This window comes from Cyprinodon tularosa, unplaced genomic scaffold (assembly GCF_016077235.1).
Source record: "Cyprinodon tularosa strain WSP-4 unplaced genomic scaffold, ASM1607723v1 ctg676, whole genome shotgun sequence".
Taxonomy (NCBI): Eukaryota; Metazoa; Chordata; class Actinopteri; order Cyprinodontiformes; family Cyprinodontidae; genus Cyprinodon; species Cyprinodon tularosa.
Genome location: NW_024039425.1, coordinates 259,879 through 331,967, shown reverse-complemented (window position 1 = coordinate 331,967; position 72,089 = coordinate 259,879). Strand labels below are relative to the sequence as shown.

General features: G+C 38.9%; 1 protein-coding gene across 2 annotated transcripts; it reads left to right on the top strand.

Moving 5' to 3' along the window:
• Window positions 1-14,751: 14,751 nt before the first annotated feature.
• LOC119771507 (SLX4 interacting protein) lies at window positions 14,752-70,447 on the top strand. Of its 2 annotated transcripts, XM_038267540.1 has the most exons (9): window positions 14,752-14,799; window positions 17,928-17,995; window positions 18,357-18,394; window positions 31,487-31,576; window positions 31,755-31,881; window positions 53,105-53,173; window positions 56,065-56,153; window positions 69,238-69,344; window positions 69,437-70,447. In XM_038267540.1, the coding sequence occupies exons 3-9, from the start codon at window positions 18,368-18,370 to the stop codon at window positions 70,143-70,145; spliced, it is 1,218 nt and encodes a 405-aa protein (XP_038123468.1). In that variant the 5' UTR covers window positions 14,752-14,799; window positions 17,928-17,995; window positions 18,357-18,367; the 3' UTR covers window positions 70,146-70,447. The 2 variants fall into 2 exon arrangements, with proteins under 2 accessions (XP_038123468.1, XP_038123469.1); XM_038267541.1 differs by lacking the exon at window positions 17,928-17,995 and having other exon boundaries at window positions 14,761-14,799.
• Window positions 70,448-72,089: the final 1,642 nt, after the last annotated feature.

Sequence of the window (72,089 nt, the reverse complement as noted above, 5' to 3'; positions counted from 1 at the left end):
ATGTGCTTCTTGAAATTCTCATCTGCTGTGGGAACACCTTCAGAGCCTCACCAGGCCTCCTACACCATAAACATGTTTAAAAATCACAAGCCTTCCCTGTGTTAAGAATGCTTCCTCCCAAAGACTGACATAATTAGTTTAATATGTTTTTGTTTTTTTTACCAAAGGACACGGGGTTTTCCGCCGTTTTGCCAAAAATCCTCAAAATTCCCGCACGCCAACAGCCGGCGTTCCCTTTAGCCTAGCTGAGCTCTTATCCTATGTTTTTTCCCAAAAGGGGGGTTACCGTCGCCCCCCGCAGGTCTGAGAATCTTCTGCCCCCGGGGTTTGTAATGAAACTCCTTCCCCGGATATAACATAATAAAATAATGGTTAAATGCAATTATTATTCTTACAGCAGACACAACAATAATGTAGACTTTTCTTTCCTGCTTTCTCTATATGTCATAATGGATGCCCAGGACTTGGCAGGAAAAAATAAACACTCTGGAAACAATTCGTATATTTTGGTAGAAAGTTTAAATTGATGATTTGAAGAAGTATTGCTTGCATCTAATAAGAAAACATGACATGCTCTGGTGTTGTATTGCAATAAAAAAGGTCAGAAAGAATAAGTAATAAAACAAATTATGAGAACTAGAAAAGCCCTCGGAGAGGGCAGACCTCGGCCAAGCAGAGGATTGTGACTTAGTATAGCTAAAACTTGCACATGATCTGGATCATGACCAAATGCTGCCCTCACCTTCTTTATCCACTCTGTTTTCTTATTTGATCGAAAGATTGAGACTTTGAGCTGGCATGTTTTACCGTTCCTGTGTTTTTGTCTTCAGTATAATAGTTCTGGACTTTTTTGAGTCAGAAGCCGAAGCCGTCAATAATCACTGCTGCCACTTTTGGGGTTACGGGGGAACTGCTTGTTCCGCCAAATAATGTTAAAGGATCCTTTTAAAAAAATCCTCCATCTGGATTATGATGTGGATAATCACCAAAATTTGGATTGTTCCTTGGACATAGGTGCACATTTGGTAAAAAAAATGTTATTATCTGCTCATAACTTTTCAAGTTATCCTGTACACAGACAGACAAAACACAAATAAAACATAACCTTCTAGGTGGGGGTAATAAAAAACACCCTATTTACATTTACTCTTTTTTTTTCTTCATTTTTCTTACATTTTTACTCGTGTTGCACCGATACCGATACCAGTATCGGACGGGGCCCCGATACTGCCCTAAAATGGTGGTATCGGTATCGGCGAGTACCAACAAATAGGGCTCCGATACCATTTTGAGAGCCATAAGTTTATTCAACTATTGTCACCTATTCCAGGTAGGCAATACAAAGTTATAATGGATTCACTTTGTATTAGATTTTTTCCTGCTTCACAAAGGTAGACAGCAGCTTGACAAAGCCATGATGGCAATTATTTTACATTATTATGGTAACGGTATCGGCCGATACTGCACAGCCAGGTATCGGGTATTGGTATCGGGGCCAAGAAATGGCATCAGCGCAACACTAATTTTTACTCTAATTAGCATTGTTTTGTTGCATTAAAAAATGTCACAGAGAGAGCACCAAAGTTTATGTTATATAACAAAACCCGAAAAAGCATTTTGTAAAACTTTGTAAAACATATATTGACAATTATAAGTGGTAATTTCTACTTCTAGGGTACCAAAATTTGAAAATAAATATAATGTTTTTTCCCCAGTTCTAGAGTTTTAAAGCTACAGTGTGTAATAATTACAGGCATATAAATTCAGAAATTTAATATATTATACATAACTATGTTATTTATCATCACCTATGAGCTCAGCCTTTTAACCATAACATTTGCGTTGCCTTAGAATTCGTTATTTATAATTACATAGGAGCGGGTCTCGCAGCCATGGAGGCTGACATCTTTGCGCTACGGCAAGCGCAGAGGCAACAAACTAGCGATTGCGAGATCTCCCATGACGCTCGAAAATAACTACGGCAAGTTGAGAGAGATGAACTGAGACGGTACTGAACAGTAGATGGCAGTATTATGCCTGAGAAGCGTTTAGTCTGCCTGAAACCAAAGAAGAAGAAGAAGCAGGTATACTGCGCCTCGGTAACAAGAAAGGTAAACAAGGCGGCAGGCGTGAGTGACTTTGCAAACTGTTTGGCACTGTGTGGCCAAACATCAGACGAATGGAGGATCATGCCTACTCTGTATCACAACGAAAAGCGGCGGACACCGAACCCCCGTCATCTAAGAAGCGGAAACACGACGAGAATAAACGCAAGAGTGACAAGAAACGACAAAAAACACGGATCAACATTGGCACGGCATTTACACGATGGAAGTCACTGATGGAGGAAAAAGGTTTTCAAAGTGACGCTCAAGTTGCCAGTTTTCTCTTGGACAGGTAATTAATCCTACACACACAATTGTCTAATATCACTGCAGTTTTTGGAGTACAGGATGCTCAGACCTGTCTAAAACAATAACATGCTGCGTGATGATGCTGTTACTCTCCAGTATACTTATTCAGCAACGTCCCTGACGTTTCACAGGTAATGATTCAGTAATTTTCTGTAAAATAATTTTCTGGATATATACCTCGGTTACTTCTCTCCGGCTCCTTTGGAGATCTTCAAGCCTTTCCTCCTCTGCTCTCACCCCGCTGGCTCCCCTCTCTCGCCTGGCCCCAGCTGCACGCTCACCCCGGCCTCTCTGCCCTCTTCCTTTCCCTCTTCCTTGCCTTGTAACCCCCGTGCCACAAACAAGACTTGGACTCTGTAAACGGGGAATATATATTCTTCCAGCGAACACAATCTCGCTGTTAAACTAATGACTACAATTACTTCGTCTGTTTATATCACCATGCAAAGCAGCTCACCAAAACGTCACAACGACGTAGAAAAAATAACGGGTATATTTATTATCTTAAGTCTACATGAAATCTATACCCTACACAGACTAATGAAATACTATCTGTAAAATTATCTATGTAAACAAACCTCATCACTTGAGAAGGTAGGTGATGCGGACGTCGTGGAAGACATTTTGTCCCGTAACGCTCGCCGTACTGTTGGGGGGGAGAAGCGGTGGGGGGGAGACGTTCATGTTGCTGCAGTCTGCAGTCTGACCGCTAGATGTCGCTGAAAATTACACACTGTAGCTTTAACTTTGAGGACATAAATAAAATGTTGTCATTACAAGATTCTTAGATTATTCACGTCTAACTTCAATAGATTAAACATAAAGAGTTGATTTTCTACTGGAAACTGGAAAAGTTAGGAATCCAAGGTACATATCCTATTTTACATTATAGTTGTGTAAAGCATGCAACTGCACATCCACATTTTATGGTATTACATTATCCTTTCACATCCTACATTTTAGTGTCTTCTTCCTTTACAGCATGCTGTGCGATTGTGGAACCATGGGGATGGTAGGGTGGTCTCATGTTTTTCTTTGTTGAAAGAATCTCATAAAGAAAAAATAAAATCAGGCCAGAATTATCTAGTATAGAGATTCTGCTGCTTCCAGTTTGCTTCGACCCATGCATTGCCTTCCTAATTCAGGCAGTGTATTTTTTTCTCTTCCTCTGGTGTTACAGATGTTTGGAAAAGAAACATCTGTGACAGATGACAACTTCAGCTTTTGCTGACCTTTACTAAGCACACCTGTTCCTGGAAACAATCATCAACACATGCTAATGCCCATCCATAGTAAAGTCTCAGGGACATCTTTTTAAAGCCTGTCTAATTAAATCAGTCCATAAGTCTGTAAACCTGGGTGCAGAGATCTACCTTTGAGTTGTCATGATCTTTATGATGTACCTTTATAAAGAACCCAAAATAGAAGAAAACGTACGCTAACCCTATTTTTACCCGAGGGGAAATTTTATCCGCAAAGCTGCACAGAAAAAAAATATATATATTTATATGTATTTGTCTATGTAATTTCATACAAGGCTAATTCAGCATGGTGAACAGTTCTACATACAAATCAAATGAAATTAATGACAGTAGAAGGACAGGCAGCTCTGCCTCTTCCTGTTGGGGGACACCAGACAAGATCTTTTATTGACTTGCTTTTTACTTTATAAAATCTATTATGATGTTTTTTTCTTAGACTGTGTCTCTGAATAAAAATATGCATTACATTTTAAAAGGAACTGTGGTTCTTAGCATATGTTTTAGATCATTAGCTGTAGGTCTCTTTTCTCTAGAGCCTGGCTTTGGTGAGCTCCCTGTGAACTCTTCCAGTGCATTTTCAGTAGATGTCCTCTTTAAACGGGCTAAAGCTTGGTGTCTCTGCTGAGCACTATGCTCCTTGAGAACAGCCAAGTAAAATTCCGCCAAGTGTACTCACAGCTGCAAAACATTTCCTGATGCATTTCACCGACAGGTCAAAACTCTGGGACAGGAAAACTTATCTTAAAGCATATTTTTGACTGAGAAGACATACCAAATATAATCAATGAGCAAATTTTGTGTACCTGTATGTAATTTACTCTCAGGATGGATACAGCTGCAATGTAAAGGCCAAATATATATTTTTAAGTTTATTTGTTTGGGACAGACACACATTGACAAACTGAACAAGGATAGAATTAGTCCGAAAGGTTTAAAAGATCTACTGGCAAGGCTGGCAAATCTGTCTAGAGAACATGTCGTACTCTATTTACCTTTTATAGAATAGTTGCAGGCAGAAAAGCAAATTCTTGGGGGGAAAAAATCAAGAAAAACTATTTGCAGCTTGTCACAAACATATAGGGGATAAAGCAAGCATGCATATAAAGGTAATATAGTCTGATGGGACCCAAATTAAACTTTTTAGCCTTTACTGTATGCAGTGTGGGGAAAACTGGAACTGCAAATTACCTTGAACCTACAACTGACTTGGGAAAACATAGAGGAGGCCACATCATGCTGTGGGGTTGCTTGTCTAGTTTTATTGTAATGCAATTTCAAATTTCAGTGTAATGTACATTTCCATTGACCAATAAAGTTTATTATCTTATTATTCTCCATATCCTAAAAACAGAGAACGGAGCTAGCAATGATGGAAGAAAACCTCACATAATGCAAAAAGCCAAGACAGGGTCAGAGGTTCACCGTTCACCAGGAAAGATCAACAAAAAAACTTGAACAGCCAGAGATATGATGACATGGTTTAAAATTATGTATATGGTCAGGAATTAAAAATGTATGTGTACATAGTAGGGTTGTCAGAATACTATATTTTAAACTCAATATTAATAGCCAGGGAAATATTTGATACCATTTTTTATACCACTGAAATAGAAATTACAAATACTTAAATGCATAAAAAAAAAACTCACTTGGAAAAACTGCTTTTTTATGTATGGAGTATGGATAGTATGGATAATAGTATGGGTACTTTTTGAAGGATCAACCCCGTTGACAACTAAAGAACATAGGCTCTCTATCCAATCTTGCTGAGTTTCAGCTATTTTTATTGACAAATACCGTAGTAAAAAAATAACATTCTTTACATGTGCATAGCTGGTACAGACAAATAACTTGCTACATTAACAACAGCACAGGTTGTTCTGCCACAAAGCATTAACAAAGAGACTGGAACATGATGTTTATTACATTTATATTTAAAAGAAACTAAAATAAGGACAAAGGAACATTTTTATCCCCTGATTATTCCACCTTTCGTTTTTTTGGTGTCATATAAAATCCTAATTAAAAACAATGTTCTTGTGTGAAGAAAATTAAAAAGTTTAATGGTTATGAATACTTTTGCAAGTTTCCTGATATATGACAAGACAAGGCGGTGATAAGTCTGAGTAACAACATCCAAGGTACAGTATGACAAAAGTGGCAGATGTAGATTAAAATTAATTCAGGCTCCCATGGAATGATAAATGACCCTGGAGCATGTGAAAAAACATTAGTAAGCACAGAAAATGCTAGACTTGCATGGCAACTTGAATACCAAAGTATGTGTAAAACTGAGCTCTAGCTCCATCTACTGGTAGGTTAGAGCAAAAAGGGTGGCTCTTTGCCACTGTGCCTTTGAAAATGATCCAGTGAACATTTCATGAAAAACTCAATTGAACAAGGATTTGCAGGAGGTGTGAGAGCTCCTCAATCAATCATTTCACTTCAGGATTCCATCAGCATTTAAAGCAAAGTTCCAGTTAGTTGTAAGGCAGTCCATCTCTGTCACAGAAAATCTCAGGAGACAGCCTCTATGGGAGATTTTCTACAGTGCTTGGAAGATTTAAAAACCTGTCTTATGCTGACAAAATATTATAAATTGATTTTTTTTTTTTAAAGCTCTGCATGAAAGGACAAGCGAAGGAGATTTAAATTCAACAGCAATGGCTTTAATGTCTTTACAGTACTATAACTTTAAATTCCTTATAACCCATGTTCCATTTACAAATACGTTTTTAAAGGGAAAGTGATACATTTCCATCAATAAAGATCAAGATTGTCTCACAGGATGGTAAAATTTGCCATCTGTTCATATTTTAAATAAGCCAGCAGTCTTGACCACAGTGGTTGGCTCTCCAAGTGGCAGACAGAAGGAGACAAACTAACAGGCTTCCACAGCTGTTCAGATTTGGTTTCAAAGTCAGAACGACTGTTAATCAGCTTTCCCAAAAGTTAGCTGCAATCTGTGAGTCTACTTTTCCATATCACAGCTGGTATGCAATTGATCTCATACACTATTAGGTTCTGCAGAACCCTAAATAAAACTATCACAGTTTTTTTAAAAGACTCACTTATATTCATATTATGTGCGTGTGTGCACACGTTTTTTTTTTTTTATATATATATCTGTAGTCTCAGTACTTCGAAAGATGCATTCATGTAGTCTGAGTAGTAGGGAAATAAACGTTTCTTAAGATTTGCTCTCGGAACCTCATGAGCCAAATCATATTATGTAACCCCAAAGATGGAAGAATTCTCAGAACAAGTTAAATCCCTCCTAAGGTTTCTGGGAGGGAATCGTCATCTTGAAAGCTCTATTCTGAAAGAACACACTTTATTTACCTCCTGAGGCACAAACAGCCTCTGAGCACTTAGTACCACATGTTCCTGCAGTGCGACTACATTTGGGAAAGGGCATCAAGCAGGTATCTATGTTTCTACGTCATTGGCGTTGTTGCTTAGAAGCCTGAAGAGGAATAAAAGAGTTTTGAAGAGAGAATTAGAGACATTGAGTAAACCTGAGAAACAAAAAGTGAGTGTTACACCATTTTACAGACTATATCCTAAATACTCATGGTTCATTTTCAGGTGTCAAGGTATCCTATGGATGCTTAATACAAGCTTTCAAAACTGGCTAAGATTTATGCTACATTGCAACAGTTTTTCAAACATTTTTTATTTGCAGCATAAAGCACAGCTAAACCAGTATAGGTTATATTCTGTTCAATGTAAAATAGAATTTAAAATCCTCCTCCTAATTATATAAAGCCCTGCATAGCCAAGCTCCATCTTATATCAGAGATCTGATTGTTCCTTATGTTCCAAACAGAACACCATGCTTTCATGCTATAGGTTTACTAGTGGTACCTATTTCTGAATGTAGAATGGGAGGCTGATCTTTTAGTTATCTGGCTACTCTCCTGTGTCACCAACTACCTGTCATGATCTTGGTGCTGATGACTGGCGTAATTACTCATTTCATTTACCTGTCTAACTCCACCCTGTTTCTTGTCACTGTTCATGTGTGTCACCTGCTCCTACTTCTATTTAACCTGCCCTTTGTCCAGTCATCAGTGCCAGATTACTCCTGAGCCAGTGGGGAGAGTGTGCCAGAATTACCTTAGTGTTTCTAATTACCTGGTCTGCCTCTCAACTGCTGAATCCGCCTGTTCCCATCTGATCTTTTTGCCTGACATGTCTATGGACTGCTGCTGGATTTTGCCTGTTTTATGAACTTTGAGTTGTTTCCTGTCACTTTAGGAACCTTTTCGGACTCCTGATCTCCTGGCTCTGAATCCTGAGCATGTTCTCAACACCTGCTTTGGCTTCACTCTTTGACTTATGCTGCCCTCCTTCAACTGCCCGGATCAGGTCTCCTCCTTGTTCTCTGTCCTTTGGGGCTGTGGCGGCTGGGACACTCTGGGCAGTGCCTGCAGAATCTTGTGGGCACCCCGCAGGACGGATCCTACCTGGTTCTCTGGGCTTGGACTGAACTGTTAAACCAGGTTAGTGACTCAGATTCATAATCTTCCTCTGCTAGATTTACGTGGTCACTAACCTGTGTTTCCTTTCTGCAGAGGTTCCTGCCTTAGATGCTCTAGCCGCTGCTACTACAGATCTGCAAATTTTTTTGAATTTGATCTTTTTTCGAAAAATCTGTCTGCCTGCCTTGAATACAGGGTCCCCTGTTCTGAGCCTTGACACTACCAGTTTTTGTCCGTGAGGAAGACACCCTGTCTACTTTTGTCCTCCAGCAGTCTAAGCCTATAGTAGCATAACTATAGACATAGCTCAGGATAACCTGAGCCACTCTAACTATACGCCTTAAAAAGGAACATTTTATGCTTACACTTAAATGTAGTCAGGGTGTTTGCTCACGGAATAAAACTGATACTGGTAGTTGGTTACATAGGAGAGTAGCCTTATAACTAAAATATCTGCCTCCCAGTCTACTTTTACAAATTCTAGGAACCACTAGTAAACCTGCAGACTGAGAGAAAAGTTCTCTTTTGAGACAGAAGAAAGAAAAGCAGTGGAAAGGAAAGAGAACCTTTGGACTGAAACGGAAAGAGAAAAAAGAAAACAAAAAAGACAAAAAACCCATACTACCAGCAACAATGTCTAAAAAAAAGAAGAAGAAAGAAACTGTTCCTTGTGGGCAATCTACCTACAGGTGCTGGTCATAAAATTAGAATATCATGAAAAAGTAGATTGATTTCAGTAATTCCATTTAAAAAGTGAAACTTGTATATTATATTCATACATTACATACAAACTCATATATTTCAGATGTTTATTTTGTTTAATTTTGATGATTACAAATGACAACAAATGAAAATCTCAAATTCATCATATCAGAAAATTAGAATATTGTGAAAAGGTTCAAAATTGATGGCCCCTGGTGCCACACTCTAATCAGCTAATTAACTCAAACCACCTGCAAAAGCCTTTAAATGGTCTTTCAGTCTAGTTCTATAGGCTACACAATCATGGGGAAGACTGCTGACTTGACAGTTGTCCAAAAGACGACCATCGACACCTTGCACAAGGAGGGCAAGACACAAAAGGTCATCGCTAAAGAGGCTGGCTGTTCACAGAGCTCAGTGTCCAAGCACATTAATAGAGAGGCGAAGGGAAGGAAAAGATGTGGTCGAAAAAAGTGTACAAGCAAGAGAGATAACCGCACCCTGGAGAGGATTGTGAAACAAAACCCATTCAAAAATGTGGGGGAGATTCACAAAGAGTGGACTGCAGCTGGAGTGAGTGCTTCAAGAACCACCACACACAGACGTATGAAAGACATGGGTTTCTGCTGTCGCATTCCTTGTGTCAAGCCACTCTTGAACCACAGACAGCGTCAGAAGCGTCTAAAGAGAAACAGGACTGGACTGCTGGTGAGTGGTCCAAAGTCATGTTCTCTGATGAAAGTAAATTTTGCATTTCCTTTGGAAATCAAGGTCCCAGAGTCTGGAGGAAAAGAAGAGAGGCACTTCATCCACGTTGCTTGAAGTCCAGTGTAAAGTTTCCACAGTCAGTGATGGTTTGGGGTGCCATGTCATCTGCTGGTGTTGGTCCATTGTGTTTTCTGAGGTCCAGGGTCAACGCAGCCACATACCAGGAAGTTTTAGAGCACTTCATGCTTCCTGCAGCTGACCAACTTTTTGGAGATGCAGATTTCATTTTCCAACAGGACTTGGCACCTGCACACAGTGCCAAAGCTACCAGTACCTGGTTGAAGGACCATGGTATCCCTGTTCTTAATTGGCCAGCAAACTCTCCTGACCTTAACCCCATAGAAAATCTATGGGGTATTGTGAAGAAGAAGATGCAATACACCAGACCCAACAATTCAGAAGAGCTAAAAGCCACTATTAGAGCAACCTGGGCTATCATAACACCTGAGCAGTGCCACAGACTGATCGACACCATGCCACGCCGCATTGCTGCAGTAATACAGGCCAAAGGAGGCCCAACTAAATACTGAGTGCTGTACATGCTCATACTTTTCATGTTCATACTTTTCAGTTGGCCAACATTTCTATAAATCCTTTGTTTTTATTGGTCTTCAGTAATATTCTAATTTTCTGATATGATGAATTTGAGATTTTCATTTGTTGTCATTTGTAATCATCAAAATTAAACAAAATAAACATCTGAAATATATGAGTTTGTATGTAATGTATGAATATAATATACAAGTTTCACTTTTTAAATGGAATTACTGAAATCAATCTACTTTTTCATGATATTCTAATTTTATGACCAGCACCTGTATAGGAGCTCCTGCAAAAGGGCACAGGGAAAACAAAGGAACAAACAAGTGAAAAGAGCAACAGCAACAACACCGGTAGTAGTGAAGTTAGTGAGCTATTCAGAATTATGCAGCAGCTGTACGGAAGATTATGGAGCTGTATGTCTGAGTAACTGACTCTGCGTGTATGTGTGTGAAAGAATGAGAACCTGCTGCCCTGATTTCCAGATTGTACTCAGTTATAATGCAGAGGGGCCACCAGCTGAAGCCTCCCTCCCCAGTGCTCCAAAGAAGGCAGAAAACGCCTCTAGACCCGATCCCCCAGAGGCCACCCGAGCCCAAATCTCAGGGAGACAACTATAGAGACAACCGGGCACCACCCAGAAGGCAACAGGGAAACTCCCGCAGGGGAGCCCCCCACCACCCTAGGGTGGTGGGGAACCATGAGCGACAGCACACCTGCACCCACACGGCCCTGTCCCCCAGACACAGGCCGAAAGCCCAGCCCTGCAAGCCGGAGCACCATCGACCCTAAAGTTATCTAAAGTTTATCTTTTGCTTTCCAGTTCATGAGAACAATTTTCTTTGCAAGGCATAGCTACGTATGGATCATGTGAACTGACTTCCTTTCTATGTTGATGCCATTTAGATCACGAAGTATACACAGTTTGGGACATGAAGGAATACTGCACTGCCATCATATTGACAGTTGCTTGCAGACCTCCAACCAAACTTGTGCACAGGTGGACAGGACCATCCATCCATCCATCCATCCATCCATCCATCCATCCATCCATCCATCCATCCATCCATCCATCCATCAATCCATCCATCCATCCATCCATCCATCCATCTTCTGTCACGCTTATCATAAGTGGGGTCGCAAGGGGTGCTGGGGCCTATCTCCAGCTTTCTACGGGTGAGAGAAGGGGTACACCCTGGACAAATCACCAGTCCATCGCAGGGCAACACAGAGACCATAGGCGTAACTTCCTTAAGGACTGGTGTGGACATGTCCCCACCAATCTTGACCGGTAGGGGGACAGTCCCCACCAATATTTTGTACACGTATTTTGCTTTCGGTGCTGTGTATATCTGATTAAAACCCCATTCATTCCGCTCCTCAGAAAGAAAATAAAAAAAGTTCTCCCCGCTGCTCACCGTCCACAAACCCCGACAAAAAACTCAGAAAAAAGAATCTGTTGCCTCTCGCTTTCTCCCCATCACCCCCCTCCGCCCTCTCCCCATAACACCTGTCGCTTCCCTCCAAAAATGCTAACCCATTCAGGGACAGAAGTGGACTCAGACTTGCAGGTGAGAGGGACTTGTGGAAATATTAAGACCTAATTTTAGTCAGGAGAGACTTAAAGTAGTAAAAGAATAGAGAATAGTGTACAAATAAGTTAATACCGTATTTAAAATATAACTGAACCGTTGGAAAAAAAACTCAAACCACTCTTTTCCGGCCCTGTTATGTCAGCTACACTAGAGTCCTGCAACGGGTCGGGTACCCGCGAAAAATACATAAAAAAAAATAAACGGGTCGGGCGGATATTTTTTTAGTGCGGGCGGGTAGTTGGTGATTTTTTTTTATGCGTGTGTGTTGTTATGGACATCAGAAATGTAATATTAATCAGGCACTGGGTGCAGCGCAGCGTACAATAGCCTATGATGGGTTAACGGGTCGGGTTGCGGGTTAAATATCAACGGGTCGGGTTGCGGGTTCGGATTTGAATTCGATATTCGCGGGTGACGGGTCGGGTTCGGTAGTCATCCTAACGGGTTCGGGCGGGTGCGGGTCGGTAAAACTCGACCCGTGCAGGTCTCTAAGCTACACTACATTCAGTATCGTTGCCATAGAAACAGACAACAGCGCCAATATATCAGAATTATACTAAAACACACGCAAATAATTTCCCACATAAAAAACAGGACTTTCAGTCCATTACAGTTTTCCGTTTTTAGAGGGTTGTTTATTTTGCGTTTATTAAGTGATGGCTGTGGTATATTAGCTTTCACTGCTATAAGCTTTCGCAGCAGTGATTGATTAATTTAAACACCTGCTCTGCTGATGGTCTATCGGAGTTGGTGTTTAGGTTGAACATAAAGAATACCTTTTATTTGAAGCTTCTTGTAGCTACTGTTTTAATCCTGGCTTTACTTAAAACTTTTCCCTGACTTTGATAGTGTTGCCATTCAGTAGCAAGCACTGCGCCCCTTTTTCTTTTATATGTACATGTACATTTAAGATTTAGCGTGTTAAGTTGACAACTCATGAGCAAGCTGCTTTTTGCAATCTAGCAGGAAGGTAAGGATAGGATCTTGCAGGTGTGACGTCACTCTGCAGGGGGTCCAAAGATAAAAGATTTAAACAATTTTGGCATTGGAATTTCAGATTTAAGGGAGTTAGAAAGTTCACTTAGTAAAAGTGCAAATAATAAATCTGATTACCGATTACTTTTAAGCTGGTTGAACATACTGTACTGCGACAGACTGGTGACCTGTCCAGGGTGATCCCACCTCTCACCCAGAACATGGCTGGAGATATGCACCAGCACCTTCTGATCCCACTGAGGGATAAGGTTAAAGAAAATGGATGGTTGAACATAGTCCGCTCTCCCAGATTCTATCAAATCAGTATTGATACCCTGCTGGTGGATGTTCTTGACAGAAAGACGGAGTTGCTTAATCATATTCTGCTTTAGGCCCCATAAGATCTTGTCCGAGTCCTGGTTTAAAAGTAAATTAATTTTAAAAAGTGACCCAAAATTGACCGTCAAATGTTCTACAAAATTGATATATTTATTTGATTTCTTTGATTTGTACTGTCTGTTTAGATTTATGTGATATTTTTTGCACAAAATATATAAGTGAATATTGTAACAGTTATGTTTTCAACTGTAAGCATTAAATTGATAAATGTTAATTGCATTTTTTTGGCTTTATCCTTTCCAACAAAAAAAAAAGGCGTCGCACAGGTAGCTTCCTTTCCTTATGAGCCGTCCCCACCAACTTTCAACACAAAGTTACACCCTTGACAGAGACAGACAACCATTCATGCACACACTGCCACCTAAGGAGAATTTAGAGAAGCCAATAAACTTAAAGGGGAACGCCTTTTTTTTTTTTACATTGGGCTCTTGATTTTACGTTATTACATCATGTTCTACTCACCCATATGAGTTTTGTGTAACACAAACAAATTTTCTGAACTTCACCCACCGTCACCCCCTCTTAACCTCACGGCCCAAGACTCTAGGTTCCCATTACGCTACGGCTTCCCACCACCAGTTTCCGGGCCCTGATAATAAATCTCCTAAGCTATTCATCCAAGCACTCTTCATCAATCAGCATCAAGTCTGCAGGTGGGCTCAAGCGCCAAAGAACTGTTAATTCACAACAAATAAACTTATTACTAATCACATTTTCTTTGTCTGTATGAGTCTCTCCAGGTTGATATTATTGAAATAATGGTTCAACCCCTCCTGAAGGCAACATAGTCCTTCCTTAGGACTGTCAATCATGATACTATGTCCTTTGTAACAACACCCCCTGTGCAAAATAGGAGTCAAAGTGAAAGTGGAAGGATAAAAAACTTAGATTTTCTTCAAAATACTTCCAGAATGAAATAAATATTTTATCTAAGCCAGAAAAAAAAACTTTGAACGCTTCTTTATTTAAAATTTTTTTGGATGATTTTTGTTGTTGTTGTTGTTTTCTTATTTCTTACAAAACATTCAGTTTTAAATTTCCTATTTATTTTTTCAATTAAAAAAATCCCTTTTTTCATTAACAAAACTTTTGGCCCTAAAGCTTCACAGTATTGATTGATGCCTAAATGGATCAACTGTATCAAGACATGCAAATGCTTTTAACAGTATTGATCTGATATTGTAAGTTACATTTTAGGTTTAATAAGGTGAAATATTCGTTTTTCTAATGTCAAAGATATCAAAATGGACATAATTGCTGTAACTAAAATGAACTTTTTATTGTATATAAAAACGATAAATCTGTAAGTATAAATGTTTGTGATTTTTCGAATGTACCCTACTCTCACTCAAGCTAAAATTATGAATTTGCCACTCACAAAATGGCGTCTGTGTTGACGCGCTAAATCAAGGGTCCTAAGCGAACCATTTGTCGCAGTTTCTTTAAATTGCGCCGTTTATCTTCGCTGACTTCTGTTAAAGGCAAGAATTTTGTTTTCTGTACTTTTTTTATATTTAGGCTAGCCATTTTCCCTACTAAAGGCGTTTCGAGATATAGAAATATGTATGTCTATGTTTTAACAAGTGTGGCAGTTGTTGATAACAAAAGGAAATGACGTCATCTTCCGTGGCCTCCACATATATTTTCAAAACGGTTGGCGGTAGGTTATTTTTCATCTATATCTTTAATTTTAGGCATGTTCCATTTAAGTTTTGTTATATCCTAGCGTGGAATTGATAAATAATGGTTATGTAACCTCGCCAAATGGCGGAGATATGTCGCTTATGAGGATAGTTTATTAAAGCGAAAAATATGAGTTCAAAATTACAACATGCCAGCTCATTTAGTCCTAATATTTTATGCATTTCATATATTTACTTGTATTGGAAGTAATCCAGTGACCGTAACTCAGTTCCACAGCGTTCAATTTCAACTTCTATCAAGGAGGTTAAACTGTTCAACATTAGAAAAAAAGTTTTGTTGTCACTTAGGAACTTGCTTTGGAGATAAGGTGCTACCCATAGTCAAACATACAGTTGACATAAATAAATATGCATAAAGTGTGGGGAAAAGGGGCAAGCTATACAGTATTGGTATTAGAATAGAGACTAATAGTGCAACTTTTTGCAGAGGAAGATGACAGTGATCGAAAAAAAAAATACAATATTGACAATTTGAAATGAAAAAGTGTTCATATGTATTGAGATATTTGTGTTGTTTGCATAAATAACATTACATGTCATTGAAATATTTAGCCAGATGAACCATGTCTGACAACTACAGATGATCAATACAGACATAAATTAAACTCCAAATGGTAAAAGTTGCAAACTGATGGAAGTACAGATAAAAACAATGGGATAAAAGTAGAAAACTAGACATCGTTTACTGTTATCATGGCCATGTTTGCAAAATCAATATTCTAAATTTCCTAAGGACTCATTTTGATGCAAATAGAAAGGCCTTTACCTGGGGCTTCAGTTTTATGACAGTTTCTCAGGTTAAGTCAAGCTTATGTAGAGAGGAAAAATAGGCTCTCTTTTTTTGTCTGTCACGACTATAGTTGAGAGTAAGAACCTAATCATACTTTTAAACCAAGAACTTGACCTTTTGGCTCAACTTGACTCTTATTCACTGTGATAATTCAGCAGCCACATCTCTGCAGACAAAGCTTAAAGCTACAGTGTGTAATAATTACAGGCATATAAATTCAGAAATTTAATATATTATACATAACTATGTTATTTATCATCACCTATGAGCTCAGCCTTTTAACCATAACATTTGCGTTGCCTTAGAATTCGTTATTTATAATTACATAGGAGCGGGTCTCGCAGCCATGGAGGCTGACATCTTTGCGCTACGGCAGCGCAGAGGCAACAAACTAGCGATTGCGAGATCTCCCATGACGCTCGAAAATAACTACGGCAAGTTGAGAGAGATGAACTGAGACGGTACTGAACAGTAGATGGCAGTATTATGCCTGAGAAGCGTTTAGTCTGCCTGAAACCAAAGAAGAAGAAGAAGCAGGTATACTGCGCCTCGGTAACAAGAAAGGTAAACAAGGCGGCAGGCGTGAGTGACTTTGCAAACTGTTTGGCACTGTGTGGCCAAACATCAGACGAATGGAGGATCATGCCTACTCTGTATCACAACGAAAAGCGGCGGACACCGAACCCCCGTCATCTAAGAAGCGGAAACACGACGAGAATAAACGCAAGAGTGACAAGAAACGACAAAAAACACGGATCAACATTGGCACGGCATTTACACGATGGAAGTCACTGATGGAGGAAAAAGGTTTTCAAAGTGACGCTCAAGTTGCCAGTTTTCTCTTGGACAGGTAATTAATCCTATACACACAATTGTCTAATATCACTGCAGTTTTTGGAGTACAGGATGCTCAGACCTGTCTAAAACAATAACATGCTGCGTGATGATGCTGTTACTCTCCAGTATACTTATTCAGCAACGTCCCTGACGTTTCACAGGTAATGATTCAGTAATTTTCTGTAAAATAATTTTCTGGATATATACCTCGGTTACTTCTCTCCAGCTCCTTTGGAGATCTTCAAGCCTTTCCTCCTCTGCTCTCACCCCGCTGGCTCCCCTCTCTCGCCTGGCCCCAGCTGCACGCTCACCCCGGCCTCTCTGCCCTCTTCCTTTCCCTCTTCCTTGCCTTGTAACCCCCGTGCCACAAACAAGACTTGGACTCTGTAAACGGGGAATATATATTCTTCCAGCGAACACAATCTCGCTGTTAAACTAATGACTACAATTACTTCGTCTGTTTATATCACCATGCAAAGCAGCTCACCAAAACGTCACAACGACGTAGAAAAAATAACGGGTATATTTATTATCTTAAGTCTACATGAAATCTATACCCTACACAGACTAATGAAATACTATCTGTAAAATTATCTATGTAAACAAACCTCATCACTTGAGAAGGTAGGTGATGCGGACGTCGTGGAAGACATTTTGTCCCGTAACGCTCGCCGTACTGTTGGGGGGGAGAAGCGGTGGGGGGGAGACGTTCATGTTGCTGCAGTCTGACCGCTAGATGTCGCTGAAAATTACACACTGTAGCTTTAAGACCATTATCTCCTATAAGAAGATAAGAAAAGATTTACTCTCCACTGCTTGAGGCAGACACTGATGCCCAACTTATTAAAGCGATCCTCCCTTTTCTTGTTTGGAGCAACAGCCTTAGAGAAACTGACTCATTCTGTTGCAAGCTGCTTAAGTGCATCTTACAGATCATGACTTGCACATGATAACAACTTTACATAAGATAGATTCCGAATCAATGCTCACTACATTCAAAGTGTGTGATCTGAGTCAATTTAATGTGAACCAGAAACAAGTTTAAAAAGTGTCGAGAATGTCAATGAAAAGGCTCGGCTGAGTTAGTCTGCTTTAGGAGGCCCCCTGGAGTCCCTTGAAGCTTTTCCTGGTATGTCCCACTGAAAAGAGTCCCCTGGTCACACTCAGAAATCACTAGAAGGACTGTGTCTCTCTTTTGGCTTTGGAACACCTGATGATCCCCAAGAACTAGCTCAAGAGTGTCCCAGAAAGAGGATGATTTCTCTTGGAGCAGTTAACTACTAGATCCAGCCTCATGAATGCAAGAGGTCAATCTAGATGTGAAACTACAAAACAGTTTCTTGTGTTATGTTGGTAATGATGTGAACTGTTTTAGTTTGGCAGATTCCAGAGTAGTGTGTCCTTCACCAGAGTCCATTTCTCAGAATAATCTATTGCCTTTTTTGTGTCTTTTGAAAGGATTAAGTAGATGGGGAATAACCAAGGCCATATTCTACAGTATAACTTCAAACTGGATCTCTTCTAAGGTGAGTTCCTAACAAACATAATGAATATTATGCAAGACAAACTATATTTTCAAGACTTTTTACTTATTGTTTTCAGTCCTTACTTGAGATACCCATTTAAAGTTTTCTTTCTTTAAACAAAGAAAAATAAAAGATGCTTCTGTGTTATTGATAGCTTAAAAATAGATTGGAATACTTCAGTCTATTTAAAAAAATAAATAAAATGTTAGATTTGTAACTAATCAAAGCACCTTAAAAAAGTGAAGTTTCTCTATGCTGAAGAGCTACCTCTATGAGAGCTATGAATATGATGCTTCAAGACTGTGTCAGAAACCTTTAGCCGATAGTTTGGGCATAATCCAAGCTGTGTGCTTCTTTTCAGGCAGTGAAGAAATGGCTCCCTTCAAGTTTGTCATTAAGGTACGTAGAAAGAAACACAAACCAGCCAACCCCTGTATCCTAATCTCAGTTTGATGCTAGGGAGCATGTCTACTGTGTAAAATTTGGGGCAATAATAATAATAATATGCATAAATTTCTATCCTTGAACACCTTGCAAGACATAAAAATGTCTTCCAGATAAAGAATAAGTTAAAAAATATCTTGTTTTGAAGATGATATCAGGATTAATGGTTTTTATGCATGTAACTGACCAACAACTATGCTATGGTTTGGAGTGATTACTCTTTAGTTAGTTGGATAAAAATAGTTTTTTTTTTTTTTAGGAAATTTCCAACTTGCTTCTATTCATTGGTTTTAAAGAACTGTATAGCTCAGCAAGTGATATTATCTAGGGTATGCATTTAATCTTTTGTTTTTTTTTAACTCATGACATTTGAACCGAAAACATGCCTTTCAGGAAGCTGCCATGACTCATAGTGTTCTGCTTAAACCAAAGAAAAGTTTTGCAAAATCCCTGAGCCTGGATAAAGTAACTGTTTATTTTGCTAACATTTACAGTGTTTAAATAGAGTCCCTTGTGAAAGTATGCAGAGACCGTGAACCTTTCCACTTTTCATCGCATTACAACCAGGAGTTAGAATAATTTTGTGTTTTAGGACTAAAAGTTGTGCCAAGCTTGATGAGATTTAGTGTTTGTTTGTTTTTTCATTTATCAAGTCAGCCCCGCCGAGTCATTATTGTTTAGAATTTACCCTTTTTGCTGTAACTACCTCTGGCTGACCTCGCCTGTCATTGTACCTGGACCCCAGTATGTTTTTAGTTATGCTGTAATGTTTCAATCTTCAATAAAAAAAAAAGGGTCGATGTGCCGTGAGATGTTGGGAGTTAGAGATCAGGGCTGCAACTAGCAATTATTTTCAAATAGATTAATCCATCAAAAATGTTTTTGTGTTTTTTTTTTTTTTTTATTAATAATCAAATAGCCAAAGATTCTTTAAAGAAGACTGTACAACATTAAACCAGGTGAAACTCAAACTCTTCCACTTGATAAGTTCTTAATGGAGCATACTGATAGATGAAAAGTTTGATCTTAAATTATCTTAAATGCAAAATGTTTCTATATTTTTATTTTTATTTTTTTTACAATTTTTTTGTAATTACCTCTCTAAGTGGGTCGGTCTGTCAGCTAAAGACATGTTTTACAGTCTCTATACTCCAGTCAACGATTTTATCAAGTCAGCCCCGCCGAGTCATTATTGTTTAGAATTTACCTTTTTTGCTGTAACTACCTCTGGCTGACCTCCAGTTAACGATTAATCAATTGCTAAATTAGTTAATGCGGTTGTTTCAGCCCTACTAGAGATTGTTACCAAAACCTGCTTAAAACTCCACTACAAGTTGCTCCTTATCCTGTCTGCTGTTTTCCTTTGTTTTTTCATTCTGTTTATCCACTAATGCTTTTTAACTATCCTTTGAAGCCTTTACAGCACAGCTGGATTTATGAGATTAAACTACACACATGTGGACTAATTTACTAATTGGTTTGGATCTGGTTGACTGCTGTGGATTTTTCGGGGGTATCTTAGTAGAGGAGGCTGATTATAAGTTGGAGTTTCCCTTGTTTTATTTTTTTTGTATTTTTTGTTAGCTTATAGAGTCATGTATGATTTCCTAGTTACTTAAGATTGAGTGTTTCATCAACAAAATATATTTCAGCAATGGATATACTTCACTCAACAAAATATATTGAGGGGCTTTACTGAAGGGTGAAAAAGTAAAACGTAAATGAATAGCTTTATAATCCCCGTAGCAAGCAAAGCAGCTCCCAAACCTTTCATTTTCCTTTGTATTCAGGATTTTTCTTTTCTTGAATGCATTTTTCTGTTGTCCACTAGAGGGAGGTAAATATGTATTTTTCAGCTCTCTGATCTCCTTTTGCCAGTCTGCACTGACTGCCCCTGGAGGCTTTTGTTAATGGGCTCAAACATCCAGCGCAGAGGAAACTTGCTCTATTACTAAAAGGCATGCAGTTCATCCTCAGTCTGTCTCTCTCTCAGGAATAATGCACATCAGATGTTTTTGTTAAGTGCAGGGAAAGCTGTTTCTCTCTCCTTTTGTTGATGTTTCATTTATTGAGAGGATTGGGTGAGGGCTGCCGACATTCACGCTGATCCCTCACATCCTCCATGATAGCACGTGTGCCTATTTGAGCAGTTATTGGATTCACTCTCTGATACGTTTCATATGCATGCCTGCATAGGAGTTAACCCACCACCACCCCCGCTGGCTGGTTGTGGGAGAGTAAAACCCTGAAGGTTCGAGGAATGTTCCGTCCCACTTGGCACATAATGATACTGTTGTTAGTCGGCCTGAGAAAATGCGCACAGCCTCCACCACTCTTAACCAGCTAACCACGGACAAGTATGTTAAAATGAATCAGTCCAAACAAAAGCAGCCAAGGCTCCGTACGTGACCTCTGTTTCACAAAATAAGGTTCTTATTGAATTGAATTCTTCAAAAATCTACTGACTTGTTTCTTTGCTTAGAGATAGATAATTATCAAAGGATTCCTGAGTAATGTGAATGGATTCTTTGCCTCACTGAGAAGGCTGTTGGGTTTTTTTATGATTTTGTCTCCTGAAGTGTTTTTAAAGCTGCTCCCTCAGTGGAACTGCAGGAGGTTGTGGTATGCTCCTTCTTAAAAGGGCTTAGACTATATGGTGACCGACCTGCCCCTCCTCAGACCTCCCGAAAAGGGGCCTGCAGGCTAAAAACATGATCCACCGATGTGCTTGCTTGTCTGGCAGGATGTTGCTGCAGCAGATCTGCCTTCTATTAGCATTATTCACTGCTGACTTTCCAGCCACCCAGAGCTGATGTCTGAGACCAACACACACACACACACCTCCACAAGCACACCTAAGTGTTTTAAGAAACAAAACCGTTTGAGTTATCACAGAACAGTTTTTAATGTCAGAGGTTTATGTGCTGCGTAGTGTTGTCACTCTGTAGATGAGCTCATAGTGGACCACACATCATGCCTCTGTGCAAAATCTTTGAGATTTGCAACCAGAAACATCTTGACAGATACAGGTTCAAGAAACACACAAAAAACAACAAAAAAGTCGTAGAAAAGTTCGTCTTTTTGTTGCAAATAATGGTGCCTTTTCTTGTGCTTTGATCAAATCTCTACTTTCACAGCTGTAACTCTTTGGGGTATCTCCAGACCAGCTTTGCACAATGACGGATTAAAATCCTTGCTTTCTTCACATTTATTTACTTTAATCGGAATCCTTGGATCTATGTTTCGAGTCATTGTCCTAGTGGAATGCCTGATGCATTCTTACTGGGTTTATATTAAAGTTACCCTATATTTTACTTCATCTTTTATCCCAACACCCTTGACTAGCTTTCCTATCGTTGCACCATGATGCCACCACCCTGTTTTGGTGCTGGGATTGTGTCTACAGGGTTGTTTTTTCCTCTTGTTGATCTTCCATATAGATCCAGTCATTCTAAAAATAGTATTGGGAGATTGTCATGGATTTTATTCATGGATGCATGAGTAAAATAAACAAAAATGCACATCACCACCATATCTTTTGCCTCACAACTTACTACTATGTTCATGTCAGCAGGAATCCATCTGATCAAATCCATTTGATGTTTGGGATTTACTATTGCAAAGTGATGCATATTTGAGAAGTATTTCCAGCATATTATTTCTATCTACTAATTTCTCCAGGATGTGTCTGCTTTAGTTTTGTTTGCTGAGTGTTACCTGGAGATATTCCTGTCTGTTCTTGCTGCTGAAATTCCACTCTTGGGTTGCGTCTCTTTTTTTTTTTTTCATCAAATAAATCAGGTGTGCTAACGTTTAAATGAATGAATGAATGAGATTTTTTCCACTCTGACAGAACTCTTCTGTTCATTGTGTTTTGAGAACAGGTCACTTGTAAATAAGCCTCAAGTTTTACTACTTAAAATGTGGCTGTTTAAAGATAGGAAAGAGGAAAAGTTTTTCTTTTCAAGGGGAAACCCAGGTGACTCATTGCAGAGAGAGAGAGGGCTGGGAATGAGGCAAATAAAGCCAGAAAGCAGGTCTGTCAAGCCTGCACTTCTAAAGAGCTCCCCTGGGTTCTTTGCAGATTGCAAAGAGAGAGAGAGGGAGTCAGAAAAGAGAGACACAAAGGCAGAGTGGGAGAGATGCAAGTTTTATTGAGTGAGACTGCATCCCCAGCCCCTTCCCTCCCAGTGTAAACATCTGCGGCTGGTTAGTGTTAGCCTCTGAGCTAAGTGCAGTCCGAGAAGGTCTGGTTCTTATACTGCGCGATAGTGATGGAAAAGGGCAGCGAGGTGGGGAGGCAGTGAGGTTGCTTCCAGATTTTGGGCCCCGTGCCCATCTCGAAGCGGCTCAGTTAGGACGATGGGAAGCTGGGTCTGGGAGACAGATAAGGGAAGGTGGAGAGTGTTCTGGGAACTGAGACTGATATAGACCAGAACTCCAAGGAGCAGAAAAGGAAAAGAAGCATCAGAAAGTTTAAGTCAGGACGTGTTTACTACTTGCAGAGAGTACTAAGAAGAGTCTTCATTGCCTTCAAAAACTATTCATGCCACTTAACCTTCAATAATTGTCCTTATTTTCACTACATTCAATTTATTTTCCTGGGCTTTTATGTGGCAGACCAACACATACTGGTGAAAGTGGAAAGAGATGATGCATTATTGTGCAGATTATCTGAATTCAGCTCTGTTTTCTCTGTTGACCTAAAATAAAAAAAAGAAGTGCCGCCAGCTATCTTCAGTAGTCACCTAGTAACCAAACCCAACCTGTGTGTGAATTAATCACTGCATGAATCTTGGCTATGTCCTGCCACTTTAAGGTATCTCCCTTGCTATGCAGATTAATCAAATGGCCAAACTGCCTCTCTGGGATACAGGTGAGCGCAACAGAACTCTGCTGAAGCCGGGCATACACTGCAATATTTTCAATAGTTGCATGCAGCTACAGCTCAAACTGTATGAAGAAACCGCAGGGTTTCATTTACAGCTCACGATTCATGTTCTTACACTGTGCGGCGCGACGCTCTGATGGGACCTTACGACGGCGGACTGAATTTCAAACATGTTCGATTTTCTCCCGACCTTAAGGTTCCTGATTGGGAGGTGGTTGTAAGAAGCTAATCGCCCCTCGTTACCTGCTATAAACTACATGATGCACGATTAAGCTGAACGTCGGCCCGATTCTCGCACGACTGGAGAATCGTCACGAAATGGGCCAAAACAAATCGTACAGTGTTTTCACTAGCCTAAGTTCATATTTGAGAGAAGTGTGTTGACACAGAGGTGCCTCTAAATGCTGCAGGAGCCCTTTTCTGTTAAAGGCCTTCCAGGATTGTTGGAGAGCATCAAAAGTTGCTCATCTGTAAGTAGAGTATGGCACATTTAAAAACCAAACAAGGCAGTGAGATCCACCTTAGCTGACAGGGAAGATAATTGGAGCATAAGCTGAGGAAACAGCCCAATAATTGGTAACTCTGGAGGAGCTACACAGCTTAGGTAAAAAATATTTGTTATCCATTCCACGATTTTGGTCTTTTTTAAAGCAAGAAGAAAGCTGTCTGTTAAAATAACACCATGAGAAGCAGTTAAACTTGGCCACAGCAAATATGGAAGAGACCGCTGGGCTGAACTAAGACTAGAACTCTTTAGCCTGAGTGTTAGAAACTGACTCTCTACATCGCCTTGGACACATCATCCCCCTTGTGAAATATGGTGGCCTTTCTATAGCAGGAGCAGAGAAGCCGGCCTGAGTTGATGGGAAGATGTGTGAAGATTAATTTTGGCCAAACTTGGGAGATGATCTGATAGACTTACAACAAGACAGCAGCCCTGGGCATGTAGTCAGAGCCATGTGTGAGAATGGCCTTATCAAAGTCTGCAGCCAAATCTATTTGAGAATCAGTAACAATAATGTTCAGATCTCATGGAGCTTGAAGTGTTTTACAAGGAGGAATGGGCCAATGTTTTAGTCTGTAGACATGCAAAGCTGGGGAAAACATACCTCAAAAGACTTGCAGCAAATAGTTCTACAGAGTATTCACTAAGGGAGGTGTAAATGTGTACCCTTATCAACGTTTTATGGTTATTTTGCCAACCACGACAAAATGAAACATTTTGTCAACCAACCTTTATATACCTTGTTTTTTCAGCTTTGTGTTGGTATACCACATAAAGTTCTTGTAGAAATAATGCTTTTGAAAAACACTGTGTATTTGTCCTTTCTAAACCTCTTTTTTTTCTTTCTCGGGGGTAATATTGATCACTTTAACAGCAAGGACGCAAAGTATAAAGAAGGTAAGCTTAGCCTGCGGGAAGTCTCGGTCCTATTCATCTATTCTGTGACAGCACACAAAAGATGGCACAATAAAGGATTTGGTATTAAGTAGCCCCGTTGCTTCCTCAGCCTCTGCTCAGGAGTTTTGAAGGCCTGTCCAGGACAGAGAACAAAGCAATCCTGGTCTGAATAGATCAACTTCCTTTACAACTTACTGCCTTATCAAAACAACAACAGTTGCTATGAGACTTTTAAATATCTAACCGGATGTACAACAAACAAAACAAAACTTAAAATGTGTAGGATTTATTAAGAAAGGGACCGAATGCTGTTTTTAAAACTGAAGCGCATATTTTCTATTGAAATTAGTTTTAGTGTTGTTTTTTTATATTCATTCTAAAAGACAGGATATTTTCTTTTTCTTTTACAAAACTGCTTAATGAATGCAAATCCTTTGCAGTGTACATCGTTATCTCATTAGGGTCTGCAGGGAGATCTTGCTTAGCCCTCATAGGGGATATGCAAGGGTTTATAGGGTCACAGGTCATGGCATAGTTCAGCCAGGAGACCACTGGTCACTCTTTGTGCTGGGAGTTGACAGAATTAGCCCACATGATCAGATTGTGGTTAGAGCCTTTGTGTAAAATTAGATTTGGCTGTTTTTGTGTTATCTACCCCACTCGACACAATTGTCCTTTAAAAAGAAAAGGTTCAGCAGCTGGGCATAATCAGTACAGTCTCAGTTTAAGAATAGACACTTTTGCAATAAATCTATTCCTTTCCAAAACTGGCACTTTTTGCTTTGCAAATTAATTGGTTTCTCATTAGGATGATTGCATTAGTGAGCATTCCTGACTAACTTCCCCCATTTCTGAGAGGCCTGCAGGATCACATGCTGCTTTGTGCAAGGGGCCAGACCACCGTTGATCATCAACATCCAGTTCCCAGTTGGGTCTCATCTCCTGTTCTAATGTGATAACAGGAACCTTGGTCCCAGCCTTTACTTGATGTCTGAATTTCAGTCCCATAACACTCAATAAGAGGCACAGAAAACAAGTTAGCTTGCGCCACCTCCTCATCAATGTTAAATTGTACTTGATAACAGACTTTACATTAAAACAAATAAACAATGTTTTTATTTACATACATTTTGCGCTTTTTCCCTTTAATTGCAACATATGTCTTAACTGCTGTGGCTAAAAAACTAATTATTCTTTTAGTGGCAAAGATAGGAAAACAATTTGTATGAAATAAACTTTTGATTTCATAACTATATTTAATTTGTGACTCTGACCCATTGTACCTTAGCTTCCTTAAAGGAATAGTACACCCAAAACATGATTAGCCTTCATTTTCTACTCACCCCCATGCTGAACAACACCCTGGAGTACTTTTTTGATATCTCAAATGCATCTGGAGATCTGGGAGGCTTCTTGCTGTCTGCTGACATTCAAATAATGGAGGTCTATGGTGCCCGAGGCAGAAAGGTCCATAAAAGTCCACAAAAAACGTGTCAATATTCCTCCATACTGCTCGTCCAATGTATTCCAAGTGTCCTGAGTGGGTAGCATCCAGAATTTACTCGAAACGAAGTCATTTAGAATGTTTTTAGAGCATAAACAGTAGTGTATAGGATTTCCTGAAAGCGCGCACATCTGCCGGCTTCCGTAGCGTCGTAAACACGCATGTGCGCGCTTTCAGGAAGTCCTATACACTACTGTTTATGCTCTAAAAACATTCTAAATGACTTTGTTTCGAGTAAATTCTGGATGCTACCCACTCAGGACACTTGGAACACATTGGACGAGCAGTATGGAGGAATATTGACACGTTTTTTGTGGACTTTTATGGACCTTTCTGCCTCGGGCACCATAGACCTCCATTATTTGAATGTCAGCAGACAGCAAGAAGCCTCCCAGATCTCCAGATGCATTTGAGATATCAAAAAAGTACTCCAGAGTGTTGTTCAGCATGGGGGTGAGTAGAAAATGAAGGCTAATCATGTTTTGGGTGTACTATTCCTTTAAGGTGACTCTAATTGTTTCCATTCTGCATTCTGAACGGTTAAAAATGCTCTTTTTTTTATTAAACAATTCCTTGATTGAAATCCTTCTTAATTTTAAACATTATAAAAGATACCTGAAAGTTTTTTTGGGATCTGTTCTGGAAGAAGTCAACCTCAGCAACAACCCCTTGCTCAGAGCACAATGCTACAATTAAATATATATATTTTTTTACAATTAAATATTTTTTATTCTGCAATTCCCAGAGTTGCTTGTTTTTGACACACAGCTTTTACATTTTTAATTCAAGTGTAACCATGACATTAATTTTTTTATTTTTCTGATTTTCTCATCACTATCTTTTTTTTTCAGCTTTTTTCTAGAGGATGCAAATTAGCAAATTGGAGGAAAATCCTCCAAGGACTTTTTTTTTTATCAGATTCAATTTAAAATCAGCATGTATGAACTCAGGAAACTAAAATGCTGTAACTGAATTAATAGATGCTACTTTAAAGTATTAAACTTAGTCTGTGCACACTCATCGAAACATGATTTTTCACCTTAAAGTAGTCATAAACTGGTATTTTACACATAGAATCCAGAAATTATCTTTACATTTCTAGCTTTTTTGGGAATTTTTTTTTAAATAGATCTTATTCTCACCCCTTTTTTTCCTTTGTTGAGGGTACGCAGGTACGAGGATTTGACATATGGGTATATGTGTTCATTTGGATGTAGTGCTAACAGCATTAGAAGTTCTCTTACACAACACCTTAAACTGAATAAACACTTTCTGATTGCCTGCAGGTGAGTCTCTGATTCTTGGAATCAACCATTTTGATGTAAAAGAAATGGGCGTGATGAAAGCAAGGCGGGCTAATGTTAGCAAATCAAGGAGGAGGACCAACTTTGCACCGGATAGCACTTGTGGGCTATCCTGGTTTGAACAAAGAGCCCGCACGAGAAAAAAAAGCAACATCAACACTCTTAGAACTCCTTTAGACATTTTCTCTTTAGAGATATTTTGCCCGTAACAGTTTGTGTCAATTTCAGTTGTACAGGATATGTAATATATGTTTATTTTCAAAACAAAAACAGTGTTATGGATGTTTAGAGTGTTAAGAGACTGTATAACCTGTTAGGATTTATTGCAGGAGCTAACCTATGTGTTTTGGTAGAAGTCGTACATTTTCCTTCTGGGTTTTAAAAGTCTGGCTGTAGAGGCTTTTGTATCAGAAACTATGCATATGTCAAGTCCACCACTGGGCTCTGTGTTTTGATTGACAAGGTTTGACCCTTTGTTGCTAGGCTCTCCTATGCATGGGTAGTTGTAGGAGGCCACCAGTCACCGGTGGACCGCTGTGAGACAAAGGTCACAACTTGAGGAGAATACTCATCTGTGTGCATGAGCCTATATTGACAAGGCACATGTAAAAAAAAAAAGAAAATAACTATGATGGAGGTTCTGGCACCTAAACATGGGGCCCTTTTTTTTGCTCCAGGGTATTCTTAACCTTTTGAAAGTTTTGTTTGATGAATATAATGAAGCATTGTATTTTTACTATGTATCTACATACAGCCAGGCTCCAAGACAAGCTGTATTCTCTCTGCAAGAAAAAGACTTGCTTACCGATCAGTCATATGGGGGCGCCCTCTGCTCTGCTAGAGCTTGTTGGAAAAATCAGAAAGCAGCTTCACTTCATTAATGTTTTAACAGAAAGACAATGAGAATGGAAAAGGTTCCCATGGGAAGAAAAATATGCTAAATATTTGGCAGCTGCTTTTGGACAGTGGTTTTATGAAGCTTTTTGTTAAATTGGACTAAGCATTCACAGCCCTGCTTCAGTTTTATGACAGCAAATAAGATAATCTGTGTTTTCATTTTTATGTTTTTAAGGCAAAGTTGTGAGAAATGTAGCTGAATAAATTTTACAGTAGCAAAGCTTTTGCTAAAACACCCTCTCTAACATCCTGAGAATAAGGTCAGAAGATCATCCCTCCAGTCTGAGTTGTATCATTTAGTCATCCTGTCTGTGGTCCTTAAGCTCAGGGGACCGGCCTGCCTCAGAACAAAGGTCTGGGTTTGCTGGAAAAGTAATTGTTGTTGCAAAACCAGTAGCTTTACTGTTTGTACTACTCTTTTACACGTCTGCAGACGGAGCCTAAAATCTGTGTCAGGACTTTGTGGTTTTTATGTTTTCTCTGCATTGTCACTTTGGTTTTTGGGGCAATGATGGTTGCTTCTCTGTGTCGGGTTGTGGGTAGTCTCGGTCCATCCATTACTCCCTCAAATAGCAAGAGACGATGTTCACATCAGACCATCATCCAGTTGCTCTCTGCACCAGGTAGCTTTTGCAGCCATCCCAGGTTGTTTTAGCCTAAAACAGATGTAACAGCAGGGCTCGATGTTCACCATCGCACGATCTCCCGGGGCAAGTAGTTTTTATTGTTGGGAGAGTACAAATTTCATTGCATTTGCCCGCCCGGCAAGTGCAATGATCGCAAAAGAAATATATATTTATCACTCAAAATTACTTTAAAATCATCGACATTCGATGAAAACGACCCAGAAGCATTGCCGGCGCCATTTTTGTTGTTTTGTACACATTCTTGCTCGATTTGAAAAAGGCGTGTGATTTGAAAAAGCCGGGTGATTTGAAAAAGCCGGTTTTCTGCCAGATGGCGGGATTTTTGTCCGGGAATTGGCGCGAATCAGACACATTTTTTTCGACTTGGCAGGCTAAAAAACAAAAATCCTTAACGTCAACCCTTGAACATCTGCTTTATTCAGAAGTTGCAGCTCTGACTGCCTTACCCTCTTGTTTAGTACTTTGATTAAACACAATATTTATGATTTTTCGTGTTACAGTCGCAAACTTAAATGTATTTTATATGACAAGGCTTAAAAGCTCTGTTTTAGTCTCATTCTTTAATGATACTTTCAGTAGAGACCCTATTTGTCCACTAGACAACCATTTGTTGCATGAATGTGTCCCATGTGCAAACACTGATCAACAGCTCAGGATATGCCCTGGATCAGGCGGTACATTGACATCACCTTTTCCAGTCAGGGGACTTCAAAGTACTTTACATTACATTCACTCATTCATGCACACATCACACACTGATGGTGTAGCCACATCTGTGGGGCCCGCTGACCGAACAGACAGGAGCCGTTCTGTACAGGAGCCACCATCACCAGGCATGTGGGTGGAGTGACTTGCCTAAGGACCCAATGACTGAGATACATGCATGTATCTCAGTCATTGTGTCTCTACAATTGGTTTAAGCCCCAACTCCAAGGAGTTGGGGCTTAAACCAATTGTAGAGTGAACTCCTGCATCCTGCGCCACTGTCGCACCACCATAGCAGATTGAACTGTTTTAAGATTGGGATACTATTTTGTAGTATTTATTTTTTTTTACTGCATGCCACGTGCAGTAAGTGGGTGTGTTGCAGATGATCTAAAAAGATTGGTGCGCAAATGTTAAGACGTGCAAACCGGTTTGTTTCTGCACATTAAAATTAGTAAGTGTTTTAGTGACAGTTCAAGAAGCCATGGAGATGGAGTTAATGAAAATGATTGAAAATTGTGAAATTAAATATTGTTTAAAGTTCAACTCATAGTCTGTTTTTAAAGTGCTAAGAACAAAGGTAAAATAAAAAAAAATAAAAGGTAAACACGCTTCAGGCGTAGTCATTTTTTTAGGAAATGGAGCGAGGAAAATGAAATCCCTGTTACAAAGAGATGTGCACTCTGCCCAACCTCACCCAGCCCGTTTGAAATTCTGTTTTTGCCACAACATTTAAGTTTGGTCACTTTTTTCATTTTGGTTCAATTATTTATATATAAAGAATAGCTGTCATGGCAACAATGGCCACCGATATTTGTGCGTGCTAGTTTGCACCTGACTTTTAGAAGTACTGAGGAGACGCAAAAACTGTGGCCACAGTTCAGTTTCCAACTTAGAAAAGCCCTTTGCACATTTTACATTTTTACATTTGCATATCCTCCACCCCTGACTTTGCACAGTTTGTTATTCAGATATGATCTGGATATTAATAAAGGCAAAAAATGAAAATACAATTTTTTTTGCATGCTCTGCTAGCTGAATTGTCAACACAAATAATTTTGCATCTTCAATACATTTACATTACATTCACTCATTCATGCACACATCACACACTGATGGTGGCAGGTTACAGTGTAGCCACATCTGTGGGGCCCGCTGACCGAATGTATGACCTGCTCTGCATTTTCAAGCACCTTTGCATCTGTTGGATCACCTGCAAACCTTCTGAACATTAGCCCCATACATATTTATGGCTTTTACGTACAAATAAAACGTTAATAATGATGTGAACTGATACTTTTCAGACACATAAAAGGTCAGTGCTGTAGTGCACACTACAGTGTTTTTCCTAGTTTTCCTCAAGTAAAGAGAATAAACAGAAGACTCCTGCATTTAACAGGCATTTTTCTGCAATCTGTTGTGGCTGGAGGCAAGAGCTGTATTGCAAAATAGTGTTCTAAGAGAGAAAATATGAGAAAAATGACAGGGTCATATCTATTTTGTGTAAATAGATTGGTAATGATAGCTAGACAGCAAAATAGGAGGCAAGAGCCCGCTACTGCAATTTGCCTCGAGCTTATGTTTAAGCACATGGGAGGTCATTGTGGTCTGTCTCGCTGTCAGTCACTCACACTCTGATTTCCTTTGTTGACTGTGTGTTCAACAACCTGTGACCATTTTTCCTCTTTGTATAACAGTGTGGGAACTTTGCTGTAATGGTGGATCTCCATGTTTTGCCCTTGGGGAGCCCAGAGTCCACCAGCTGGTTTACTACAGACAGATTTGAGGTATTGTATTAAATAGGTGTGTTTCCAAAAGAAGCCTACAGTAATTTCCTCCTTTTGATACCCGTGCAGTTTCTATACTTACCTGTCATCTATGCTTTGTTGTTTTTCTCCTGCTAGCATTATATTTAAATGTAAAGAGTTTAAATATATTGACATAGCAAACATCTGCTGTCTGCAGGAGGTTGCATCTCTAGTGCGAGATCCTGTCGACCAGAGGGTGAAGCAGTATGCAGAGTTTCTGCCAAACAGAAGAGGGCCTAAGCAGAAGAAGGAATTGCCACCTGCCTCAGCGTTTTTTCTGAAAGGTAGCACAGAGAGAACTTTACCGTACTGCTACCAATTTGGTTCAGTTTTGTCTGATTTTAATGTTTTCCCTTGAGAACTAAGATGCATGATTGAAGGATAGCAAGAGTGAGCATCAAACATATTATTCCCTTCAACTGGATGTTTTTCCAGATTTTTTTTTTGTGATCCCAAAAGATGCTGCAAAGTACATTCTGTTGAACAGTGCATTTGTTTATTGAATTAAGTGACCATTTATTAAAAACCATCGAAGAAAAAATCTTCTAAATTTGGCTGCAAGCAGCCCGCTCCTCCAAATACTATTTCTTCACCTTAAAAGTTAATTTTTACTGTTGTTTTGTTTATGTGTGATGAGCATCATTAGTTGGAGCTTCAGGTTTGCACATTCCTGGTATTTGTCTTCCTTCATTTTTGTTCTAGGTGTGTCTGCCATCAACTGTAGGCTTATTGACTCAATTTCGCTGTTGACTGAAACCATTACCCCATCAGAGTATATCACAGAAGTGATTGTGGTGAGCAGGATGGGAATGGAATTACAAAACAGTCCAAAAATATTTTTTTTTCTTCTATGTTCACTTTTTTGAGGTGTGTGGGTGTAAAGACAACACTACCAGTTGAGACACGGCAGAGTCCTACACCCAGGGCGTGACCCATGAAGGCGAGCACTGATAGGAGATTTTTTTTATATTGTGTTGCGCTGTTTGACTTGGCACAGCCCACCTGTGTTTGTTCATACAAGATGTAAATCTGTTATAGCAGCAAACTTCGGTTTCTCCCCTCTTGATATGACATTTGTGGCCTCTTTTTGTCTGTGCTTTTGCTTAAAGGAATAGTACACCCAAAACATGATTAGCCTTCATTTTCTACTCACCCCCATGCTGAACAACACTCTGGAGTACTTTTTTGATATCTCAAATGCATCTGGAGATCTGGGAGGCTTCTTGCTGTCTGCTGACATTCAAATAATGGAGGTGCCCAGCGCCCGAGGCAGAAAGGTCCATAAAAGTCCACAAAAAACATGTCAATATTCCTCCATACTGCTCATCCAATGTATTCCAAGTGTCCTGAGTGGGTAGCATCCAGAATTTACTCGAAACGAAGTCATTTAGAATGTTTTTAGAGCATAAACAGTAGTGTATAGGATTTCCTGAAAGCGCGTTCACGACGCTACGGAAACCGCGGCAGACCAAACATGATGAAAGTGCGCATTCAGCTCGGCAAAGAACTCATGCTCTTCCTCAACACTGAAGTCCTCAGACATTTTTCTTTCGTTGTTTCTTTCTTTGCACAGGTAAACAGCACATTTCTTCTTCTACGCTTGCATTATTGGCAGAGCAGACGCTGAACGCGGACTTTCATCTGGTTTGGTCTGCCGGCTTCCGTAGCGTTGTGAACGCGCAGGTGCGCGCTTTCAGGAAATCCACTACTGTTTATGCTCTAAAAACATTCTAAATGACTTCGTTTCGAGTAAATTCTGGATGCTACCCACTCAGGACACTTCGAACACATTGGACGAGCAGTATGGAGGAATATTGACACGTTTTTTGTGGACTTTTATGGACCTTTCTGTCTCGGTCACCATAGACCTCCATTATTTGAATGTCAGCAGACAGCAAGAAGCCTCCCAGATCTCCAGATGCATTTGAGATATCAAAAAAGTACTCCAGAGTGTTGTTCAGCATGGGGGTGAGTAGAAAATGAAGGCTAATCATGTTTTGGGTGTACTATTCCTTTAAGTGGAAAGTGAATCAAAAAGAGCTGCTATTGGCCGTACGCTTATTGAGCACGATTAACGAATTATTCAGCTCTGCTACGTGAGTCAGTTCAGGTCATTCATTCTTTATTTTTAAATGTGTGCACATCCCCTCAGCAACTTGCGGATTTTACTTTGAAGCACCAACTAATCCCAGCATTTAAGGAACCTCCAGCTGCGCGCTGTAAGACAGACGCGTTTGTTACAGGTAGCATTTAAGCACTGTTAAACCGGGCTCACTCAGCAGTGCAGCACTGTGGGAGTGGGATTACAGGGCAGTCAATCTCATAAAGTTTCTCTTCTGGCTACATATCTGCCTCTCACGCATACACATGTGCCATTCCTTGCAGAGGTGTTCCTCTTGAACCCTTTTCCTACTTTATTATGTTATGACCACAAACTTCATTCTATTTTATTTGCATTCTTTTTTCTTTATTTTTTATATAGGCAGACACAATGTAGGGCAGGACTTTGAAGTCGACATAAAAGGTTTAAAATGTTTTTGGATACATCCAAATAGTAGGAGGTACAATTAAACTCAACTGCCCATTTACACCCCCAGAAGAATTCTCAATAATACTGATATGATTTCGTTTTTTATATAACGTATGATGATTTTCCACTTATAGCAAAGGAAAACATTTTATAAGATTAGATTATTACATTAGACCACTGCTTCCCAAATATCTTCATTAGGCCCACCTTTGGTTAACAGAAAGTTTTTGCTCCCCTCACTCATTTTGCAATGAGATAAAACTCAATATACTTTTTTTTTATTATAAAAATGCCAAATTTAAAGATTATGTTCAATTTTAACTGTTTATTTTACAAACAATTGCCAGAAATAGTTATTGAATACCTCTAAAAATGGGTCATTTAATTAATTTCTGAAACAATTCCCAATGCAATAAAACTGGTCATACAGTGTGCGATTTTTTTTTAATGGTTGCACGCGGCTACAGCTCACACTGTATGACGAAACTGCAGGGTTTCATCATACAGTGCGAGTTCACTGTATGAGAACGATGCATGTTCTCACACTGTGCGACCCGACACTCTGATGCGATCTACCTACTGTACGTCTAAAACCCACATCAGAATTGTAATTGTAATTTAAAACTAAGAATAACTTCATTATTCCTGTCAAGGCTTTTACTGTTTTGTTAAGCCTCTTTCCAACTGAAAATGCGTGCTTTTCCAACATGAGTCGACCTGCTAATAATTGGCATGTCGCTCCCTTGCCATTTGCAACAGAAGCTGGGTCTAACCCCTCGTTGCCAAGATGCGTGACCTTTACCCCACGGCTGTGTGTCAGGTGACACCATCACGCTTGGTTAGCATTGATGATGTCACCAGTGCAACAGAAATCAGAAAATTAAAAAATGTAGACCATAATGGAAGGTAGCCAGTATGCTTTATTGTTTCTCTCTTTTATCTGTTCGAATCCCTTTCACTAGTGCTGCGCCATGTTTATCGAATTTAAACAGAGTCTATTTAGCTTGTTAGATCAGACATGGCTGGTGTGGTATGTTTACGTCTGTACGTTCACGTAAATTAGCAGGTCAACCCGGCTCTGGTGTTCCCATAGGATGACGATCAGAGGCGAGGCGATTTTAACGTGGGTCGCTTGCCGAGTCATTTCACTCGGGTAGACGCGTACGTGAGCTGTTCCCACTGCCACTGAAAGCCGATTTCTCCCACATTTAGACGGGTTTTTTGGCCAATAGGAAAGGGGTGTTAGAGAACATTATTTTAAAAAGTATCCACAAGGCCCTTAGTTGCTCTGAGGAGCTGCAGAGATCTGCTACACAGGGGGCTTATCTGTCAGCAGTACAGCTTTTAGTCATGCACCACATATTTGTTCTTGATGATAACAACAATCCTCGATGTAGAACATGGTGGAATGTGAATCATGTGTGGGAATACTTTTTTTTCCAGCGAGGACATCCAGTCAGTCCTTAACATATATATTTAAAGCTACAATAACATTGCATATATACTTGCATATATGGCACAGTCAAAGTCTCCATACGTTCTGAGAATAAGAAACATTTTCCATCTCTAGGTGGCAAAAGTTTAAGACATAGGTTACCCTACATGGCCTGGAGCTGTATTGGAAAGAAGGTGTTTCCACAAAGTTGAACTCAGCGACTTAACAGAAATGCACTCCACCCTTTTTAGAATTTTTATTTAACAAAGAACAAGTGAAAACCTGAAAACCTGCCTTCCCCTACCGCAGTAAATGCACTAATATTTGTGATCTATCACAAAAAGGAACTCTTGCTTTAGATAAAACTAAAATAGGATTCAAGGGGTGATTACTTTCACAATCCACTGTAATACACTTAGAAATTTCAAATGAAGTCAAGTTTTCTTGCATGTAGTCGCATCACGTGTGGGAGGGAGTTAGTGTCATTTCAGTGGGTGTGTTGCAAAGTTTATATCCTCCCCCCTGGGCTAGGTGTGAACAGGCTGCCAGTTTACAGTTACTGTGAAGCCTGACTCGAATTCCCCGTGACAGACAGAGGAGAGACAGACATCTCTAATGATGAAGATCACAGACTGAGGCCCTGCGTTTAAACTCACAACTTTACTTCATTGTGAGAACGAGGAAACTATCACTATTTCACCAGTTAAATATGCATGTGAAAATTATTAAGCTTCCTACCGGTCTGCCAAATTGAATATAGCCAGTGGAACATGAGGCCACCAACAGGCTAGTACTCTCCATGTGTTGCAGTCTCCAAAAAGGTCTTAAGTAAGACTAATGACATTCTTTTTTCTTTCTTTTTTTTTTGTCCTGCATGTGGGGCAGCCGGCCAGTGAAGGCAGGGATGGCAACTAGGAAAAAATAATGCAGGAGGTTAAAAAGGGGAAAGACTAAGAAAGAGAAGCCCCACAACCATCATTATGGCTGTTTAGCGCGGTCGTTGTGTTCTCAGCTAACATGCTAACCTGCCTATCTTTACAGCGCCGTCAAACTGTCCGGTGGCATTAACTCAAAATGAACTTCAGTTATTTTTATGGAATGGTGTTGGAGGGAGGCGTCTATGTGCCTTAACATGTTCACACGTCCTGTATGTCGTGGCATTAAGAGGAAGGTGTTGGGTGCTTATGTCTCGTCTAAGAATAGGCCAGAGGAGCTGCGGTACTGATGGTGGGTCCAGTATGAGGCAGCGTTTGAATCGCTGCCAGTGTGAAATCACAGGGGCAGTATAAACAGCGTAGCAGCCTCAGCTGTTGGTACTACAAATGAGCCATCGACAGCTTCAAGCATTCCAAAACCCTTCAGAGCAGACGTTGGTATAACAGTTTTCTCTATGGGTGATTGCATTAACATATACAGTGTCTTTCACAGGTGTTCTTGCACAGAAAGTTTTCCACATTATAAATTCACAATTCAATATGTAACACAAGCTGGTGCCTAAATGTGAAGAAAGCAACACGTTTAAGAAGCGTGGTGAGCATTGGTGTTTGTAGAACCCCCTATAGCTGTCTCCACTAGCTTTGCTTAGCTAGATACTGATTATTTTTCTTTGTTAAATGCTTCATGCTCAGTCAGATTGAATGGAGAGTGCGCTAAATACAATGACTTTAACCGTTTTGCTATAACCCATTCTGTCGTAATTCTGCCACTCTATATGTTTAGCTTTATTGTCTCTATTGATGGCAAATTTTCACCCCGATTTCAACTTTTAAATCTGGCAGACTTTGATTCCACTGCCTCTTTTTCTAAGAGGATGGTAGGTTCACAGAGATGTGCCACGTTCTTTTCCTCAATATAATTTTTCACAATTTTGTCCAGGACCTTCTCCTCTGATTTACACTGACGAGTAGAGTGACTTCCTCCACACTTCTTGTGTGTCCCCTTTGGGAATTTTGTCAAACTTTAGGTGGTCATTTTTATGCATAAATGCCAAATTTATGCCTACTTGCAACAGATTTTTTTTTTTTTACTTTGCATTCTTTCAGAATTGCATTGGAAATCTTAGCTTCTTCTCTCAGTAATTTCTCCTTGCATAGTCTCTATAGAGGATTTACCACTCCTGGAAGGGTTTAAATTTGTCAACAACTTTATTCTTGAGCCAGGTCATAAATTTAATTATTTTTGGTGAAATTTAGTGAATTTTGAAGAAAATTGGTTGGAGTAGATTTTATTTACTAATTAAAACGCATACCTTACTTTTTTGTTGTTGTTTTTTTTTGTTTTTTTGGGGGGGTTTATTCTTTTTAAGCAATTTGGAGACTTTGAGATTAGCTCATAGCAGTGATTTTTATTTGCCCCATAACAGAGACAAGCAGAGGGAGCTTTTTCCACCAAAAGTGTTTGGCTCCTGGACATCTAGAACAGACATGTTAGGCTTTCGTAGCCCAGGAAAGAGGGACTTGGGAGAGGCCTCATGCATTCTCCCTGGTAGACTGTGCTTAACACACCCACATTTCTCAGTGTAATTACAGATCGAAATGAGAGGATAATTGATCCTCTGCACTTTTAGGGAGACATTTTTGTCATTGAGAAAAAATGTTGATTAAAAGCAGATAGTGGTTTTTCTGTATGACAAAAAGATTTCCGGTTATGGACATCATTTTTTTGTTTTCTGCAGAGCGCTCCTGGTGTTTTTGTCTTCAAGTACAAATTATATTTCTCCACAGCCTTAGTTCCACCCACATATATTTAAAAAATGCTCCCTGAAAGGCGTAAACTTTCCTGGGGTTTTCTGACACAAAGCAAATGCCAAATCATATAGCCTTGTTAATGTCCAATTTTACTGCATTCACTATATTTATAATAAGAAAGATCATGATCTAGTTTTATTTTTTACATTATAAGAACCTAATTTTATTTACTGTTACTCCCTAAATGATATAATGTGTTTAGGAAGAGCGAGTCAGTAGACAGCAGCTGCCCAGGGTAGATCTGTTTTTTCCTTTGGTGAGGTCACATACCTGGATAAGCCAATAAGAATAATCAGATGCAGTAACCCCACTCTACCTGAGGAGGACACCAAACAGGTGGTTTTAGACACAAAAGTCAGAATAATCTCTGGGATATGTAAACAGCATTATAAAACATCCATCTATTTAACTTATTTACAAGAATAAGTTGATTAATGTAGGTAGTCCTTTAGGAACAGCATGCTCTGCAAACAATCTAGGAGATGGGATATGATAAAATACCTTTCCTTTTGATTTAATCTGAACCTGCTGTGTTTTTATCCCTATTCAAGCTTGTTTTAAGTAGTGGAATATTGATTGTGTGGTTTACAGTGGGTTGAGTGTAAACAGAGAGGTCCAATTTTTCACTGATTTAGTTAAATAGCCATTTCAGAGCTTTGGAATATATTACCAGATGTCTGTTTACACCGCTGAATTGATTTTATTTTTTCCTGTAAGCATCTCAGGTAATGTGTATTAGAGTTTTTTGAAGTCCTTTCTGCAGTCATGTTAAAGAGGCTTTGGCAAACTGGTACCTAGGTGGTGCCTGAGCTCAGGGCAGAGCTGGTTCCTCCCTCCTCTGCCTGCACAGGTGCCAGGGCTTAGGGGGAGGGAACACCTGCCAGCCTGTTTCCCCATGGCCACGGCAGGCTGGAGAGGCATTTTCCCAGGCTCTCCAGATGAATGGTCACTAATAGCCGTGGGAGAGGGCTTTGCGAGTCCTGCACAGTGTACCACAGACTCCCCTTGGCAGGCCTAGGATGGGGGCTTAAGGCGGCCTGGCCATGGCCATTGCAGAGAAGGCACAAGTGTTGCTAGATAACTTTACTTTAGGGAAAATGTGTTGTTTTTTGAAGGACCATCTCTCTTCTGCTAAGGAATGCAGAGGATGTCTGAAGAGGCTGTATTTTTACATGGTTATAGATTTCATTTTGTTTGTAAATCCATCATGTGTGATTTAGTAGAAATTTAATATCTGCACATCCTTCACTACTCTGAAATTTACTAGTGCTCCTCTTTAGATTTATCCTAAAATAAGGGCCTCATAAATAAATGGGTAGCGACAGCCACTATAAACTCTACTTCCCCTCAGTGCTGCTTCATCTATGACAACATACGTGAGTAGGCTTCTATATGTGGGACGGCTCTGTAAATAGAGGGGCATGCCTGTGGCAGAGTTACCTGCTCCTGCTCCTTTACTGGGCGTGAGGCAGGCTGGGATTAGGACAAGAGGAAAATGGAGACCTGTGACTCAAACAAAGGCATTCCAAGGTCTGGGCTGGAAATGGATCCTGATCACAGTAGCCATCCCATCCAGCCTGCCCCTCTCCCCTCTTGTCCTCCCACTCTGGCCCCATGGTGCGTAACCCCCTCCCCCCTGGTGCTCGTGGTGTTTCTGTGGTTCTTTAAATCCTCCATGTAAGCCTCTTGCCTTACTAAGCAGAAACGAGAAGGACTGGCTGACTCTGTTGCAAACTTCAATCCATATTTTACATGACTAAGTGTGGGTGAGCAGATTCTCATAGTATGCAGAAAATGAGTAATAATGACAGTTTTACTGTATAAACATAAATAAGTCTACCATAACATTAAGCATAATTTAATTTCTGTTATTTAAAATACGAAAGCAACAATTATTCTATCTGCTGTCGAAATGATATAATAGTTTTATCGCAGGTTTGATATGAATTAAATTCATTTTCTTAATTAGGAAGTTAGAGTGAAAAGTCCATTAAATGGTAGAAAAATATTTGTCGTCACTCATTAAATCATAAAATAACTGCAATTGAATTATATTGTTTGAAATATATACCTAATTGGCATCTATCAGTCTGTTGAGTTGTTCAAAGCCATTTTTAAGACTTTGGGTCACCAGAGGATAAGCAGTAGCAGTGAACTGTTTCTGGAGAGAGCGGTCAAAATTACTCCAAGACCGACAAAACAAAAACGGTACAGTAATGTGATCTCAACAATGCCAGTCCCCTCCAGTGTCGCTAAATTGAAACAATTCTGCAAAGAACAGTGAACCAGAGGTCCTCAGTGGGCATGCTAATGAGCAGGATGAAAAAAAAATGGAGAGGAGGAAACCATTCCTCAGAGAGCTAGTGACACTCCGGCATCTCATTAAAAGCTCTTTTAACTCTTAAGAGCAGTTGAAAAGTGTCAACGCTCTGCACGCTTTGTAGCTCAGATCAGCCCATGACCAACAGACATGGGGACACGTGATTAATATAAGAAATATAATTTATATTCATCTGCCATTCTTTCTCCATCCATGTGCTCCTTGGTCGTCCTCTTGTCATCATTTTCTCACTTTCCCCTCTCATTTTCTCCAGGGTCAGCTGGAGTCTTTTAGGACACAACCACAAGCTCCACCATAGCTGTCACAACACACTCTTTTCCCATATAATTAGGGCCTAAGCTTGAGCCTGAGCATGGATCACATTCATGTGACTGTTCCCCTTTACCACAATCTGGTCTGGGAGACGGCACACACTCTGCTGAACCCGAGCCCGACCAGAATGCCCTGTTTCAAGAATTACTAAAATGCTGCTGAGGACGCCACTGACGGCTGTGCTCTCAAAGAATTGATCTTCCCATCATTTAATTTACATTGTCTTCATGTTTACAGCCTTTCCTTATTCTTTTCCATATTTGTGACTTCATTTTTGGATATTTCCCTAAAGATTAGCATTTTTAAAGAGGGTCAGTTAAATAGATTTAGCATTCAGTGCATCTTCATTCTGGTTTTTAAGAGGTCGGTGCAATGCATAACTTAAATCCGCTAAGTACTCCACACACCACTAAACCAAAGGATTTAAAATGTCCTCCTCACTCCGAATGCTCATAAGAATAAATGTTGGCCACATTTTTCAAGATTTGTGGCCTGTTAGGCTGATTTAGGTATAATTATGATTGAATATTTCGTATTGTGAATGCATTTCCCGCGTCAGATTATCTTTCTAATTAAGAAAAAAAAAAAAAACTTCCCCCTTCTTAATTGTTCTGTGCTCCAAAATGCTCCCCACCACTCCAGTCACATGCTGGATTATGGGTTGGCCTGAGCTACCATGCTGCGGCGTATTTTGTAACTGCGATAAAGGGGTCACCCAAATGTTAAATTGAACACTCATGTGAAAATATTGTTTCAGGTGGACATTGCGCAGGGCGATAAGGCGCAGCACTCCACCACGGTCGTAGTTACAGTTGGACACAGAGAATGATGTCCTTCCAGGAAAGCCCCCACTTACACATGGGTAACTTCCTCAGGCTCTCTCATCCCTCACCACTCCACCCCAGTCTCTCACTCTAAGCTCCAAACTCTCCAACCACAGTTGAGGACAGAGGGAGGGGGTGCAACATCAAAGCAGGGATGTCAAAAGAGCAGGATTCTCAGGCGCTGGTGTCTCACTGTCCTGCTGATCGTACTCCTGTTCAGAAAGAGTTTGCGTGGGAATTATTGTTCTCCTGGCACTAAGACTTTATCTTTTCACAGACAATAGAAACTTATTTTTTTAAGAAGTAGTCATAGACGAAGTTGCATGAACCAAAGTTGCTCTAAAGGGTTCAATAAAGTCTATCTAGATATTTATTTAGTATGACTTTGGGTTGGGAGTATTCCTTTTTGTTTATTATATGAACCATTACAAGAGCAGAGGCAGATAATTTATCTAATAGTTAGGGCTGGGTATTTTCACCAAAGTCCTGAATCGATTCGATTTTGATTCATACAGTTCTAAATCGATTAATTTCGATTTGATCTGTTTTTACAATAATGAAAGTGGTTCAACTGTGTTTCAAAATACTCATGTATTTTGTTTTTTCCTGTCACATTAAACACAAAGTGCAAACTTGTAAATTAGACAGTTTAAACATGAGATGTGAACAAAACTATCTCATTAGTGCAAACTTGTTTGTGAAAAGTGAAAAAGTGAAGCCTCACTCGAGCAAGCAGACGTGACACAGCAGACATTCATGAGCTGCATTATCTTCACTGCACAAACCATATTTGCAGCTTTGTCTGTAAAAACTACAGGGTGTTTTCTGGTCAGCCCCCATTTGTTAATGTCTTCAGTCAACCTATTGGCTATATGTGTGCAGCTTTCTGGCTTGAAGTGCATCTTTCCTGCTTATTTTAATGTGAACGTCATGCAGGTCACTATAAAATGAATCAATCTCATTCCCTAGACATCGATTTTGCAAAAATGTAAAGGAATCGATTCAAGATCGATTAAATACATTTTTTTACCCAGCCCTACTAATAGTGTCATTAAGCAATATTTAAAATGTTATGGTAGCTATCCAGGCATTTTATGTGAACTCTTCAAATTTTGTCAGTTCACTCTACCCAAAGTCCGATTACACTTAATCTGTGAAATCAGTAGTTGACGATATGTGCTGCTGTACATCAGACTTCCTTTATGATCTGAAAAAGTTTTGAATTTGGTTTGGATATTTCATGGTCTGGATATGGTTGTATGTCCTATTAAATTATCTAAAAAGGGGTCTGTGACCCAAAGAGCCATTTTCGCATTCAGTCCATTCAAGTACAATTCTAGAACCACAACTTGACCTTTTAAAAGAAAGAAAACTCATGATTATTTCTAAATCTATACTTCAGAAAATGTAATGTCATTTATGAAAAAAAGCATAATTGTATTTCTATTTTAAGTTTGAAAGAGCAACTTTTTTATAAGACATTATTTTTGAACAGCTATAAAAAGACAATTTTTAACCTATCAAAAAAAAAAAAGATCTAAAAAATATATCTCATACTTTCACTATCAGTTAAATGACATTACTGGAAAAACCTGCATAAAAAAACCATCCATTCATCCATGGGTGAAAGGCGGGGTCCTTCCTTGGACAGCTTATCAATCCACCTGCATAAACCACATTTGTTATATCTAATATTTTTTTTATTTCAGAGCCATTGTGGTGGGTCCACAGAGCCAATTGGAGCTCTTGAGCCACAGGTTGCAGACCGGTGTTATAAAGAAAAACTATCACTAAACTCTGAGCCTCATCTCACACAAAGGAGAATACATCAATACTTTACTTTTTTGGATTTGAAAATTATAGATTAACTTGAAGACTATGCAGCATAAGTTTTACAGTCTAATCTTTGGTTATTAAATTGTTGTTTTGGACTTCACGGTTTTGTACAAACAAATAAGCTTTAAGCCTGATGCAAGTGTGTTAATACATGTCCAAAAAGCTGCTTTGAAATTCCTCCATTTCAAAGTAGAATCTTTCTGAAAACTTGTGTTAATTTGTAAAACAAGGTATTATAAAATGTATTTTAAGAGGCACTAGTAGCCAGGAATGTTGATGACGTGTAGAAGTAACCAGAAGTTTCTATAGCTGTTTTAATGATCTTGTCAGGATATGTCTGCAGTTAATGAAGTCTGTTCCACTGGGGCTTACCTTTAACCTTGGACTGAATAGTTCTCACCCTAGTCTGTTCCATTTTACTGTCCTTGTTGCTCTACATGGTTTTGGTTTGTTGATGTTTCTTTCCTTTCATTGTTTTCCCAGGAAGTGGTGAAAGCTGCAGTGTGTGTCAGTGTGTGCTTTGTAAGTACAGTAATCTAGTCTTGGCACTAACTCAGAAGACTCTATTTCTTACTTATTCTTTTAGTTGTCCTGTGCTTCATTACAAGATGGCAAAAACCTCTTCAGACAAGCGGTTCAAATGTTATCTACCACAATTTGGAAAACATGGTGTGCTGACTTGTTTACGGTTTGGATGGACGTGTCATAATACTGCTGTGTGTTGGATTTCCAAAAAATGAAACAAGATCTGCACTATAATGAAGTACAAATGAAACCTTTTAAAATGTCTGTTCTGCAGATCTGGGTATTGCACCATTGTGGGCTGCAGTTGCCGCAAAAAGGAGCCACTCGTTCCCAGAGGAGGCACCAGCAAGCTGTTTGTGAGAGAGAAGCATGTATGTAAGCTTAGCACGAGAGAACCCAGGCAGAGAGCCAAGAGCAACTCTGTGCTTTGCAGGATGTTATAAAAGTTGGAGCAACAGCTGATGTCTCAGGCCATGGCGGTGCACAAGTTCCCAACTCTCTGTATAGACATCCCTGTCAAATTTGTCCTGGGAATTGGCAAGCTCAACCTACCATGAAAAAGCAGTGAGAACAGTTGTAAAGCAAGACACACAGCTATAATGTCAAGAAGTCTGATTCAGAACCTCCGAAAACATAAGAGCAATGAATGTGGAATGAAAGATGCTTAGGTCCTGCCCTCGTGGACCAGAATGAGCATAGAAAACAAAACAGAGATAGAGATCTGCATTCCTCTCCGGGTAGATATCCAGAACAAGTGATATATGACTGCTCCTTTGCTATTTAAGGACTAACGGCATATCAGATTTTTCCCCAATAAAGGATTGCTGCTATTAACTATGAACATGCCCAACATACTCATGGAGTGCTCTAATGTTATTTCCCCTTTTGATTAATCACAGTATATTTAAGGAATGGTAGCTTGTCTATTATTACTAGATTATGTTATTCATTAACTTGGCAAAAGAAAATATTTAAGTTTTCACAGTTAAATAAAGCAGATATAAGATATTTTAACAATTATTTATTTCCCATGTTACTATCAAAAGATTTTTTTCAAAATATATGGTTTAAAAAAATAAGCTTAAAGGTAATAGCTGCATCTTTTTAATCAAAACAATTAGCCTGAACCATTAGTATATGCTCAGAACACCTAGGTTGTTTAGAATAAAAGTGTCAGTTTTACTGAAATAAAAAACTTTAGTCTATAAAATTTTTTTTTCAATTTTGACCAGTCCAAAATTAATAAGCATTTATTTAGGGACAGATGCCTATTTTGGTGGGAAACAAGAAAAATTACAGTAGCGGGGCTATTTTAATCTCAATTAAAGTAGCCCTACTACTTCAATTGTGATGCTTGAGCCCCGCCTGAAATATTGGCAAAGGCGGGTTCTGTGATAGACCTGAAAAATGGCTTCTTATTATATTTCTCATATACAAAAGAACGAAAAAAAAAAAACAGAATAACAACTGTAATCTGTTTTTTTTTTTTGACTTGCTTGCTGTTTGCCACTCTATTGCTCTACTCCCCTCTGCTAATTAGAGTGAGCAGGTTCTACCATATGGTGCAGCTCATCTATGTGTTGAAGTTCAATGCAGCATTGTTTACATCTGAGTATGCCCTGTGCATGCATCCTAATCATACTTTTTTAACCACACCTGTTATCTTGCCTTCGTATTTTGCTCTCTGGCTACCAAGCTTTGCCAGATTTTCGAAAGCCATCGTGACAATAAATATCCAGTCTTCTTTTCCCGCCTTTCTGGTCTTGATCATGTTTGTGGATTTCCCTGTTCTTTCCAAACCTTCTTTCAGTATTTTCCTGGCTACCTTGCTTTTACCTCCCGACTATCCCCTCGTGCCTTCCTCTTGGACCTAAATCTGCCTCCGTCTGTCTGACTTTAATATGGATTCAAGACTGTTCCTCGGATTCTGTGACTTTCTGCTTCAACTGCTTCAGCATCTTTTTTTCATGGAGCCCTGTCATTTCTCTGGGTTTGTACATATAAACAACTATTCCTGTGAGTTTTGTTACTGGAACGTCTGGATAAAACTCTCTTTGTCCTACAACCTGTCAAGTTCACAACAACATTAACTACAAAATTCATTTCCCCACTCTCCTGTTCAAAGAATTTGTTCATAACTGCTGGTGGCTACAGTTTTCCTTCTGGACAGGTAACTTTAATATTTGCGAAAGGTAACCAATAGCATTAGCGAAAATGGCGCCAGACTGGCAAACAATGCAGAGTGAGAGCGTTTAAGTGTGACGCTTACTGTCCAGGAGGAGTTAAAATTTTAGCTATCAATTTTAACCTCAACTTTTCATTCGAGGTTTACAATTTGATGAGTTTGAAAGGGGCTAGCTGCAGGATTACGCTGTCGCACAAAGTATCACAAGTGTTGCTTAGGTCCTACTGTATAACTACAAAACAAAAGAAGCCCAGTTTTTGTTCCTTCCACCTCCTTGCTTTACAGCTGGTTTGAGATAGCCTAGTGGATTATTTTTAACTGGAACAGCAGAGTGTATTCTACATTTTTGCAGACTGTTTGTCTATTCTGTCAGGTTCTGTTTAAAATAATGCTAGACAGCAACACTTTCAACAAGTAACAGGAAGGCTTAGCTTAGTATGCTGAAGTTGATCAGTGTGGCTTTTAAATGTACGAAAAATACTAAACATTATTGCAAATCAAACTAAAATGGGATTTGTTCAAACATGTTCTTTTTGAGGACATATTTTAGGCTTTAAAAAATAAAACAAACAAAGCTAAAGGCTTAGGAAGAAAAATAAAATGAATAATTGTACTTTAACTGGCATGTTAAGGCAATATACTTCCCTAAGTATAATGAGGTTTTTATTTATATCTAGCAAAGTATTAGAGTTAAGCCACAACTCCACCAAAACAACTAAAACTGAGGCCAGTTGTGTTTAAACTCTAAAAGAAACTGTAAAAAATAAATAATAACTCTCATGTCTGTGGCTAAAACCCAGCAGGCATTAATAAATAAAAATGATTTTACATCAAAACACAGTGCCCAACTTATGATTATATAATTGATGCTGTCCTTATAATGAGAGTGGTTTGAATTTGATACATAATAAAATACATTTTAAATTGCAACTTGTTGCCAACGTGGGCTAATTTGGTACAAACCTACTACTGTCAAGTTCTGCTGCAGATTATAAGTGGTGCAGTCATATACAAATATTCTGGGTGATAAAACAGTTAAATGACTCATGTTAATCCCTTACTTTTCTTTTGCAAACACTGTTTTTTGGCTGTCTTCCATGCTTTAAAGCAGGGGATTGCAATCCCATACTACTAATGCTAGAGCTTTTTTTTTTTTGTGGCTGAACAAATAATTTTGTCTCTCAGACATTAGTCAGCCCTGGATTAGATGACTAATCTAATTTAAGAAATTAATGAATAACAAGGGTTATAATCACTAACGTGAGAAAAAAGGATGTCTTTATCTCATTAGAAGACAAAGGCAAACTTGATGCCACCTCTTGTAAGATGGGTTAAAAAGCCTTAAAATAGGTCAATGTTTTATTAACGTAGCATCATTTCACACTGACAGCCTTTCCATTGATTACTTTTATTTAGTGAGGGGTGAAATTATGTTTTCAGAGGCAATGAACAATTTAAAAGGCCCAGTGGCATACATATTTGCACAGTATATATAAAACAAATTTCACTAAACCTTTAAACTACCTGAAATTGATTGAAATTTTCTAGTAACTTCCTTTGTGAATCCTTGACTTCTTGTTTCTTAGAATTATAAATGACATAACACATTAGGTACAGAGGGTTAGGGTTAAAGAAGTATACATAAGTACTGTCATGGCAGAAAAAGATATTTTCTGTGCAACCATCACAAATAACTTCAGTTGATATCAACTGCTTTCGTATTATTTATGTTTTTTCTTCTAAAAACAACCATTAGGTCTGGTGTAGAAAAGAGCCTCATTCCCACTGTAGAGTATGGGGGGATCTTTGATGCTGTGAGCCTGTTTGGCTACTATTTACTGTGTGAACATTAAGGTCTTATAGAGGCTTAAATAGGATAATGATCTGAAATATAACGCTAAACGAAGACAAAAAATGTTAAATAGACACAAAATCAACCTTGTTCTGTAGCCATGTTAATCCCAACACCTAAAGCCTGTAGAAAACACTCAGTTAAGCCAAGCTGTCATAAATGCTTCCATATCGAAATAAGTAGTGCTTCAGAATATCAGGAAAGCATGACTTTTTTCTGATACTGATAAGAAATAAACTCCATCCCCCTCTTTTTTTAAATGTTTAATCAAAGTGTCTATAGTCCCTAACCTTCTGATTGAGGATGCTAAGATCTAGATTAAAAGAGGGCATTTAGGATGCTATTCTAATGACAATTGCAGATCTCAGTATATTGAGTGACTCTAGAACAAAATACAAACAGTAAGAATGTCATTAATTGCTTATAACTTGGGATTTATTTTTTTTCACTCAATGACCGGTGTTAAATTAAAGTTGTTTTTTTTCTTTTAAATTTGAATTTTATATATTATATATATATATATATATATATATATATATATATATATATATTTACAGGTGCTGGTTCATAAAAATTAAGAATATTCATGAAAAAGTAGATTGATTTCAGTAATTCCATTAACAAGTGAAATGTACGAAAAATACTCAAACATTAGCAATCAAACTAAAATGATTGTTCAAATGTTTTTTTGGAATTTTTAGGCTTTAAAAATAAACAAAAAATAAAGCTTAGAAGATAAATAACATGAATAATTGTACTTTAACTGCATGTAAGCAATATACTTCAAATAATAGGTTTATTTATTAGCAAATGTTGAGTTAACCACAACTCCACAAATACAACATAAAAGTATGAGGCCAGTTGTTTTAACTCAAATAAACTGTAAAAAATAATAATAGACTCTCTGTCTGGGCTTAAAACTCAGCAGCGGCATTATAATAAAATGATTACATCTGAACACTGCCCAACTTAGTGTTATATATTCAGATTGCTTCTAAATAGATGGTTTATTTGCTACATTAAAAATAATTTTAATTGCAACTTGTGCAACTTAATTTTACAAACAATACTCCATAGATTTTCTTATAGGGTGCAAGGTCATAAGATTTGCTGGGTGATTAAAACAGTTAAATGTCATGTTAATCCAGTACTGTTCTTTGGACACTGTTTTTGGCTGGTTCATGCTAAAGCTGGATTGCAAAATATAATGCTGCATCTGCTACAAATAATTTTGTCTCTCAGACATTAGTCAGCCTGGATAGATGATATCTAATAAGAAATTATGAATAACAGGTTATGTGGCATACGTGATGAACTAAGGATCTCTCAAGAAAGACAAAGGCAACTGATGCCACACTTGTGACATGGGTAAAAGCCCTTAAAATAGTCATGTTATGTAACGTACACTTTACACTGCAGCCTTCCATTGAACATTAGTGAGGTGAAGTGTTTTTTTTTCAGAGGCATATGAACCTAATTTCAAAGGACCCAGTGGCATAAATTTACAGTTATCATAAAACAACTTTCACCAACCTTAAACACCTGAAATTGATTGTTTCTCTTAGAACTTCCAGGAATCCTTTGACTTCTTGGTTTCTTAGAATTATAATGACAAAAATTAGTACAGAGGAGGTAAAGATGTATTTCATAAGTCTGTATGGTGAGTATTTCTGTGAACACTCAATACTCAGTGAATCAACTCTTTGTAATTCCCCATTTTTAAGGTTTTTCTTCAAACAACCTTCAGGTTGCGGTTAGAAGAGCCTCTCTTGCCACTGTTGAGTATGGATCTTTTGCCTGTGACCCTTTGCCTCTATTTAATGTGTTGAACACTGAAGCTCTGTATAGAGCTCTTAATAGATTTGTCTGAATTAACGCCTCAACGAAGACAAAAAATGTTAATGGTCAGCAAACAACTGTCGTAGCATTTATCCCACATATGCTGTAGACCTCATTAAGCAAGACTGTAAAGACCCATATAATAAGTGGCTTAGTTGCAGGAGTTGAGTTTTTTACTGATTATGATAGCTGCCCATGGCCCTCTATTTTGTAACATTTTACAAATGTCTATATCCTTCTGATTGATGATGAAATTTTGAGGGATTTTAATTTTTATGCAATTGAGATCTCAAATTAAACAGAAAAAATTAAATAAGTTAGAATGTATTATTGATTATAATTACGAATTTATTTTTTCAAATCAATGTACTGAAATTCAAATCTAGTTTTTATTTTCTTTTAAATTGATATTTTATATTATATATATATATATATATATATATATATATATATATATATATATATATATATATATATATGTATATGTATATTATATTTAGTTGTTGTTTTTGTCCCTGTTACTGCTACTGATATATCTAAGCTTATTCCCTTTCAGTTTAAGCGTGTGACAGTGTGTGTCACTGTACACTTCTTGTATAGTGTATAGTGTAAAAGTTTCCATAAGTCACAGAAAAGTATTGACAACTTCCCCTTCAGATTTATTCCTGGGGCTTTAAACCGCCTGCATTTTGTGCCAATGGCTGTGTGGGGCAAGTTTGGGTTATGAACCAACTCTGGGAAGATACTTTTCCGATGATTGAAAAAAAAAAAAGAAGTATGAAGTGTTATTGCCGAGGGGCGTAAAAAAGTCTCAGACGTTAACTCCCATAATGTCAGTTTTTTTTTTTTTTAAGAAGCACAACCTTGTTTTGGACTTGATGGTAGTCATAGTGCATATTTGACATTATCCAGGGACTTTTTTGAAAGAGTCTGGAGTGCAAAAGGTCAGGATTTTCTCAAACTTTGGAGGACATGTAATCCTTTAATTGAAGGCAAAATACCAGAATCCTCCCTCAACTCTATAGTTTGTAAATAAATAAAAAAGAAGCAAAACATGAATTATTAGAAAGGTAGTGGCAGAGTTGAGGAAAGTTGAATATGCCAGTGTAAAGAGTTGGAAAGGGTGCAGGACGGTACCAAAGGGGAAGCAACCTCCTTCGGCTTCCCAGCATCGAGAAGTAAAGAACAACTGAATTGCATGTCAGCCAGACCTTTGCTTTCTGTCAACAAATTCCTGCCAGATTAGGCAACAGGCCACAGTTTCTGCCCAGCACATCTTAAACACTGTGACAAACATTTCAGAGTGGAGACTCGACCCATGACTTCTCTGCTGCTTCCAAACTTAAATGTTATTAAAATGAAGCCCTTATTTTATAATCAGTAAATAACCTCTCACTGGCTTGCAGAAGTATTCCTACTCTTAATTTGATCCTACTACAGCTATAAACTTCAGAAAGGTGCTTATATTTGTGAAATGTAAAGAGAATACATGTTATTTTGTATTTTTTTTCTTTCTTTGAGAAATGCAAATCAGGAATATTCCCTAGAATCCTCTTTTCTTGCAGTTACAGCCGCAGGTCTTTTAGAGTATGTCTTTACCAGTTTTACACTGAGATTTATGCCCTTTGTGCTTTGCTTTGTAGCTCAAAGCTGTTAGAATAGTGCGTCTTTGAACATGAATTTTTAAGTCTAATTACAGGTTTAGATCTGGGGTTTGACATTAATATGTTTCAGTCCAACCCATTTCCTTGCATGTCTCTCTGCATGAATAGCGTTCTAGCCTGCCTTGTTGGAAGGAAATCCTTTGCAGTAATCTCTGTTTTTTTTTGTTTTTTTTTTGGAGCCTCCAACGGCTTTTCTTCTATGATTGGTTTGCATTTTGCTCCATCCATCTTCCTAGCAACTCTGGCCCACTTCCCAGTCCTCGCTAAAGAGAGAGCCTCCCCACGATGTTGACACCATCAGGTTTCAGTGTGGGGGTGGTGTGTTTAGGCTAACGTGCAGCAATAGTTCTGAAACCATACATGCTGAATTGTGGGATGAAAATTAATTATTAATTGATGATAATTGTCACAATTAAGATAATTGTCTTAATAATGTCATTTATTGAGAGAATAACCATTGCAGAATATCAATTAAGCCAAAAGTGGGTAAAAATATACACGTTTTACATGTAATAAAATCTCCTCTGTCGAGAGCTTCTCAAGTAGTGTAGTTTTAGCTTCACCTGGATCCAGTTCTGTAAAAAAAGTATCTTTTACTATATTATTATAGTATTATAAGTTGTTGGACTGTAATCAACAAATTAATTTACAAAAAGTATGTTTTTTAAGATTAATTGAAAAAAATAATTGAAGGATTAAGGATTAATAAACTGCTAAAATAACGATAGCTGCGGCACTATTTTAATAATAGTTTGATATGACCAGAACACTTTTTTCCTGTTTGCTTTGGTCCCTAAATGACTTGTGGTAAAAACTGACTTTGAACGGCTCTCCTTTAATAGCAGCTTTCTTCTTGCCACTCTTCCAGAGTTCAGATTTGTGGAATGTGTGACTGATGGTTTTCTCCCACCTGAGCCTTGGTTCTCTATAGTTCCTCTAGAGTTACATTGGGCCCCTTGGCTTTGTTTTTTTTCATCAAGATCTGCCCACTCAGTTAGTTTACATGGACAGCTGTGTCTTTGTAGCTTTGCAGTTGTGCCATATTCTTTTTATTTTTATATGATGAATTAAACAGAGCTCTGTGAGATGTTCAGAGTTCTGAATGTTGTTTTTGGGCCCAAATCTGCTTTAAACTTCTCCACAGCTTCTTTAATATCTGAGGCCTTGAACAGCTGTGTTTATACTAACATTAAAATCCAATTAGTTGCATCAGATTTTATTTGAAGGTATAAAAAAATGGATTTGAATACAGCTTTACCTTGGGGTTTGTAGTTGTGATGTGACTGAATGTGAAAAAGGTCAAAGGTTAAAAATACTTCATAAGGCCGTGCAATTCTATTAAGTGACCAGTATGTTTTAATGTTTAGAAAATGTTTGTGCACCGTTTAATGTTAATTGTCTTTCTGTATTTTTGTAGGGGAAAACTTCAACCTTGTGGCCAATTTCTTCAGGCGGCACTCCAATCTCAGATGTGTTGTGGAGCAGGGTATGTGACCAACATGCTTTCCTGCAACCTGTCCCATTTAAAATAATCAGAAATGCATCATTTTCAGCCAAATTTCCCACCAAAAGAACAAGTCATCTGCGGATTGCGTGTTGATTTTTCTCTCCCTCACTTGTTTTTATGTCTTGTCCCTACCTGCTAAGGGTGTATTTGAAAGCAGGCAGCCGTTAAAAAGCCCCCTTGAGAGGCTACTGGGAATGGGAGAGAGGGAGGAACTGTGCGACTGTCTATGGAGGGCAGTGGGAATGTATCGTCACGGCCCATCTAGTGCCTGTGACCCCTGGGGACCTTTTCATGGGACCAACATGGTTCTCTTCCTGTCAGTAAAGTTAATATCTGCTCCCTCAGAACTGAGGCCTAGATGTTGGGGCAGCGGTGACCTGCTGCTGAGTAAAATGAGGGTTCTTTCAGCAGGTCCGTTACACATCAAATTAGGCCTGGTCCTCTGGGGTCAAAGGTGGTGAAATTTAGTACACTGAGTTCACTCAGCATACATATTAGGTTAGATAAAATCAAAAATATCATTAGTTTTAGTTTCTATTGGTAAAAATATCCAATGCTAACCTTCTGAAGGTTTAATGAAAGCTAAAAGACGTTTATCTGGAATTGGAATTTTTTTGTTTGTTGTGTTTTTTCCGTCTGAAAATATGAAAAATGTGTGAAATAATTTCAAGCTCCAGACGGTGGGTTAATTAACACAAAAAATAAAACAAAAGATATAAGTGTGATGATAAGAAGAGAAATGTAATCATCAGGAAGTGTTGGCCTAGTGGGTTAAAGCAGCGCACTTGTGGTCTGAGAAGGTTGCAAGTAGCCCGGTTTAAACCCCACATCCTCCACCCTGGGTTCCTGAGCAAAACCCTTAACCCCACATTGCTCCCCTGTGCCGCACAGTGGCAGCCCACTGCTCCCCAATGGGATGGGTTAAATGCAGAGGTAAATTTCTCCAATGTTAAATCAATAATTTGTAGGTACTCTTAACTCTTTATTATTATGTAGACTTCACATTGCATCAGTATCTCTAGCAAAGCACCATTCTACCACTGCCTTGCCAGGTAGTTGTATCCTTGCATTATTTTTTCCCAAACAAAGTTCTTTTTATTGTAGCTAAATAGTTCAGTAAAGTGGCTTCTCTTATATTGATATTCATGGGGTTTCCTGTTCATGGGAGGCATGAGCTTTTTTTTTTCTTCTGAACATCAAAACCAACTTCCTTTCATCTGATGTTAAAAGTTTAGGTCAGATCATTGAGACTTGGATGGAACAGGGTGTTCCGAAAAGGCAATTATCCCCAAAACACATCAAACCTAATTTTGGAACAGTAAAGTCAAGTTTCTTTAGTGGTTCTCCCAACGCCCCAACCTCAATCCTGCTGAAAATGTGTTAACTATTCTCCAGAGCTTCAAACTTTCTGCCATGAAGAGTGACCAGATAGACAACAAGAATGAGCCTAGAAGTTTTATGAAGGCTACAAAATGTTAATGACCACAGCGCAGTTCTTTAAGAGGCATCTATTCAGTGGGGAGACAGATGGATGGATAAAGTAGTAGTCATTCAAAATTTCCCTACTTCATGGGCCATTGGCTGGTCCCCTGCAATTCCTTTTTAAACATCAATCTTGGTTCTAAAATATCCTTGCTGTCATGATTTGTGGACATTAAGATCTAAAGAGAAGCATCTTCTCCTGGCCAAACCTTGTAATTCAGTGAAAGGGTGGAGTCAGAGTGAAAAATATGCACGCCCAGGAGAAGGAGGGGCTCACTCCATTGGCTGGAAGTTTTAGGGGATTTTGAAGGGAAGTGGGCTGCCATTTGGCTGGCGTTTGACCTGCAAGGGCCATTTTGAATGGCTGCTACTATAGACAGATTCATCCTTTGTGTGCTAATATACCTCCACAAATTGGATGCCCCACCCCTAACAAAGAATCTTTAAAATGGTCCTAAATCAGAGTTTCCGCGGGTCATTAAAAATCATTAAAAGCAATTCAATTATTATGTTTTTAATTAAGGCCTTAATTGGCATTAAAATTCATTAAATTTGATAATCGTGGCATTAAAATGCTTCGGAAAAGAAGCTTGAGGTGAAGAAAAGGCTAGAGAATAAATATATATATATATATATATATATATATATATATATATATATATATATATATATTATTATTATTTTATTTATTTATTTTTTTCACCAAATGTTTTATATAGACATGCTCTGCGATTGGGACCAGCAGTGACCTAGAAGAGAGAGCATGAACCCCTTTTATAAATGCTTGTGGTTTTAGCCAGCAATTGTCATTAAACTGTTTGCTGTAGTTGTGGGAAAATCTAATACTTACCAAAACCATAGTACATGTAAATAATATTTTCCGTCCACACATGAAGGCAGCCGGTGAAAAGGATTGAAAAAATAAGGCTTTGAGCCATGTAGCAGCTAAAATTCATAAAATGGGAAAGGTATAGAACTTTATCTTTTTTCTTAAAGATTTTGCTTTAATCCAATCTCCTCAAGTAAAGAAAGATCATAGCTCATGTTTTCCATTATCTTCTGATCTTACATGTTTGAATTCATATTTAGAACATTATGTAGCTTATTTAACATAATTTGTGTTTGAAGTGAAAATATATTCTATTTGAAATCCTTTAAACTTTAGTTTATCTTGAAAACCCACAGTTAATGTAAAAATGTAAGCTATTTTTATGTTATTTACTCTGCTCATAAAGTTTTGGATATGTATTTTTAGTCCCATTGTGTGACGGATAGTTTGTAGATGTTAATTCAAGCTTCCACCACAATTCCTACAGTCTGACTTGGACCGATAATTAGAGGTAAGCCAACCTTATTAAGATCTGTGCCGTTTCCCCGCCTGCTTTCAGATTTGCGTCTGTTTCCTGAGCGATATGTCGTGTGTGTGAGCTGCCCAGAAGATGCCTCGGTGCACCATGGAAACCCGAGCCTGGCCGCGGTGAGTGCTGTTTATACTCCTCTATTTCCCCTTCCAGTTGCTTGGCAAAAAGTTCAAAATTGGTCTGTATGTTATTACAGCATTTGATTGCCAAATTGTGCTCTCCCTTTATGTGTAGTGGTCTGCTTTACTAGAGGACAAGGGATTTGAACTCTGCAGGGGCATCTTGTAGAGCTAGAAAACAAAATATAAGGAGATTTGCGGCAACATCCTCAGGGTCCCGTTTTGTTCAGCCTAACCTGCCAAGTTAATATATTGAGATTCACCTCTATTTAATACCTTTGTGGCTTTAAAAGATGTATTTAACAAATATTAAGGTAAAAAGTAATCTTATTTGCACCTACAAATTCTTTTTGACACTAAAATAGTGCCTGTTATCATGAAGAATTAATAAATAAGTGATGAGTATTGTTTTCAAACCAGTTAGTGTCTTTCTAAAATCATTTAACAAAGCTGCTTAAAATTTTGTCATGCTACAGCCACAATTAAACATTTTTTAGCGAATTTGAGTGGGTAATAAGTAAAAGAGCTAAACAAAATAGTGAATAACCTAATTGTGAAAGGTATCTCCTTTTTTGAAAAGCTTTTACTAAGGAAAATCTGATAAAGGTGTCCAATGGGTTTTTATTCAGCCACCTGCTGAATTTCAATGGTAAGACTCGATATAAAACAGATTATATTTTCCCAAAACAAAGTCAAATCTTGTTGGATTAGAAGAAGGGTGTATGTTTACATTTTTTTTTTTTTACAGATTTTCATTTGGATTCAGGTCTGAACTTTGACTAGGACATTCTAATACTAAAATATTTTGGTGTAAAAAATCCTCTGTAATTCTGACTGCATGTAAAGGGTTGGTGTTCTACTGAAGATAAATCTATATCCTTGGTCTCAAGTTTTTAACACTGTCTGGCAGTTTTTCTTGCAGGGTTACCCTACAATCAACTTCATTATCTCTGAACATCTTCCCTGTCTGCTAATAAAAAGTATCTCCACTTCATGATGCTGTCACAACCATGATTTGCTAAAGGAATGCTGTGTTCAGGGTGACATCCAGCCCCACGTAGTGTTTTACCGTGCCCCCTGTTCTGCCCAAACCTCTTTAATGAAGGCCAGATCTGTGGAGTGCATGACTTCTTCTAGTTCTTTCATTAAATATTTCCACCTTCAGCTCAGCTGGAGTTAACATGGCCATTTTTTTTCCTTGTCTGTGTAAATGCTCGGTCTAAAAGTTCAGGTGGTTGGCTAGTAGGTTAACATTTGGTGGCAGACTCTTTAATTTCAGAATCTAAATAAAACGGAGCTTAAAAAGAAGTTTAACACTTAAAGTCTCCTTTAAATCTATTCATACTCTTTCCCTAACCTCTCTGCAGCATCCTTTAATCTCTTCACAAAGCAGCTGGACTCTATTTACCAATAATATGACCTTTAAAGGTAATTGCTCCCTTTATTTAGAGGTGTCAGAACAAAGGGGATTTAATATGCCACACATTTCTATTTTAAATTTATCTTAAAGTCTGAAAAACATGATTTTTTTTGTTGCTTTTAATAATTATGCAGGAATTTTGTTGCCATAGCAACAAAAGCTTGGTTGATTAAACAAACCGAACAAACTTTATTCCTCTTGCTCTTTGAAGATTGTTAGTGTTTTAATAGGGTTTCAATTACGTTGATTCTGCAGTCAGAATACTGTCTCTGTGTTTTTCCCTCTAATATAATCCACTATCCTTTGGTCAGTGTATATTTGATCCTGAAAGCCCCCCTGAGTATTTTGGGAATTGGCAGTGGAGCCTCTCACCTTGGCACAGACATCCCACCCCGATCACATCCCATGATAAGTGGCCTGCTACTTTTCTGTGAAGTATTTTTATTTAGATTTTTTTCAATACCTCAGCCCTTTCCGCAGTTAGACTTCCAATGAAAGCAGCGATTGTAATATTTTTTTGTCAAGCTACAGTCGTCGACAAAAAGTTCAGATTGTGTAACCAACTTTCCAGTTCAAGGAGGCATTGCTGTTGAGTGCGTTCCTCTGCTCAGGATGTGGTGCTCTGGGATCATACAGTACAAGCAGAGGGAATTGGAGGGTGGGAGTCTTTGTGGTGGGGCTCTCACTGGCTCTGCCTCCAGCCTGTTTGTGAAGGAAAGATACCAGACAGAGAGGCACAAGGATTTTCACATGACAAAAAGAATAAATTGTTCACCTCCCTTGCTCTATTCTTAACTTGAAATAAACGTCAAAAATCAGAATGCTATTGTAAACTATAATAATGTTACTGTCTGAAATATATGTGGTTTTAAATTCCCTTTCAGGCTTGATCTTGTTTTTAAGGGTCTGTAATCCCACAACGTTTGACAGCATTTGCATGCAAGGCCTAGAAATGTGTTGTTTTTTTGTACCACATTTGCGTGTGTTTAGAGAAGTTTCAGGTTTGTCAGGATTCAGTTTGTGTGACTCGTGGAAGAAAAACTGTAACCACAGTGGAAATTTAGACAAATGAGAACATTTTATAAGGTCAGAGGAGCTGGGTTGTAAGGGAACTGAGGTAACATCATGGCACCCATCATGGATTCTACTCAAGTTGTTTAGTGTGCACTAATATCCTCTTACTGGAGAAAGTAGTGGTTTTGTTTTTCGACTGCGAGTCGCTGGAGACAAGATGCTAGGATTCGATAACTTCCATCTGATAAAAAGGAAATGAAGCAGATGGGATATTTCTTTTTCCCTTTTATTTTTTTAAATAAAACATCCACTTTAAGGATTTTTATTTAAGGATTTGTATTTCCATCAGTTATCTCAAAAAGTCGTGGAATGTTGTTTCTCTCCAATTGCACTTTTATGTGAGACATTTCAGTAACATTAAATAGTTTTTAAGCTGATCTGAAGTCCACATGACGTTTTGATGCCTAAGCAATTAACTGCAGAACCTTAGTGACCTCTGCACACTATGCTCCTGATCTATTAAGATCCTGAATAAGAGCACAAATTTACCTGTGCGAACAAAAAGTGCAATTAGCAGCCATGTTGCTGGACACCTGTTCCACACTATCCTTCCTGTATTGGGGTTTTTGTGTCCTACCGGCAGATGGGGAGAGTAACTTGATCGTAAGAGAAAAATAAAGTTTGAAGTCTGGATTTGAGATAATAATTATCCAAAAATAACTATATTAATGGAAAGTTAATTGAAAAGATTCAATTAGTGAGTCAATTAATGAGTTTTTTTATGCACTTTACATGTAATTATCTTAAATCAGCAATAAAAATAACCACAAAGATCAAAATAATAAAGGCTAACATTAAAACATTTAATATCAGCCATAATACCATAATAATTTGACATCACCCCAAGCTCCCCACTCAACCAGTTACCACGGCCTTTTCCTCTTCATTGCTAAACTGCCATCATTCCCAACAGCTTCTGCTTTGCTAAAAGGTCAGACAGTTTATGGTGAAATACTTAGAAGCAGGTGTTAACATATAGGGGAAGATTTATCGTTTAAATGGATAAAACAGGCAAATGAGCTACGTTGCCCTAAGCCTTATAGTATTTATAGGTTTTTCTGGGAGAATACTGTTGTTGACTTTCATCAGCGCTCTTTCAGTGTTATAATGAGCTCTGAAACTTGGGCTCGTTAAAAATGTCAGCTAATAGATATTATGTGACAGTTGTAGTTAGCAGTATTACAAATTGTTCATTTCAGGCTAATGTTTTCCTGAAATCATGTGCCTCAGCTTTAAATAATAATGGTCCAGTCTTGGACTTGGAATACAGAAATCCTAATGTTCACCAAAAAGCCTATGAATCAAGCTGAAATGCAAGGAAGTATAAACCAAAACCCAAACTGCCATATTTGATTCATTAAATGTGAAAACATTTATTTTTTTGATATATCAGTAATGTATTGAACAGGGAAAATTAGTATGTATATTATATTAATACAGATATCAAATTTTCCAGAAAAAAAAAGCAATTTTCGGAATATTAGTGCTTGAGTTGGTGTGAAAATTTCATCCCCATCTCATGTCTCCTCCCTGTTTATTTTTCCAAATTGAAAGTGGAACACCTACTTTAACCATTGAGCACAAAAGAATGGGACCATTTTGTTTGTTTTAAAACAGCGATTCTTTGTTCAGATGCATGGAGCAACTCCACTCCTGCTCCTAATAGTAATAAGTAATAAAATATAGTGTTAAGATGCACTGATATTTAAATCTGAGCAGATATTGATATAAGCTATTAACATTGATGTATAGCTAATGAACGATGTTAGTTATAGCACATGTATATGTATATATATACATATATTTAAAATTATATAATAAAGCAAAATTCCTACCCTTTCTGTACTGTGAAAAAGTTACCACATCTGGGGCATTGCTTCTTCTGTTAACCCTCCCCTTGAACCCTGAGCTGCATCACCGTCACATGTCCAAACAAATATCACTTGATCAATCCTCTCCCCTTCTTTCATTAGTATGAGGCTAGATTAAGACTGCATTAATTAAAAAAAACAACATCATCCAAAACCAATGTTATTATCATTATAACCTTCATCCCTGCTGTGTTTCTAAGAACCTGGGATGAAACAGAATCAGTATGGATGCCTCAGATATTTAGAGGGGGTTATTTGCTGCTGTATCATACAAATAAATAAAAAAAATCATACATTTCTGGATTTCTTTTCTTTTAGATTATGTCTCAAACAGTAGACATACATCTGCAATGACAATGTCTGACCCCTCCATGATTTCTAAGTGGGAGAACTTGCAAAATAGCAGGGTGTTTTCCTCACTGAACATAAGCAGAGATCAGGAATCGGCCGGCCTGATCTGTGCATCTATTACTAATGACGTGCTGCTCCACTTAATACTGAAATTTCCACTTTGCTTTTCTCTCCAACCTTAGCACAGATGACCAGTGATGGTCTAACTGCTTTACTTATTTCATCTGTAGGACTTCTTTCTTGCAGACAGATGTCTTTTTGTTTAGTGCATGATTGGATGTCAGCTCTAAATCGGTTCCTCTGGACTCTGTCAGCAGTTCTTAAGTTGTCATATGCAGCCGCTCTTGTTTAACAGATAGAAACCAATGGTTTGTCAGGAATGGCTGAACTGTCCAACAAATCCCTTGGTTTCAGCACAGCGATGCCTTTAAAACTGTGACAGAGATGTCTGGAGTTAGTGAAGTCAGTCTTGACATCTATATTAGCCAGATGCAGTCAGTCTGTTATGACCTAGAAACCTTAAACAACTGTGGCTCAGAAAAGGTTGAAGCTTTCAGACTGCTTTATTTTGCAGAAGACAGTGGGAAGCAAACAAGTGGTTTTGCATGTTCCCAGAATTCATTGTTTTTGAATATTTCTTTTTTTTTTTTTTTGATATTTGAAAATTTTAAGCCCCTCATGAAAAGTTGCTTGTGAGTCAGAGCCCACAGTGAGGAGGGCAGCATGGGAAGGAAGGAGCTTGTTTAGGATTGTCCTAGTTGTTTTGTAGTCAGGCAAAGAGTGGGCAGCTGAGGTGAGTGGCGTGCTGCGCCGCAGAAGTTTGGATCAAAGGGAGCACAGATGTGTTTCCAGACCCCCCCCTCGTCCTCATCTGAGCTCTGGACGGGCCTTTGTGTTTATTCATGACCTCAGCATGGCTCTGTTGCTCTCAGCTCCCAACAGCTAGCTGCAGCCGTCTCCCAAACGTCCAGGTTCTGCTGATCTTCCAGGTCAAAACACGGGTGGGATCTTTTACAGTACATGACCGAGTCCCTTTGATTCCGCCCGCTCTTCTCAAGTTTTCTCTGATTTTCTTGAGGTGCAAACAGTTAACAGCTCATCCTAATCCTACCCTATGGGTGGATCCAAAAACTTTAGTCATTGTTTGAGGATAAGAGCTGTCCTCGGTTTTACACAAGTCTGTGCCCATGCATGTTTGTTGACTTTATTGCAGGGAAGATGTGGTGAGCATACACAAACAGGGCATGCTTTCTTTATGGGAGAAGGGTGGGTGTAGGATGATTGGTGGAATGTGTGGAATAAATCGTGAACATCTCGGCAGGAGGTATTTCTGCCTGGAAAGTTGGTGTTTTTGTTTCTTGGTGGCAGTTTGAAGATTTTATAAACGTGGTTTTCTCGTGGAAAGAATAACTCAGTATTTAGATGCTTTGAGGGACTCAGCATCGTGAACGATGATGAGTGAGTAAATGGATTTACGGGATAAAATCTAACTGGCCTTTTGTGTGTTAGGCGAGATGTAAAGATTTCGGGTAATCCGAGAACAAACAATCTTGTTTCCACAATTTCTTTCCGCAGATGAGAGATGATGGGTGCTCCCTGTGCTGACATTCTTTTTGATTTACTATGATGTATTTTCTTTTTAGGTGATTCAGATTCTAGCCAATTTTTTCAAATGTGCTACGCTTGGCTGAGTAAGTTAATCTTTTTAAAGTCGTTGCCTGTTTGCTGGAATTAAGATAGAATAGTAATAACAGCGCCTTAAATCAGCATCCATAATCTGTGAGGGTTTCACATTATGGCAATAAAACATTCTCTTTTTTTTGAGTACTCAACAAATATGGTCTTTTAGGGAAGCAATAGGGAAGACATTGTTAAAGCCATTTAGGGGCAACACACTTAAAAGGTGTTATGGTAAGATAAGACACTGAGACAAACATGATGTGGTGGAAAACCCACAAAACGGTGGTATGGTCCTGCTGTAAGGAAAGTTTTTTTTAAGGCTGTTAAGAGGAAGCTTATAAGAAAATCCATATAATCAATTCAGGCAAATTCCAGAAGGGAAACCTACAGAATAAGTCTGAGCAGATGTTTACCTTCCAGCAGGAAACATGAAACTACATGAGTTAGAACAGTGATTCCCAAAAGGGGATACGCATATCCCTTGTGGTTCGCAAGGGTTACATGAAAATATTTTATTTTTTAGGTAGTAATATAAAATAAGGCTAGGATCTGTTTTGTCTTGTGAAGTCCAATTGAAAAATCTAGCAAGCTTTATTAACCAAAAAGTAAGTTTTTCTTATGTTTGAATTCACCAAAACGAGGCAGAGAAACAGACTGGATGTAGAGAACAGCCTGTTATCACCTGTTGTCACACTGAGCTCATCAAAGCAGCTCAATTGTCTTGAGGAAAACAAAGTAAAACTAATTAAGTCTGACTGTAAGTTTTGCTCCCAATCCATCAAGTTTAAATGTGATTTTAGGGGAGTTACTCAGATGAGCTCCAGTTTTATAAATACAGATTTATATTTTGATTTTATTTTGTACTTATTTAAATTCCTTATTAACTTCCTTGCAATATATTTAAGTTGTTTTATTCATTTGAGATGAAAAGAACAAAATGACTACAAATTCAAGGTATAGTGGAGGATTTTCGCCAATTTTTGGAAAGACCCTCCCTCTCCACTCTTAAAAAAAAAAGCACATGCACAACCCTATACCCACTCCCGAGAGAGGATGCATATTTAATGTGTACTAGAACATGCGCAAGCCCATTTCACCTTGTGCATGCTCTGTTTAAAAGTTGCTGTTTGCATCGCTCATACAAACTTACTTTCCAAAAAAAGATTTGCAATATTTCACAATATGTCAGACTCACCCCTGCTAAGTGAAAATGGGGATGAGCACGTAGGAAGGCCTTACGTAAACATATCACCAGGATGATTGACAAGGACCACTTATTTTGATGATCCACATGGAAAAAGAACATCCTCCACTATACCTTTAAATACTCAAATTAAAAGATTAAATAAAATAGTTTTAATTTAATAACAAACTATTCTACGTTCTAATTTTGGACAATCAAGAATACTTTTGACTGAGAGGGGTACTCGTGGTAAGAACAAAAATGCCCAAACGGGTACACAAGTCAAAAAATGTTGGGAAACACTGATATAGATTATATTTAGTTCATGGTCCAAGCTAAGTCCAAGTGAGCAAAACTGAACATATCAATTCCCTTTCACTTAACGGTTATGAAATCCAATCAGGCATCTGGATTTATAGTGTCTGCATGAAGTGTGCTTGTTCTCCTATTGCTTCTCTCTAGAAACTTCACTACCTCCCAGGGATACAAAGACACTGATGTTTGGTTTATTGGTCTCTCTAAATGGCTCTTAGGTATGAGTGTATTTTTGTCTGGAGGACCTCTTTGTGATCTGTGAGAAAAGTTCCGAAATACCAAGAGAAACTTGGTCATTGTAGCAGCAAAGTGTTTCAGATCAGTCAGAGTGTTTTGCCGTATCGCTGCATTACTTCAAGTGCAGCTGCATTACAAGATAACAAACATAATCCCCCCTCCTAACCCCCCTGTCTGAACTCCTGTCTTATCTCAGGTGACAGAGGAGAAACTGGTGTTTTATGGAGTATCTGCTTGGTTATCTTTTTGAAGTTGCTTCCAGGAGCCATTAAGAGCTGGGTCAAGCTATAAGACTGAGTACCAAGATCCCTTTAAGCCAAATAATTCATCCTCTCTGTGCCTGCTGCCCTTTTGCCAGGCTTATCTTTTCAAACTAACATCCAGATGTGCTGCCTTGTTGCAGCTGATCTAGCTGAGCTGTATTGCTTTGTGGCCTTCAGGGAAGGAGTGATTTGTTTAGTTGTTTTTTTGTATGGGGGCATGCTCACTGGCACACCCTGGACATTCACACTTGTTTGCACTCATAGAGGCAGTCATGGTAACGCCAGCTATTGGCAGCGTTATGTGACACTTATTTCCACAAATACAGTTTTATCCTCACAGCTTCTGATTAATAGGAGGTTGTTGATGCATCATTTATCCTCCTTTCACAGTATCAATGCCTGTACCTTTTTTATTCATTGCTTTGTACTTGTATGATAAACCCTTTGTCTTTGGAATGAAAACTAGCAGAAGTTGCTCTTAAGAAATTGAAGTACATGTTGAATCTAGTTCAAGTGTTGAAATTACAGTAAATGCGTTGATATTGAGTTTCACCTTTTTAGTGACTGATGACATATTATACTGCTTTTCTTAAATAGCTAAAAAAAAAAAAAAAAAAAAAAGGTGTGTCTTGAAAAATTATTTCGACTTGATTTTTTCCCCCCATTTTTCCCATTACAATCACTATGATATATATTATTGGGATTTTTATGTAACTGACATAAAGACGTGGGATGAAAGTCAAAGTATATACTATATTTATGAGGAAATATCTTAAATGTGTGTCATACATTTGCACTTTGCCCCTTTTATTAACTTGATACAACTGAATAAAGTTCATCGGGGCCAGTTGCATTCAGAAATCCTCTTTCATGTTTACCTCAAAGACACGAATGCAGTGAATGCATGCATACAACACAGCATATCATCCTAAACACACTACCCCTACATTAATGTAGGGTGGTGACAGCATCATGCACCAAGCATGCAAAAGGTCTGTAAATACAGGATTTTACATCAAACCCAAATCTGAAACTTAACGCAAGCAAAGCAAATACGATGCAAAGGGGAAGGTCTCCACTCACAGAAAATGGAGAGCAGCAAAGTGAAAGAAAATGCTGCAAACACAAAAAAAAATATTGCAAAACATAAATGATGCTAACGTGCAGAACACAGGTAAAGAAAACATACTCCAAGTAGCAAAAATAACTGAAAGCTAAGAAAAGCTGCAAAACAGCACTTCCTAATGGAAAAGCTCCTGAGACCAGACGAATACTTTACTACGACTTGACATCTATGGACTAGCCCCTTTGCAAAGACATAAATAAGATGCTGTCCAGATAACACCTGGACGAGAGAAAGCAAAGGTACATTTTTTTGTTTTTAAATAAACAATTAAACTGTCTTAGCATCCTGATTATGCCTTTACTAAGGGTTCATTCTATATTGGCTAATAAATATCTCTCCCTCAGTCTGGAGCATTTCCAAAGCTCCTACTTTGCAGCTGTTCTTTACTTGCAATTTTAGTACTTGCAGCAATTTTCCTTAGCCTGTTGTGTGTGTCAGTCTCAGTTTTGTGCTAGTTTTACTTATGAGTTTGCAGAACCTTTTGAATTTGCTGTAAAATGTATGTATTCACAGAATATGCACCCTTAGATTTGTTTATAATTGGGAGGCTGGTTAGATTTGTTGGTAAGATAATTGGATTAAGATTTGAAAGAGTGAAGAGGAGATTAAGTTGGGCCCACTGTGAGCAAACAAACAGCTATACAATGCAATAAATGATGTCAGTGCATTATGATGTTTTAGAACGACCCAGTCAAAGTCCAGACCGAATCCTTTTGAGAATCTTTAGAAAAGTTGGAAAATGGATGTTGGAATGAGGTTGGGCCATTCTGCAAAAAAAAATTATATGGAAAAGCTTTTCCTCCACCTCACAGTTAGAGGTAGAAATGCTTTAAGTCACCCTAAGCGCTTTTTGTTAAACTTAACTCTCTTGCGGTGGAGATGGGAGTTAGAAAAGCAAACATAATATGCACTTGGGGGCGGGGATCTAGCATGGATGGCTGGACATAATAAAACTTTGAATAACGATCTGACTCTCTTAAAGGATCACCGGATGTGTTATTTACAAGCTTGCCTTTTCAGGATCAAAACCACATGAGAGTAATTTATGCATCACCTCCTTGTGTCTTTTTATCCTCTTCTTTTTTTTTCTTTCTTCGGGTACATCCGACCTTCCTGTGTTGGTGCTTCTTTCTTTCCATAACTCGGTTCTTTCACTCTTGTCCTTTTGAAGCCTCTCCGACAGGAACAGAAGGAATCTGAACTTTCCCAGGGAGCCTCCCTTTAGCGTCTTGTTGATTTTTCTTTCAAGTTCACTTTCAAACAGGATTTATTCATATTAAACAACCGATAATGCATATCAAGGCCTTACAATGTAAATGGTGGCACCCACATTTTTCACTTTCTTGTTGTTGTTGTTTGGGTGGGTGTGCGACTGTGTGGGCGAATGCAAGTTCTTACGTGTGTCCCTGCTGCAGTCCAAAAGGCCAGCTGTAACTCTGGCTTCTGAGTGAGAGTAAAGAGTGAAGCGCTGCCCACACTGAAGCATGGCTCCGTTCCTACACAAAGAGCAGCTTGTGGAGAGCTTCCTGTGTGGGGATTCTTACTCTTGTGGGCATTTTGAAGAGACGTCTGAGGTCAGGCGGTGTGACTTTGGGAGGTGCCTCTCCTTTTGTTGTGCTTCTCTCTAAACACTCTTTCCTATTCTGCCTGTCCAGTCTTTTTCTTCTTCTTAACTTCCCCATCGTCCGGCCTCCCCCTCTGCTACACTCCCTCCGCTTGGCCTCTTGAATCTCTCCATAGTGCTTCGGTTACAAGGTCTCAACACCCAGCGCAAAGCCACAATGCTCCAGCTTACTCCTGCAAGCTTTGGGCAATTACTCCTTTTCTCCCGCGTTGCTGCTGGTATCATGTTTGTGGAAGTGGACCTTAATGATTTTTCATTCTGCTTTTAAAAACAACTGGTGGACGCCAGCGCTCACCACATCGGCTTTCCCCGTCTTAAAGAGCACATTGATCATTTTACGAACCATTTTATAGGAGCGCAATGATCTGAGAAACGGACGATATTAAATAAACATGCTGGCCACTCTGTTGTATTTTCCCAGATTAAACGTCGATGTGGTTTCTTTTCCCCGCTGTGACACACTGTAGTTTTCAGTCATGCAAGGGACAAGGGTCTGTGAGTTGCATTGTCATCGTGCCCAAAATGGTTGTCCACAGTGAAGTAACCACTCCTATTGGCTTAACTGAGACATTCCTGAACCCTGATTTTCTTTTATCATGGAGGCTATATTTTCCACTTGTCATCCGAATATCTTAAATTGTATTAGTGGGTCAGTTTTATGATAAAATGCATAAGTATTCATGTCTTAGCCACAAAATGTAATGCACCAATATAGAAGCGTAGTTGTAAAGAGGAAATAATGATACTACATGTATATTTCTTAATCTAAACACCCCCGTTGCAGCCCTGGCTGTAAACCATTCTGACCTTAAGGTGAAGCTTCCTGCCATTTTGAGTGGTTTCAGGATTATCCTGAACTTGGCACCATTCATCTTTCCATGGAGTCTGACCACCTGGAGCAGTTGTCTTTGTTTGAGAAACGCCTCCCCACAGCATCATGCTCCGGCCACCATGTTTCATAGTGGATTTTGTGCTCAGAACGGTTTCATCTGATCAGAGGACCTTCTTCCATGTTTGCTGCGTGCTGTATATGGGATAGAATTAGGCCCAACTTCAACAAAGAATTCCTCTTTTCCAGGAAGACCAGATTTGTTGCATTTGAAAGGTGTCTGTCCTCAGATTCTCCCACCTGAGCTGTGGATTTCTGCAGCTCCCCCAGAGTCACAATGGGCCTATTATCTGCTCTCTAATTCATACTCTTCCTTGAGACGTGTCAGTTACTGTAAATTGGTCGACAATGTCTTGGTTGGTGTGGCACATTTTAAAACATTTTCACATCAAAAAGGATGACCCTCATTACGTCAGTCAATCACATAGAATTACTTTGATTCTGTGGTTATAATGTGAAAAAAACAACAAATCATAAAGAAGATCAAAGAGTATGGATACTTTTGTAAGGGGCTGTATATCTCCAGCCTTACTCTAAGGGAGCAATCAAATAATCTGGAATGGGCCTGCCTGCACACTGTACCATATTTTTATTGCAATTAATTTATGACAATCTGACAGAGTCTTTACCTCCAAGTTCTGCTCAATTTACTACCCGCATCTTCTGTACTCTAATAAAACTGGAGTCTGTTCTCGGTCAGCCAAGGGAAAAAAAAACGGCATGTGATTAACCTTCATTAGTGGCCCGTTGAGGGCACATGTTGGTGAGATCCAATTTTTGGCTTGTTCCAGGTTCTGCCTCACAGGCTCCCCCCTAGAGTATGTGGATATATTAAACTTTAAGATTTAACCCTTTAAGGAACCAAATATCAGCTTTTTTCCCCTCAATTTCATGAAAATCTCTTGTATCCAGAATAGATTCATATTTTTTCTTCTGATTGTCCTTATTTCCCTTCATTCCCACAACGTATTTACATTTCCTCCTTCCATCAAGGGATGCAGCCAACAAAATCCCCTTTGTTTACACCTATTCTGTTTGTCCTCTCTAGCCTGAGCTGAGTGAGCAAACCAGATCAGAATATTTTTCCAGTGTGGGAGAAATCCGAGAGCTTTTACACAGCCCGAGAAAAACAAAGAAGTCTGTGCTTCAAAAGATGTAAGTATGATCTAATGCTTTCCAACCCCACCAGTCAAAGAGGACGCTCACAATGTTTGTTCCATGCTTTAAACTTTTTTTTTTTTTTGTAGAGCCAAACAAGCCTGTGTCCAGCAAGAGATCTGTGGTTCTATGACTGAGATGCAGCAGATGGACCAGAGAGGCTTCCCCAAAAAGCAGAAACTGGAACATAAAGCTAGGCATTCAGACCCAAGACCAGAGGCCGTGCCCATGTCTGAGCCGAACGCACCCCTGGAGGCAAACCACAAGGTGCCTTGCAGCGAGGCCTTAATTGAACTTGAGGCTGAGATACGGTCTGCTCAAAAGCAAAAGCATGAGTCAAGCCATGAAATAACAAAGAAGAGCGGCAAGAGGTGCGAGCCCAGTGATGCTGGGGAAGATCCTGGCTTACAACTGGCCAAGAAAACGTGCCTTGGAAGCCCTTCAGCCCCAGTGCAAATCCGCTCTACCTCGCAAACATCCAACCAAAACCTCCCTCCTCCGCTGCCACTTCCTACAGTCGTAGTGATGGCAGAGTCCAAGGCTTTCCCTGTCTCCGAGTGCAAGAAAACCACACTGGAAGTAGAGCTGCTTACTCCAGGGAAACAGGCCCAGAGGCTCCTCCTTACAAGCAATAACACAGCAAAGACAAACCAAAACAGGCCAGCCGCAAGTCTGAGGGGCCTATCTGTCAAGCCCGCATCCTCGGGCTCCTCTATTGGTTCCAGATCTGCACTCAGTGTGGAGGGGAGTGAAAACGTGCCCAGAACCTCCAGATTACGACGAACGAAGAGGTCCTGAGAGGGAAAGGAAAGCTGAAGGAAAGATCCCTGACGCCACGGTGTTGGAGATTTTATTCTGTCAGGCTGCATGCTCGCAGCTCATGTGGTCTCTAGAAAACTTTACTTGTTCTTTTTAACACATTATTCTTGTGACTTAAATCAAATGTTAACCACTTTTTGTCAATTTAAACTAAATTATTGGAGTTTTCTCTCGACAAATACTTAAAACAGGCCTGTTTTAAGTATAGAGTACGGAGTTCTGCAAATGAAGTAAAAAAAAAAAACCTTTATAGGGGAATAGATTTGGTTTTGTGTTAAAGCTCAGGGGTTTGAGACAGTCAGGAGCCGTGCAGTACGTCATGGCTTTCAGTCTGAAATGCTGGCTCCTACGGGTCTGAAAAGGGTCCAGTATCCCCGCTGAAGCTCTGATGTGATTGATGGCAGTTTCCAGACTTATTTCATCACCCTATTCTTATTTTATTTTTTCAGACATTTGTCATGTAAATTTTATTGAATACATATTTCCTAATCCATCGAATGCAGAGTATAGCAAAAGTTTTTACCCCCCTTGAGCTTTCCCACATTTTTTAAAGTTTCATCCATAAACTTTAATGGATTTTGTTGAGATTTTAAGAAAAACACAGAGTAGGACTCAACTGAGAGGGCAGAAAGGAGGAGTTTTAGTATTTTATTCTTTTCCAGAAATAAAATTTGAAAAGCTTTGTGTTTGTATACAGCCCCTTTTATTTCGATGGCCCCAAATAAAAAAACTCAGACACGTTCAGAAGTTTAAGGCTTAGTTTACATCCTGTTGTTAAAGCTGATCGTTGCAATGTGATTAACAGCTTTGCAAACTTTCTGGCAGAAAGCTTTGTTCAGTCAGACTAAGCAGAAACCATCTTGACTTTGACTGGTCCATTCTATTGTACAAATAAGCTTCAATTAAAACATTTTTCCTCAACAACTCTGACTTGGTTTCATTGAAAGCTTCGCCACAGCACGATGATGCCATCGCTGTTTCACAGTGTGGTGGTCGCTTTAGAGTGGCCATTCCGAGCTATCGATCCCTGCAGCTCCTCCAGAGCTACTCTCAGCACACTGGCCGTTTCTTTGATAGGCCCTCTCCTTTCCCACGGTTTTTCGTTTCGTTTGTCCGTGCTGCGGTTTTCTTACTAATGTCATCTAACAAACCTCGGAGATCTTCAAAGAACAACTTATTTACTTATGCGACTCAGACTGGAGTTAATTAGAGGGGGCAAAGAACAAATGGATTCCTCACTTGCAGATTATTTGTAAGAGTTATGAAAACCATGCATCCTTTGTGATCATGCCTAGTTTGTGAAATACAGGGATTAGTATCAATGACAGAAGTAATGAATTTAACAGTTGTGAAAATGAAAAACAATTTCAACGAAGCACCGTGGTTTTTATCATAGATTCCTATTAAATATGAGCAACTGCTTCAGCAGCAGTGGTTATTTGAAGAGCTGAGTCTCACATATAACTGATTAAAGTATTAATCCATCTCTTATGTCAATGAGTTTGTAGCTTCCAACGAAAGAAAACTCTTGGAATGATGCAAAAAAAAAAAAAACTGAATAATTTGGATTTCATTTTTATAATCTTTCAAACACAGAGCAGATTGGCTAATGCTTATGGCAGCTTTGCAGGGAGGTCTGGCCAACAGCGGTATTTGAAGCTGTAACTAGAGACGACTCGTCATCAGAAGCCAGTTCTGTTCTCCTGGAGACGGATTAGATCAGCCGGGTCCTAATGTTTTAGGGTCATCCTAGGGAGGTGTTGCTAATCCCTGGTCTCTGTTTTAATCCTGTCAAACATATTCCCAAGAGATTCTCCTTAAACTCTGATCCCTGCGCGTCTGTCCGGTTTTGAAAGAAAGTCCGCAGCTTTGGGCCGGACTAACAAGGGGAAACATTGTGAGAGGATCATGGGGTGTGGAGGT

Coding starts and splice junctions, on each gene's coding strand:
- LOC119771507 (XM_038267540.1), top strand. CDS start 18,368: ATGGCTCCCTTCAAGTTTGTCATTAAG. Junction 31,882..53,104: donor CTCAGCGTTTTTTCTGAAAG/GTAGCACAGAGA, acceptor GTATTTTTGTAG/GGGAAAACTTCAACCTTGTG. Junction 69,345..69,436: donor AAGTCTGTGCTTCAAAAGAT/GTAAGTATGATC, acceptor TTTTTTTTGTAG/AGCCAAACAAGCCTGTGTCC.